Below are 72,089 nucleotides of genomic sequence, written 5' to 3'. Positions count from 1 at the left end.
TCAACCACATGTCTATTGCCAAAATAATTCTCTGTTCATTTGCCTGTATAAATATTACTCATACTTTATTTATGACTTGTGTATTTGTTTTATTAGTTGGTGGTCAATTATTTTTTTAATCCTTTCTGGGTGAGTAGTTGCGGAAATTGTCTTAATTTCCACTTCTATATATTAATGAATCTATATTACTTTTGTGTGAAGGAAACACTTCTGTGATTTGAAGTAACTTTTTTTTACCTCTGAACTTTTTACTGGCCCCCTGCTCCCCAAAGGGACCTTGTTTCTGCTGGCTTAGCACAACAAAACGTCTGTATTGTTGGTCTCAGACACCACTTTGCTGTCCACTATCCTGCGGGGGCTCTTCTTTTGGATGGCTTGCAGGTATTTACTGCTGTCCAGAGCATCCGGGAGATTGAAATCCTCCCCGTCTTCTAGCAGGTGGCAGTAGGTGGCAATCTCAGCCTCCAGCTCGACCTTGATGTTCCACAGGTCCTCGTGCTCTTGGGCCTGGTTCCTCTCTTCCTGGGTTTGGGATAGCTCTGACTCCAGATGCAGCAGGATCCTGTTGAGCTGCTCCATCTACATCTGCCTCCATCAGGTTGTTCTCCAAGCTGGCCTTCAGATATCTCATTGAGTCCAGGTCGATATCCAAGGACTGGACTGTACATCTCAACCCCCTGAGCATCCTCTCAGCAGCTGCGATCTCAGCGGACTGCATGGTGACTACTGTGGTGCTCTCCTCAGTCTGCTGGGACCAGTACTTGTCCAGGTCCTCTCAGTTGTTCTCAGCCATCTCGTCATATTGGGCCCAGATGCCTGTCATGACCTTGCCAAGGTCCTGAGACTTGGGGACATCTACCTCCATGGTCAACCAAGAGCTGGAAATCAGGTATTGTGACCTTTAACGTCCTCCTCATGATTCTTCATGAAGAGCAGCTCTTCCTTGAGGGCCTCCATCTCTGTCTCCAGCAGAGGCTGAGTGACACTGGTGTTATCAGTAATGTCACTCTCCACAAACTGGCACATGGCCAGCTCTGTCTCACACTTTAAAGTCATCAGCAGCAAAATGATCATTGTCAGTCTGCAGGATGATGCAGGCACTGTCTGCAGAATTGGCAAAGATTTTTTTATTAGTCTAGTTGTCTGTCCTTATGCCAGTAACATAAGATTTTGATTACTGTAGATTTCTAACATGTTTTGAAATCAGGATTTGTAATGCTTCCAACTTTTTTTATGTGGTCCCTGAAATTCCGTATACTTTGGGGAGTCACATTCTCTGTTTCTGTGAAAAATAATATTAAGAATTTCATAGGGATTGTATTAAATCTGTAGCTCACTTTGGGCCTTATAGACATGTTCAAAATATTAAATTTTTAACTCTTGAACAAAAGCATGTTGAAGAATAAATTGTTTAATTTTCATGTATTTGTGAATTTTATGAATTTTCTTCTGTTATTGATTTCTAGTTTTAATCCATTTTGGTCAGAAATTATAGTCTGTAACCTTCAATTTTTATTATACTTTAAGTTCTAGGATACATGTGCAGAAAGTACAGGTTTGTTACACAGGTATACATGTGCCATGTTGGTTTACTGCACCCATCAACTCATCATTTACATTAAATGTTCTCCTAATGCTATCCCTTTCATGCCCCCCACCCCCAAACAGGGACTAGCGTTTGATGTTCCCTGTCCTGTGTCCACGTGTTCTCATTGTTGAACTCCTACCTATGAGTGAAAACATGCAGTGTTTGTTTTTCTGTCCTTGTGATAGTTTGCTGAGAATGATGGTTTCCAGCTTCATCCATGTCCCTGCAAATGACATGAACTCATCCATTTTTAAGGCTGCGTAGTATTCCATGGTGTATATGTGCCACAATTTCTTAATCCAGTCTATCATTGATGGACATCTGGGATGGTTCCAAGACTTTGCTATTCTGAACAGTGCCACATTAAACATATGTGTGCATGTGTCTTTATAGTAGCACGATTTATAATCCTTTGGATATATACCCAGAAATGGGATTGCTGGGTCAAATGGTATTTCTGGCTGTAGATACTTGAGAAATTGCCACACTCTCTTCCACAGTGGTTGAACTAATTTACACTCCAACCCACAGTGCAAAAGCGTTTTTGTTTTTCCACATCCTCTCCAGCATCTGTTGTTCCCTGACATTTTAATGATCCCCATTCTAACTAGCGTAAGATGGTATGTCATTGTGGTTTTCATTTGCATTTCTCTGATGACCAGTGACGATGAGCAATTTTTCATGTCCGTTGGTTACATAAATGTCTGTTCATATCCTTTGCCCACTTTTTGATGGGATTGCTCGTTTTTTTCTTGTAAATTTGTTTAAGTTCTTTGTAGATTCTGGATGTGAGTCCTTTGTCAGATGGGTAGATTGCAAAAATTTTCTCACATATGAGAGTCAATTTTTCAACTTTTGAAACTGCCTTCGGGTATGGGAATCAGAGCCTCAAAAGTGAACTATGATCATGTGAAAGAACGACAATCTTTAATGTTGGCTGGGTGTGCATCCCAATGCCATTACATTACTGTGTGCTGAGCCCTATTAGGACTTTCTGTTTTGCACCTGAGGGCTTTATATGTTATGCATGACAGTCTCAATTCTTTCAGAGATTTTCATGCTGGCATGGACCCATGATCATACCTGTGGCCCTAAGCCTATATATGAGTCAACATCTTTACAACTGGTGGGGTCCAGATAAGAGAATCATCACCTTTCTATGCGCTGGGTTTATAACGAAGTTCCCCTTCCAACTCTGGACAGATGATTACATATGAGAGTCACAATTCCAACTATAAACTGCATTCATGTGTGAAATTCAGGACCTCACCAGTGGGTTCTGTTTATATGTGAGGGTGAAAATCATAATGGTCAGGAGGGTGCAGGGTGTGCATATGAGAAACAAATTTCACCTGTGTGCTGGGCCCTGTGATGAGACTGTGTACCACCTGAGGGCTTTCTGTAATATGTGAGAGAGTGGATGATCTTAGCGAGGAGACCCACGGCTATTTCTCATTTCCCTAAGTGTAGCTAGGAGAAGCAGTATCTCTCCTATTGGCTGGTTTGACATATGAATGTCATCATTGCACCTGTGTGTTGTGTTCCAAGATATATGTCACAATTGCACCTGCATATAGGAAGAGAGCAGGAGAGTAAAATCAGCTGGACGCTGGGCCAGTGATATGTCGCTTCCCTGAGAAGAGGGACCAGACAACAGTCACATTACCTGAACGCTCAGGCATGGGTATGTTGCAATCCACTCCTCAAATTAGGACCCAGGCAGCAGAGACACATCACCTGCATGCTGGATCTAGCAATATGTCACAATCCTCTCTGTGGTCAGGGTGCAGGCAGAAGAGTCACATCTTCTTGTTGATGAATGCAGAAATATGTCACAAGTTTCACTGGTGTAAGGTAGAGGAATAAACCTTTTATCCCCTAAGTGTTGGGCCCAGGAATATGTCACAATGCCCAAAATATGCAAACCCAGGCAAAAGAGAACAGTCACATCACCTTGGTGGTAGGGTCAGTGATATATCACAATCCCCTCTTTTGGAAGGGCCCAGATAAGAGTGGACAGTCACATCACCTAGGCAATGAATAGAAAGGTGTGTCATAATACCCCTGTTGGCAAGACCTATGCAGAATAGTCACATCACCTATGTGTTCAACCCAGATATATGTTACCACACACCATGTATGCAGGGACCAGGCAAGAGAAAAGGCCACATCACCTCGGTTTTGGCCCAGCAATATATCACAATACCTCCTAAGAGGAGGTAACAGACAGGACAGTCACACCACCTAGGTCTGAGGAGCAGAGCTATATGGTAATGCCCTGTGTGTGTGGGCCCCAAAATAGAGGAGATTTACATCACCTGAAGACTGTACCCAGCTTTAAGTCACAATGACCCCTGTGGGCAGCACCCAGGCATGAGAAGAGAGCACCATGATGTAGGTGCTGTGCGAGGCTGTATTTCACAATCTCCACTATGGATAGGTTTCAGGGAGAAGAGGAGCATCACATTATCCAGTTGATGAGTCTAGAGATAAGTGAAAATGAGCCCTCTGAAGAGACCAGGATGCAGAATCACATGACCTGTGTGCTGGGTCTAGGAATAACCCACTGTCCCTTCTGTAAACGTGGCCACGCAGAAGATGAGGGTCACATATTTAAGGTGATGAACGCGGAAAGATTTCACAAGGCTCCCTGTAGGCAAGACCCAGGCAGGAGATTCCCTTCCCTCAGTTGCTGAGACCAGGAATATATCACAATGTGGGGCTCAAGCAGAAAACAAAAGAAACATCTCCTATTTTCTGGGCTCAGAATTATGTCACAATCTCTCCTATTGGCAAAGCCTTTGTAAAAAAAGAAGAGTCTTGTCAAATAGTTGATGGGCTCAGAGATATGTCCCAATGCCATATGTTACAAATTGCTGTAGGCAGGGTTCAGGCAGGAGACTCACTTTGGTGTTGGGCCCAATAATGTGTCACAGTGCTTTCTGCCTGCAGGGCAAACTCAACAGAGTAATGTCACTGAGAAGTTGGACCCACCAATGTATCACAATCTCCTTCCAAACAAATCCTAAGAAATGAAAGAAGAGTAACATGAGCTAGGTGCTGGGCACAGTGATATGTCACAATCCCTTCTTTAAGCAGGGACTAGGCAGCAGAAGAAAATCACACCACAGGGGTGATGGGCACATAGATATTTCACAATGTCCCCTTAGGCAAAGCTCAGGAAGGAGAGGTAGATCACCTAGGTTTTGGATGCAGCAATATGTCAAAATGGCCATTGTGGACTGGGTACCGGCAGAAGAGTCACATTACCTGGAAGTGGGACCCATCAATATATCACAACGCCCCTGTGAGTAGCACTAATGCAAGACAGAAAACTTACCTAGGTGTAAGGCCAAGTGATATGTCCCAATGTCCCCTGTGGGCAGCACCAAGGCAGGAGATAAGAGTCACATCACCTAGGTGCTGGCTTCAGTGATATATCAGAATCCCATCTGTGAGCTGGACACAGGAAACAGAGCTAAAATACTCGGGAGCTGGGCAGAGAAGTATGTCACAATCCCACCTGCAGAAAGCGACAGGGACAAGATGAACAACTCCACACATGTACAGATTCCAGGTATGAGAATTTGTATGTTTGGCCTAAGTACACCAGTCCCAATCTCAACAGTGAACTGGATTCATAAATGAGTCTTCTCTGGCTGACCGTGTCCCCTTAGGAGAGTTACAGTCTCACAGATGTAATGAATTTTGGTTTGAGAGTCACCCACCTACCTGTGGACAAGATACATATATGAGAGTCAAGTTTCTCTTTCTTTCTTTTTCTTTCTTTCTTTCTCTTTCTTTCTTTCTTTCTTTCTTTCTTTCTTTCTTTCTTTCTTTCTTTCTTTCTCTTTCTTTCATTCTCTTTCTCTTTCTTTCTTTCTTTCTTTCTTTTTCTTTCTTTATTTCTTTTGGTCCCTTGAGATGGAGTCTCACTCTATCGCCAGGCTGGAGTGCAGTGGGGCGATCTCGGCTCTCTGCAACCTCTGCCTCCTGGGTTGAATCAACTCTCCTGCCTCAGCTTCTGGAGTAGCTGGGATTACAGGTACATGCCACCATGCTCAGCTAATTTTTGTATTTTTATTAGAGATGGGGTGGCCAGGTGCAGTGTCCCACGCCTGTAATCCCAGCACTTTGGGAGGTCGAGGTGGGTGGATCACCTGAGGTCATGAGCTTGAGATCAGCCTAATCAATATGGTGAAACCCCGTCTCCACTAAAAATACAAAAATTAGCTGGGAATGGTGGCATGAGCCTGTAGTCCCTGCTACTCGGGAAGCTGAGACAAGAGAATTGTTTGAACCTGGGAGGTGGAGGTTGCAGTAAGCCTAGATGGTGCCAATGCACTCCAGTCTGGGTGACAGAGCAAGACTCTGTCTCAAAATAATAATAATAATAATAATAATAATAATAATAATAATAATAATCATCATCATCATCATCATCATCATCATCATAAATAGTAGAGAGACGGGGTTTCACCATGTTGGCCAGGATGGTCTTGATCTCCTGACCTCGTGATCTGCCCGCCTTGGCTTCCCAAAGTGCTGTGATTACAGGCCTGAGTCACCGCACCCGGCCGGTTGTGCTCATTTTTGAGGATGGTAACTTTTATTGTTAACAGAGTGTGAATGAATGTTAGAATCTCGCCTGTTTGCTGGGCCCTGTTAGGACACTATGTACCTCCTGTGGGCCTTGTACAGTGTGCATTAAACATAATCCACTCTGAGGTCTTCATGCTGATATGAACCTATGATCATACCTGTGGCCATAAGCCCAGGTATGAGAGTCAACACCTCTCCAGCTGGCTGGATCCAGACAAGAGGATCTTTACTTGGCTGTGAACTGGGTTCAGAAATAAGTCAGTATCGCAACTGTGACTGGATGTTCACATATGTTAGTTATAATTCCAACTGTGGACTGCATTCAGGTATGAGATTTAGGACCTCCGCAATCACCTCTGATCCTGTGTAAGAGTGACAATTCTGATGATTGGTGGGTGTGCACACAGAGAACACAATCTCACCTGTGTTCTGGGCCCTGTGATGACACTGTACCATCTGAGTGCTTTACATGATATGCAAGAGTGCTTATTTTCTCTGACATTCATAGTAAGAGAAGACCCATAATTTTGCGAGTTTTGTTAAGCCTGGCTGTGAGAGAAAGTATCTCTCCTATTGGTTAGTTTAAGGTATGAATGTCATCATCACTCCTATGTGCTAGGCCAAAATATATGTGACAACTTCACATTTGGGTAGTCAGCAAGCAGGAGAGTCTCATCACCTGGTTCTCTGTCAGAGATATGTTGCAGTCTTCCCTGAGGACAGGGACAAGGCAAGAGAGTCACATCCTAGGTGTTCTGCCAGAGATATGTCCTTCCTCCCTCCTGAAAGCATGACACATGCAGCAGAGTTACCTCACCTGGCTTCAGGGCCCAGTGATATGTCACAATTTTTCCTGTGAACTAAGCGCAGGCAGGAGAAACACATCACCTGTTTGCTCAGCCCAGAAATATGCTACAGTTTTTCTTGTGAGCAGTGCTTAGTCAGAAATGGGGGGATCACATTTTCTAGGTGATAAATGCAGAGCTATGTCACAGGGCCCCCAGTAGTCAGGGCCTTGGCAGAAGCTTCCTATTGTCTAGGCGATTGGCCCAGTGATACAACACAATAGCAAAATTATGTGGGGCCCAAGGCAAAGAGGAGAGTTGCATCACCTAAGTGATGAACAAAAAGATATGTCATAATACCCAGGTGGAAATGGCCCATGCACGTGAGTCACATTACCTGGGTGTTGGACCCAGTGATATGTCACAATACACAATATATGCAGGGCGCAGCCAAGAGGGGAGAGTCAAATCGCTCAGGTGCTGGGCCCGGTGATACATTGTAATCTCTCTTTGGTCAGAGCCCTAGCAGTAGAAGAAACTCACATCACCTCTGTGCTGAGGTCAGCCATATGTCACAACACCCCTGACAAATGGGCCCAGCCAAAGAGTCACTATTTAGGTGAGAGACTGATAGATATTTTGCAATGCCTCCTGTGGGTAGCGCTCAGTAAAAAGACAGTCACATTACCTAGATTCTGCCCTCAACGATTTGTAACAATCCCTGCTATGAACAGGCAGCAGTCAGAAGAAGGGAGTCCCATCACCTGGGTGATCAGTGCAGAGATATATCACAATGCCCCCTGTAGGCAAAGCCTAGACAAGAGTTACATCACCTGGGTGTTGGACACAGCAATATGTCACAATGGCTCATGTGGGCAAAGCACAGGACAGAGTCACGTAACAAAATGCCAGGACCAGTGATAGGTCAGTATACCCGTTTTGGGCAGTGCCAAGGCAGGAGAATAGAAGCGCATTAATTAGATGCTGGATGCAGGGATATATCACAATCTCATTTGTGGGCTACACCCAGGCAAAAATGTCAAATCACTCTGTTGCTGGCTAGAGGTGTACATCAGAATCACACCTGCAAGAAGGTCCATGGATGAGATTAACAATCCCTCATAAGTGCCGGTTCTGGGTATGAGAGTCAAGGCCTCCTGTATGTTGCATCTATGTACATAAGTCACTATCTCAATGGAGGAATGGATTTTTTCCATGAGAGCCTTAATCCCTTTTGAAAACTGAGTTATCTTAGTGTAGTCACAGCCTCACAAGTGTTTCGGATCTTGGTCAAGGAGTCACAAACGCACTTGCGGACAACATCCACTTATAAGAGCCAAGTTTCCAACTTTTGACTGCCTCTGGGTGTGAGTTTCAGAACCTCAATTATGGTCCATGTTCGTGTGGGAGAATGACAATTTTGACTGATGGCTGGGCTCAGGCAGGAGCATTTCATCCTGCAGGTGTTGAGAGAAAGGATATGATACAACACCTAAAATATGCTGGGTGCAGGCGAAAGAGGAGACTCATATTAGCTGGTTGCTAGGTCCAATTATATGTCACCACCTCCCTTTTTGGCAGGGCTAAGGAAAAAGAGGAGATCCAGAGCTAAAGAAATGTCATAATGTCCCTGTGGGTAGGGCCTATGCATAAGAGTTGCATCACCTAGTCATTGAACCCAGCCATATATTACAATACACAATATATACAAGGCCCAGGCAAGAAAGGAGAGTAATATCACATAGGTACTGGGTCCAGCAATATGTCACAATACCCCCTGAGGGGAGGCTCCAGGCAACAGGGTAACATTACCTAAGTGAAGTGCCCACAGAGATGTTTCAATGCCCCTGTTGGGTAGGACTTTGAAAAAGGAGAAGTTACATAACCTATGGGCTACTCCTAGCTATGTGTCACATTCATCTCCAAGACGGACCGCAGACATGAGAGAAAAGTCACATGATGTAGGGCATGTAGTATGTCACAATCCTTATGTGAGCAGGCCCTAGGAAGAAGTAGAGAATCACATAGTCTAGATGATGGGACCAGAGGCATTTGACAATGACTCCTGTATGTAGGGACCAGGCAGAAGAATCACATCACCCATGTGCTGTGCCCAGTTATAAGTCACACTTCCTTCTATGGGCATGACCCAGGCAGGGAGAAGTCACATCATCCCAGTGCTAGACCCCGAGATATGTCACAATCTCTCTTATGGGCAATGCTCAGGTAAGAGAGGAGAGTCATATCAAATAGGGGATGCACCCAGAGGTATTTCACGATGCCTTCTGTGAACTCGATCCAGGCAGAAGATTCACATCAACATCAACTTGGTGCTAAGCCCAGCAACATGTCACAATCCCTTCTGTGTAAAGGGACCAGGCAGGAGAAGAGAATCACATCACCTGGCTGATGAGCACAGAGATATGTCACAATGACACTGTAAGGCAGGGCCCAGGCAGGGGAGTTACATCGCCTGAGTAGTGGACCCAGCAATATAACACAGTGTTCCATATGGGCAGTGCACAAGCCGGAGAGTCACATAACCTGGATGCGAGGCCAAGCTGTATATAAGAACGCTTCCTGTGGGCAGCGCCAAGGCAGAAGGGGAGACTCACATCTCCTGCGTGCAAGGTCTAGCGATATGTCAAAATGCTCACTGTGGGCAGTGCCAAGGAAGGAGAATAGAGTTACACCCTCAATGTGCTGGATCCAGCAATATGTTAATATCCCATCTGTGGGCTGGGTCCATGCGAGCCCGTCAAGTCACTCAGGTGCTAGGCACCGGCAAATTTCACAATGAAAGCTGCAGAATGGTCCAGGAATTAGATTAACAATCCCACAGCTGTCTCAGTTGTAGGCATGACATTCAACACCTCCTGTATGTTGGGTCTAAGCCCACGAATAACCGTCTCAGCAGCAGACTGGATTTGTGCATGACAGCCTCAATTCCTCTGCAGACTGACCTGTGTTCCTGTGAGAGGATGACAATAGTTACTGTTGGCTGGGTGTGCATATGAGTGTCACAATCTCACCTGTGTGCTCGGCCCAGTTAGCACGCTCTCTGTACTACCCAATGGCCCTATACAGTATGCATGAGAGTTGTAATCAACTTTGAGACCTTCCTAATGGTAGGGACCCATGATCGTACTTGTAGCATTAAGTCCAGGTATGAGAGTCAACATCATTACAACTAACTAGGTCAGGATAGGAGAGTTCTCCCTTACCTATGAGCTGAGTTTAGAAACGAGCCAACATTTCAACTCTGGTTGAATGTTTATATATGAACACAGGTCTAGCACCAAGGTGATGTGAGTCTTTGGCCTAGACACTTCAAGCAGGAGGAAATGTGACATATCTCTGGGTCTATCAACTATTTGATGTGACCTTCCTTTTTTACCTGAGCTTTCTCCATAAAAGAGATGTGACATATGTCTAGACCAAGCACCTGGGTGATGTGACTCTCCTTTATTGACTGAGCCCTGTGTATTTTGGGTATTCTGACGTATCCCTGGACCTAACATCTGGAAGATAAGAAGATCCAGCATGGGCCCTGCCTAAAAAGTCTCTTGTGACAAATTTCTACATGAATCATCTTGGAGATTTGACTCTTCTCTCTTACCTGAGATTTGCCCATAAGAGAGATTGTTACGTACCTCTGCAGCAAGCACCTAAATGCTGTGACTCTTCTTTCTTGCCTGGGTCATGCCCACAGATGAAAGGGTGGCTTATTGCTTTGTCCAGCACACCGGTTATGTGATTATGCTGCCTGATCTCTGCTCACAGGAGCCATTGTGACATATCCCTGGGCCCAGAAACTATTTAACACGACTCTCCTCAATGACCTTAACTTTGTGCATGGGATAAATTTTGACATCTCTGGATCCAGCACCTAGGTGATGTGACTCTCCTTTTCTGCATGAGCTATGTTTACAAGAAGGAGGCTGCCTTATTGCTGTGTTGACAACTGATGTGATACCGCTGTTCTTGTCTTCTTAGATTTTAAGAATTTAAACAAGAGACACAAAGAAAAAAAGTACAGCATAATTTATTGGAAAAGAAAATATTTGGAAGTTAAGTGCAGAATACAGTACACCCTGAGAGAGATATTCCAGGGCGGGCTGCTCATAAGAGTGAGACAGCGTGGATTGTCGCTGGAGAAACCCCCTTATGGGAGTTTTACATTATTGTTAATAAGGAGGAGGGAAGAGGAGCTGCTAGTAAGCATGTTCTGAGTGGTATTCTGGGTGCACATGCGCAGTAGCTGTACATGCTTGTTCATATGATGCATGTCTCGTTAGTATCTTAGATCTCCACCCAGGAGTGTATTTCTGTTTGTTTGTTTGTTTGAGACAGAGTCTCGCCCAAGCTGCCGTGCAGTGGTGTGATCTCTGCTCACTACAACCTCTGCCTCCTGAGTTCAAGCCATGGTCGTGCCTCGGCCTCCTGAGTATCTGGGATTACAGGCATGCACCACCATACTCTGCTAATTTTTGTATTTTTAATTGAGACGGGGTTTCACTATGTTGGCCAGTCTAGTCTCGAGCTTCTGGTTTGAAGTGATCCATCTTCCTCAGCCTCCCAAAATGCTGAGAGTAGAGGTATGAGCCACCGTGCCTGGCTACGGGGTGCATTTTTTGCTATTAAAATAAGCAAAATTTAAGTTTGAGGACAGGTAAAATCAAAATACACGTGCTCTGTAGAACAGAAAGTCCTTAATGAGGATATCTTTGCTCGAATAAGCCCAATTACAATGCGAAAGTTAAGGCTTATTGTGCTGGCTGTACAGTCACCACGGTTTCTGTATCCCAAGATCATGGTCATTTTCTGGACTATCTATTCTGCCTCAATTTCCCCCTAATAGATTTTAGGGCAATAACTATATTGAGGGGTTGACGGGTTAGGCCACATTTTCGGGAGCTCTTTTCTGCTGAGTGGGTGTTACTTCTGCCTAGCCTGGGCCTTAAAGTTTCTTCCTGTGTGATCTAACCGGGTGTAAATTATGTCATTCATGGAGCCAGTGGGCAAGATGCTGGCAGCCAAAGGTTGAAAGCCTTGCAAACCATCATGCAAACATGGAGCTGTCGCAAGCAAGACAGCAAGAAATCAGCTAACATTTTAAACAAAATTGGAACAAAACTAAAAGCTGAAAGTATAATAATGACTGGTACTATTAAAGAGAGCAAGGCAGGCAATGGACATTGCTTTCACATTCCCATGGAAGTTCCTAGAGATTCAATTTTGTCTGCCTGAGTGATGATATTATTAATATTTTCTTGGACTAAACCAGACTGATTGACCTCAAAAAACAGCATTCTTCTTTTAGATATAAACACTTTCCTCTTTGCCCGGCTGGGAGAAGATCCCAGGCTCTTTGGTTTTGTCGGACTACAGTGGCCATGGAGTCCAGACGTTGTTGAAGTCTATTGAGGCCCTCTGCTGCCTGTTGGGGACACATTGAGATTTTCTGAGATAGTTTTTACTGGAGTCCCGAGGCTCTACCTTATGGTGACATTTGTGCTGCAAAAGTATTCTGCATTAAAATGGTGAAAACAGCAAAAGTTTTAAGTATTTTCTATTTTTCGCCAATAAGAAAAAGTTTTGTGTAGCTGAGTTGGCAGCAGTCATTGGGTCCAACTATGGATGGTGAAGTTGAATGGTGGTCAAAGTTAGAGCCTGGAAGCCTTCAGTAAATGCTCTGAAGTTCTCTGAGAGCCATCAGAGCTGTTGCTTACATTTAATTAGATCATTTATTAAGAGAACAAGCACTCTGATGGTCCTCTTTCCATTTGGGACTTTCTGTAAGGGGATCAAATTATCTGGCCCTGCATGGTGTGAAGCTCCACTGTGAGTAACTACAGATGGGCTGGTCTCTATTGTACCTGGCAAAGGCCGATAGAGGAGCATAAGGAGGAGATGAAACAAGCTTAGATTCTACAGAAGACTCTGATAGTGTGGGGATGCTGGGGATTCTAAAGGAGGTGTAGGCCTCTGAGGGCCCCTATCTGGAGCTGGTATTGGGCTGTGGGGTCTAGGGTCCCTTCCCCTTAAAACAGATGATCCTCTAATGGTTCTGAGGGGTTTTCTGGCTTACTGGCCTTTAGCCCACAGGTGCTGCATAGAGCTGGGTTTTGTTGTCAGGCCAGAAAGGCTTGCACATAGGATACTTCAGACCATTTTCCCTGATTTCTACAGAAAAGATCTAGCTGTAGGATGGTGTTAAAGTTCACAGTCTCATTCTCCAGCCATGTTTTGTGATCTAATCTGTATGCAGGCTAAATAGTGTTACAAAAGAAGATTTTTTTTTTTTTTTTTTGCTTCATCTAGCCAAAAGCTGTTTCAATTTTTAAATATATATCCCAGGTGTGTTTCAGTGTCAGTAGACGAAGTGACTCCCATGGTGCCGAGAGAATCCTGTAACGACAGAACATGTACTAAAGTCCAGGAGGCGATGGGCAACCCCATGGGCCAAGTGGAGCCACCAAGGTGTCCAGTGCATCCCCTCAAAACCCCGTTAACTGAAGCTCTAGGAGGTCATAGGCATTTGCCATACACCGTCCTATCTCTCACCAGCGGTGGACATCTCCAGCCCTGCCGAGATGACCCCCACTGCTGGCTGGGGGGCAGATGTCTGGCTGACAAGCCTTTCCCTAATTGACTGATTTGCCATTTATGATGCCCAATTATAACACCTGCAATGCTCAGATTCAAAACCTGCGACTGGGCACCTACATGACTCTGCTTCTTTTGTTCAGCAAAGAAATCCTGTTGAAGAACAATTTCAAGGAGCTGGGAAATGCATAAAGCCTGAAGGGAGAGGGTTTCCCCAGAACTTTAGTGAAACAGCTCTGGAACAACCAGCGATAGTTAACCAGGTAGTCCGGAAGCGCCATAGTATTCACTGCAAGTAAAGGGAAAGTGAAATTAATGAAGTGGACAGACCTCTCTCCGGGCCATGGCACCAGAAATGTTGATGGCTGATGTAATACCTTGGTTCTTATTTTCTTAGTTTAAAAGAATTTAAACAAGAAACACTCAGCAAAAGAAGTACAGCATAGAGTAATTTATTGCACACCAAAAAAGAAAGAATACTTTAAAAATTAAGTACAGAATAGACGGTACAGTCTGAGAAAGAGATTCCAGGCCAGCCTGCTCATAAGAGTGAGACAGCATTAATTGTTACTGAAGAAACCCTCCTTCTGGGAGTTTTACATGATTATTCATAAGAAGGTGGAAAGAAGTGTTATAGTAAGCAGGTTTTGAGTGGTCTTCTGGGTGCACATGTGCAGTAGCTGTACATATTTGTTCATACATTGCATGTCTCATTAGCATCTTAAGTCTCCACCCAGAAATGTGTTTTTACTATTAAAATGAGCAAAAGTTCAGTATGAGGATAGATAAAATCAAAATGCACATGCTGTCTAGAAGTAAAAGTCCCTACTGAAGATAGCGGGTTTCAAACGACCCCAAGTGCACCACATCTTAAATGTCGCTCCCACAAAGCTGGAACACTATCTGTTCCTGAGGGATCAGGTCCCATTTGTGTTTCTGAGACACTGGCAAGTCAGGCGTCACTTGAGATGAGACTGATGATTTCAAGTGTAAAATGCCTAAATAATCAGCAGCTTCAGGTTGCATTTTGGAGCTTGTCCACTTAAATGGGTTGATGAAAATGGCTCACAAGACTCACTCCTTGGAAACTGGGTTTTCTCCTTTGCTCTTAGCAGATTTTGTGTCACCCAATAATTAACCTTCCTGATGCCTTGACTTTCACATTCGTGAAAAAGGCGCCATTGAGACTGACATTTCCAGGAAGGCACAGACCTTGTCACCCCCTGCAGAGTTCTGAAGCTGTTCATAAGCAGGCCACGTGGAAGATTTCTCTCAAAAGCTGTTGAGCATGAGCCCTGGCTAGAGAAAAAAGAGGGCTGCGGCACAATGAACAGTGTCTCAGACATCAGGACAATTTCCACAGAAGTTTAGGAAAGAAGGCAGCGCCCTGGGCTGCGGAAGGCGCAATGCTCTGGAAAGAACCCTGGGTACAGCTGAAAGACGAACCTGAGAAGGATAGGGTCAATCGGTTGAGGACAACCCGCCCGATTTGGGCAAAGGTAAGGTGCCTACGTAGGGTAATGCCCTCCTCAATGCTCAGAGCAGACCTGTCCTCCAGGTCCACCTCTGTACTCATTCTCCTTGGCAAAGAGTCGGCATAGCATAAGAACTCAGCAGTGCTTTGGCCACCGGGAAGTCCACACCGCTCTGCCCCTCCCTCCAGGTCTATGCACCCCAGTTCCTGGTACATGCTGGGATTATATTTCTGAAGCCTACCGACAAACAGGTTGAGAGCAGTTAACAGACTACAGCTCCCAGCATATTAGGTGGGGCGTGTACCACTCTGCCCCTTCTTCCAGGACTGTGCCTCGACCCAGAGACTGGTGCATGCTGGGATTGTAGTCCTGTGGCACTTTGACCAAAGGGCTGGGAGTGTTTCTGAGAATACATCTCCCAGCAAGCCTAGGGAGACGCACACAACCCCGCCTCTTTCTCCAGGGACGGGCTGTGTCCCTGACCCCAATGCATACTGGGATGGTAGTCCTGCAGCCCTGAGACGAAAGTTCTGGGAGTCTTTATGAAACTACATCTCCCAGCAAACAGAAGGAGGCGTCCACAGCCTAGCCTTTTCCTCCAGTCATGCGCACTGTCCCTGAGCCGGGTGCATGCTGGGATTGCAGTCCTGCAGCCTGGTGATGAAAGGTCTGGGAGTGTTTATGAGACTGCATCTCCCACCAAGCCCAGAGAGGCATGGACAACCCTGCCTCTTCCTCCAGTGACGCGCACTTTCCCTGAGCCTGGTCCATGCTAAGATTGTAGCGCTGCAGCCCAGTGACCAAAGGGCTGGGAGTGTTTATGAGACTGCATCTCCCAGCAAGACCAGCGAGGAGTGCAGAGCCTCGCCCCTTCCTCCACTGAGTAGCGCACTATCCCTGATCCCGACGCATGCTGGGATTGTAGTGCTGCAGCCCATTGACGAAAGGGCTGGGAGCGTTTACGAGAATACATCTCCCAAAAAGCATAGCGAGAACAGCACAAGTCCACCTCTTCCTACAGTGTCGAGCGCTGTCCCTGAGCAGGATGCATGCTGGGATTGTAGTCCTGAAGCCCTGTGACCAAAGGGCTGGGAGAAATAATGAGACAACATCTCCCGGAAAGCCCAGCAAGGAGCTCACACCCCCTTTCTCTTCCTGCAGTGAGGCGGACTGCCCCGACGCCCCGTGCATGCTGGAATTGTAGTCCTACAGCGATGTGATGAAAGGGCTGGGAGTGTTTATGAGACTACCTCGCCCAGCAAGCCCAGCGAGGTGCGCACAGACCTGCCTCTTCCTCCAGTGACTAGTGCACTCTCCCTGAGCCCAATGTATGCTGAAATTGTAGTGCTGCAGCCCTGTGACCAAACGACTGGGGTAGTTATGAGACTACATCTCCCTGCAAGCCCAGCGAGGCACGCACAGCTCCACGTCTTCCTCCAGTGACACACACTGTCCCTGAACCTGCTGCATGCTGGGATTGTAGTCCTGCAGCCCTGTGACGAAAGGGTCAAGAGTGTTTATGAGACTACATTTCCCAGAAGACCTAGGGAGACGCACACAGCCCCGCATGTTTTCCCCGTGACGCATACTGCTTTGATCCCGATGCATCCTGGGATTGTAGTCCTGCAGCCCTGTGACAAAAGGGTCTGAGGGTCTTTATGAAATAACATCTCCCAGCAAACGCAGCGAGGTGCGCACAACCTTCCCCTCGTTTTCGGGTGATGCGGACTGTCCGTGAGCCCCACGCATGTTGGGATTGTAGTCTTATAGCACTGTGACCAAAGGTCAGGGAGAGGCCATGAGACTACCTCTCCCAGGAAGCCCAGCAAGGCGCACACTGCCCTGCCTCTTTCTCCTTAGACCGGCGCACCGTCACTGATCTGGGTGCATGCTAGGATTGTAGTCCTGCAGCCCTATGACCAAAGGGATGGGAGCGTTTATGAGAATACATCTCCCAGTACGCCCAGGAGGTGCACACAGCCCTGCCTCCTCCTGCAGTGACTAGCGCACTGTCTCTGAGCTGGGTGCATGTTGGGATTGCAGTCCTGGATCTCTCTGACCAAAGGGCTGGGAGCGTTAATGACACTACATCTCCCAAAAAAGCACAGCGAGAAGCGCAAAGCCCTCCCTCTTCCTCCAGTGACGCGCGCTGTCCCTGAGCCCAGTGTATGCTGGGGCTGGCAGTGTAGTCCTTCAACCCTGTGATGAAAGGGCTGCGAGGGTTTATGAGAATACATCTCCCAGCAAGCCCGGCGAGTAGCACACAACCCCGCCTCTTCCTCCAGTGACGCGCAATTTCCCTGAGCCCGGTGCTGGCTGGGATTGTAGTCTTCCGCCTCTTCCTCCAGTGACGGGCACTGTCTCTTAGCCAGGTGCATGCTGGGATTGTAGTCCAGCCGCCCTGTGACCAAAGGGTTGGGCATGTTTATGAGAATACATATCCCACCAAGTCCAGCGAGGCGTGCACAATCCCGCCTCATCCTCCAGTTACGCGCACTATCCTTGATCTTGGTGCATACTGGGATTGTAGTACTGCTGCCCTGTAATGAAAAGTCTGGATGTCTTTATGAAACTACATCTCCCAGGAAGCCAAAGGAGGTGCGCAAAACTTTGTCTCTTCGCCCAGGAACATGCACTATCCCTGATCCCGGTGCATGATGGGAATGTAGTCCTGCAGCCCTGTGACCAAAGGGCAGGGAGAGTTTATGAGACTGCATCTCTCAGCAAGCAAAGCAAGGCCGGCACAGCCCCGCCTTTTCCTCCAGTGAGGCGCACTGTTCATTAAGGAGTGTTCATGAGATTACATCTTCCATCAAGCCCAGCGAGTAACGCACAGCTCTACCTCTTCCTCTGCCGGCGCGCACTTCCCTGATTCTGTTGCATACTGGAATTGCGGTGCTGCAGCCCTCTGACCAAAGGGCTGAGAGTCTTTATAAGAATACATCTCCCAGCAAGCACAAGAGGTGCTCACAGCCGCACACAACCCTCCCAGCCCCACTTTTCCTTCAGTGACCACGCACTGTCCTGTGAACATGGTGCCTGCTGGAATTCTCCTGTTGCGGGATTCAGGAGGATGAGAGAGACCTTGGGTTGAAACAGGAGAATTTTTATTGAGTGCCCTCAGTGTAAGGCCTCTGAGCCTAAGCTAAGCCATCGTATCTTCTGTGACCTGCACGTACACATCCAGATGGCAGGTTCTTGCTTTAACTGATAACATTCCACCACAAAAGAAGTGAAAATGGCCTGTTCCTGCCTTAACTGACGACATTGTCTTGTGAAATTCCTTCTCCTGGCTCATCCTGGCTCAAAAGCTCCCCCACGGAGTACCTTGTGACCTCCCACTCCTGCCCGCCAGATAACAACCCCCCTTTTTCCTTTACTTACCCAAATCCTATAAAACGGCCCCACCCCTATCTACCTTTGCTGACTCCCTTTTCGGACTTAGCCCGCCTGCACCCAGGTGATTAGAAGCTTTTATTGCTCACACAAAGTCTGTTTGGTGGTCTCTTCACACGGACGCGCATGAAACTCAGGACCAGCTAACTCACGTCAAAAAGACTGGGACCGGAACACAGACAGAACTTGACTTTTATACACACTTCGCAGAAGGGGGTGGGCTAGCTTGAAACAAGCTTACAGTGGCGTGAAAGCAGGAATTCAGAGGCAGGACAAAGACAGGATTGCACATGACCGTTGCCAAGCAACCCACATGTCCATTTTCTAGGTTTCCCTGGGCATGGGCTTCTCCTATAACCCTCACTATGGTGCCCAAGCAGCTGCAGTTCAGCCTACTCAGGCTTCTCATGACTTTCATTGTACTTCTTCGATAAAACAGAATACTTGAAGTCACGAGTTACAGAGAACAAGAATCTATAAACTCATTCCGTAAAACAAAGGAAATTTGTTTTTCTTTTCCCTGTGTTGGGGGAGTGTTGGGAGAGCCTCCAGAGCACATTAGATAATATTATCAAGACTATTCCTGGGTCTGGCTGTGCCTGTTGATGCCTCTGGGACAAGTCAGTCTAATACAAGAAAATTTATTTCTCTTTCTTTTTAATTTTATTTTTCTTTAATTTCCCTCCTCAGTCCCAAAGCCCTGTCACCAAAAGACTGGGAGTGTACAGTTTCACATCTTGTCATTTGTCATGAGACTGTTTTCCTTCACCCCCATGAACGTACTTACAATAGCTTCTTTCAAATCTTATCTACTGATTACAGCTTCTTGCACCTCTTGAGAATAGCTTCTATTGTCTGCTTTTTATCTTGTGAATCGATTACATTTTCATGCTTCTTCACGCATCTCATGAAATTTTAAATTGTGTAATAGGAACTACAGGGACCCTGGATTCTGTTGTATTTCTTTGAAAAGTATTATTTTAAGAGGCAGTTAATTTGAATAGATTCAAATCCCAATGCTTATCTCTTCTACAGTGGCACAGCTAAAATCTTCATTCAGTTCTTCTAAACAGTGTGCGTTTCTATATAGCAAAATATAGTATTTTATTAAGCTTTATTATAGTTATCTGTGAAACAGTTATTCAACAACCTACTCTACTTCGTTATTACTGGAATCCAGAACCTCAGTTGTGTTCACTTTTTGGATTTTATGTAAGTGAAATTATATAATATGTATACTTTTACATCTACTTTCTTCTATGCAAATTTATATTTATGATATTAATTCATGGTATTGCAGATAGCTATAGTTTGTTTAGTTAAAAATATATTTTACATTTTGGCAAAGTATACATAAAATTAACCATTTTAGCTATTTTAAGTGTGCAGCTGAGAAAAATTAACTACACTCACATTGTTCTTTGTATATTTTGGATAGAGTCCTATTTATCTATTTTTCTTTTGTTTCTTGCGTTTTTGGTGTCCTGTTTAAAAAAAAAATCACTGACAAATCCAGTGTTATGACATGTTTTACCTATATTTTATACTAAGAATTTTGTACTTTTAGCTCTTACATTTAGGTCTTTGATCCAGTTAGTTAATTTTTTCTTATAGTAGAAGTTAAGGGCCCAGCTTCACTCTTTTCCATGTGGGTACCCAATTTCCCCATCACTCATTGTTGTAAAGGCAGTTCATTTCCCATAAAAATCATTTGACCATATATATGAGGGTTTATTTATATTGGCTTTGTATATTACTCCATTAGTCTCTTTGAAGCATGCTATTTTGGAATTTTGTAGTAAGTTTTGAAATCATTAAGTGTGACTTCTCTAGCTTTGGTATTTTTTTTCAAAATTGTTTTTGCAATTTAAGGATCTTTGAGATTCTCCATAAACTTAAAGATTGATTCTTTGATATCTACACAAAAGTAATTGGCATTTTACTTCTTGGTTACTTCCTAAGTACTTTATTCTTTTGATGCTATTGTAAATTGAATTGTTTTCAGAGTTTTCTTCTCAGATTATTCATATTACTACATAAAATACGGTTTGTTTTTCTAGGTTGATTTTGTATGCTACTACTCAGCTGAATTTATTAGTTGTAATATTTTTGTGTGGAATCTTAAAGATTTTCTACATATAAGAATATATTTTCTGTACACACTTTGATACAGTTTATTTCATTGTCTTTTTTAATTTCTCTGATTGAAACTTCTAATACTGTGTTGAATAAAACTGGCTGGCAAGAGCAGACATTCACTCTGTCTTCTGAGCTTAGAGGAAAGAATTTTGATCTTTTCCTCTGGAATATGTTGTTTGCTGTGGGTTTTTATATGTGAATTTTACAATGATGGTTTCCTTTTATTCCTAATTTATTGTTTTTATTATAAAATATTTTGAATTTTGTAAAATACGTTATCTGTCTTGAGAGAATACTTTTTAAAAATTTTGTTAATGTGGCATATTCATTGATTAATTTTCATATGCTTAAACTTTTGTTAAGAAAGACTAGCTAAGTGAACCAGTGACAGTGGAAAAACATAAAGAAATCTATACTGGTTGTGATCAATTATTTGTAAACACCACTGCACTGAAACCAGCCATATGCTAAAACTTCCTTGCATTCCAATAATAAATTCCCCTTGGTCATGGGTTGTAATCTTGCTAGTATGCCGCTGAATGTAGTTAGCTAGGATGATGCTGAATAATTTTGCATCCGTGTTCATAAGGGATATTAGTGTATGGGTTTTTGTAGTCTCTTTGTCAAGCTTTGGTATGAGCTAATGCTGGCATCATGGAATAAGTTTGGAACTGCTCTCTTCAGGCTTTTGGTAGACTTTGGAAAGGATTTTAGTTCTATAAATGCTTGATCTAAATCACTAATGAAGCCAACAAAACAAGGGCCTTTCTTCATGAAGAGGTTTTTAATTACTGATTCCATTTCCTTAGTAGTTTTGTATCTATTCAGATTTTGTATTTCTTTGCAATCAAGTCTTGTATACATAGGAATCTGCCCACTTTATCTAGGTTTTCCAATTTATCATCCTATCATAGTTCACAGCACACTTTTTTAAACACTTTATTTCTTCAAATTAGTAGTAATGTCCCACTTTCATTTCTCATTTTAGTATGTGAATATGCTGTTAATTTTTTGTCTGTGTAGCTGAAAGTTTGCCAATTGTTAATTTTTTGAAGAACTGAGAATGAACTTTTGGTTTTTTGGAATTCTATTGTTTGTATAATCTCTATTGCATTTATTTCTGCTAAAATCTTTAATATTTTCCTCTTTCTCTTTGCTTTGCATCTAATTTGGTCTCATTTTTCTAATTTACTAGGTGATAAAGTTATTATTTGAGATCTTTGTTCTTTTTAAATGTATTTTAGCTGCAAACTTTTCAACTTAGCACTGTTTTTGCTGTTTCCCATAACTTTTGATGTGTTTTGTTTTTATTTTTCTTCCTCTGTAAGTATGTTCCTACTTCCTCTGTGATTTCTTCCTTTACTTATTGGTTGTTTAAGGGCATGTTGTTTAATTTATACAATTTTGTAAACTTTCTAACGTTTCTTCTGTTATTGATTTAATTTGAGATCTACTATACAACCCATCGTGGAGAATTCCCCATGTGCATTTGAGAAGAGTGTGTAGTCTCTTTTGTTGGATGGAGTATATTGTATATATCGGTTATATCAATTTGGTTCATTGAGTTAGTCAAGAACTCTATTTCTCAATTTATCATCTATCTCATTTTTCTATTCATTACTCAGAGTGGAGTATTAACACCTTCAACTATTATTTTAGAACCGCCTTTTTGTCCCTTTAACTCTGTTCACTTATGCTTTCTATATCTAAATGTTTTATTATTAGGTATGGGTTTAAACTATTTCTATCTTCCTGCCAAATGGACAATCTATGACTATATAATGTCTTATTGTCCCTTTTAAGTTTTTAAGTCTATTTTGTCTGCTATTAATATAGTCATTCCCAGTCTCTTTTTCATACTATTGGTATAAAATAATTATTTTCTTCCTTTTTTTTATAACCCTCAAGTCCTGTGGAAGGCTAAGAGCAGCATTACTTAATTTAAAAAGCAGATAAATCTTAAATCAATAGTTTAATATTTGTACAAGCATTTAAATGGAAATGAACTACGCAGTCTATGAGGAACAAAGGATATCAGTTGGGTCTAAGAATAATCATACCAAAATGCTCTAGGAGGAAAAGCTGCTTGGAATTAGGACTGTGATAATGGTCTTTGGGATCAAGAAGGAAATGGGGAAATGGGGATGCTCAGGGTCAGGTACATGCTTAGCAAAAGACCCAGAAAACCCTAAGCTCTCACCTCTGCATTTTAAACTCTGCACAAGTAGAAAGTAGAGGCGCGAGGAAATTTGTAACTTTATGCTGATTGGTAAAGGCATGCTCCAACCCACATACATAGATCCCAGGTGAAAAAATCAGATATTTATTTTTAGTGAGGTTTAAAAAATCTGGAGTCTTACTTTCCAATTTAGGTTTAGTGAAAATATTTGGGGAGATTTGCATTGATCAATTCATCCTGAGGTCAAGAAAAATGTTGATTTTGGCATTTGGAGCCTCCAGTAAAGGACTAGCCTCCACGTAGAGGTGTTCTTTGTGCTTTTGGACTCAGTGACACACTACTGGTTACACTGATTTGAAAGTCAGCTAAGAGCTTGCTGCAGAACTCCTGCCAAACTCAGTTTCACCCATAGAGGGCTAGAGCATCCCCAGCTGGTAGAAATTTTATGCCTCCTTTTATCCTCTGAAGCAAAGCTGCTGTCTCTGTGGCGCCCCCAATTTAGTGAGCATTTCCTATATGACTGGTCCTGGTTCATAGATGAGTCAGGGAAGCTGAAACCTCATGATGTCAACTGGACTGCTGTGGCTGTTTAACCTGTGCCAGCCATACAGAACCTGACATGAGTGGTTGCTCCTCTCAAAGGTCAGAACTCAGGGTTTGGGGTAATTGCCCATATTCTATATGTTTGGTTGTCTACAATGGAAACTGTAGACTGTCTGAATGTCTTTTGGGTTGCAAACCGGAAACAATCTCAGATGCTGATCTAACTGGATCACTCATCTAGAAGTCCATGGTAAGGGTTTGTTTTCTAGAGAATGACAACAATCAAGCTGCAGATTGAACCTAAATCTGTGTCTAACGCAGAGTCTAATACTGCAAGCCAGATTTGGGGATGCTGGTGAAAGTTGACCTACTTGTCTCATGGTTGAAGAATTCCTACACCGTACCTAGCAGAATAACCAGAAGTGGACTTTTGGCCCACTTCTTGAGATATCAGTCACCACTCTGGACATCTTCAGCATAACAGTAAGCCGACTCCATCCATACCATGTGTCCCTTGAAGCTAATCTGTGCCATCTTTTAGGCTTTTGAGACCAATTGAGCTCTGACTTCGTGGCATTTTTGACCACATGTACTAAAACGAGCCAACTCTATGATGTTCCCTCCTTTTCCACACATGTTGGTTAGATAATTTGTTGATTAGGTATGGTTTATTATCTCTTCCTGATTGCCTCCAAGATAAGGATGAAATATTTGGGGGATCTAGGAATCTATTTCACAAACTTGGAATTTCGTGCTAATAATTCCTGGGTGAAATGTGACTTTCTTTCCCATAACTGCAATTCTAGGCAAGCCTGGCTTTTGTATCCTCTGAGTTGCATCTCAGCCTAGTAGCAGTTATGGGACTCCAACTTAGTTCCACCTAAGATTTATGTAAATATTCTTGTCTCTATTTTACCTGGCTCTACTAGATAAAATGTCTAGGAAAAAGTAGAGGGCGACTAGAATAAAGATGAAATTATAGGTACAGGAATGAGACACACTGATTCTGTGGAAGTAGTGGGAAAACAACCTGGAACCTAGGGAGTGAACAACACAGACCTCGGAAGCTACGGGAAACGGTGGGACATTAACAACTTTTTTTCCTTTCTGAACAACCCCTGGTGCAGCCCACAGAAAGGTCTGGAAATACTATTAGTTAGATCAGACGGTAAGGCAGAGGCTGTGGATTCATCTCCTTTTGGTCCCAACATTACTCTTAAGAATCCTTTGAGACTATTCTATCTCTCCGTGATGTAGGCATGGAACTCTAGTGGGCAGTGTGCACTCTCGGTGCCCATGGTTCCAGGCCACAGTTTTTCAGATGATGGACACCAATTGCTTTTCCCTGAAGAGACTTAGTACCCTGTGGCTGAGCTTAAGCGGGACTCTAGACAGCATTGATTGCATTTTCTTCTTCCTCTATGAACTGGGATTTCTCCTTCTGTTTTTCTACTGTCTAGAGGTGAATCTGTATTTGTCAATATTTAGGTAAATCAGAGACATAAATCAGGTAAGGAACCCTAGACACTGCTTCTAGGCTAGCTGGACTCTTGCCTATTTCCCTTCTCACTTTATGAGATCAATTATATTGGCACAGGTTGATACCCTTAGATAGAGTCTCTCAGGAACAATTAGAGAAGCATACTTCTAGAGAAGCTGGTAGGACAGGGCAGGAGGGCCAATGAGGATCAAAGTTTCTGTCCAAATTTTTGAGCCTAGCTGTGTGTGGTCGACGAATCCAGGAAAGATCCCAGATCCCTGAAAGGGATTGTTAAGAGAGGATCCATTAGATTAGAATGCTAGGGTGGGTGTTCATCCGTCACCTTCTGAGTCGGATTTTCAGGGTTAAGACTGTGGTAGGGCTGCAGAGAAATGCTTGCCTGGGAAAGCCTCTGATCGAGTGCAACATAGGTGGCTCCAGTACAAGGAGAAGTCCTCTATTTGAGGAACATTATACTTGTGTGGATGTGTCTGTGCTCTTCCTCAGCAGAGCCCCACTGACTGAATGATTGTTTGAGAATTATGCGTAAAGAGCCCTATATTATTTTGAATTTAGTAAATATTGGAAGAGAAACAAACAATATTATCTACTTTCAAATTGAATAACAGCATGAGCAACTTCCAGGAAAATGTCACAGGAGGAAACTCCAGGGCCTTGCTCATCCCTGGAAACCTTGAAAATCCTGATGCAACCTGTAGGGTTAACCTTAGCATCACTTAATTTTTTGCCATATAGATTTATCTTTATAAAAAATATTTCCATTGGACCTTTATTTTGGTATATGCCATGAAGAATAAATCATTTATTTCCTTTGTGTTAAGAAGATCACATTTTTACACCTCATGTATAAATGATGCCATCACCCATGTAGTTCTTATTGCTATGGCCTGAATGTTTATGTCCCCTTTCAAATTCATATGTGTATAATTTTAGGCGTGAGGACTTTGGGAAAGTGGTGAAGCCAAGAGTTCTTCATCTTCATGAATGGAATCAGTGCTCTTTCAAAGGAAGTTGAAGGGAATGCCCTTGTCCCGTGTGCGAGATGGTACCATCTATGGGGAACAGGGCTCTCACAATATACTAAATTTGCTGCTGCCTTGATCTTGCACTTTCCAGCCTCCATAACTGTGAAAAATACATTTCTCTTATTTATCCTTTACCCAGTCTAAGGTATTTTGTTATAGCAGCCAAGATGCAGTATGACACTTTCTTAGGCACTTTGGTTTATTTCTGAATTTTTAGTTTCAGTGATCTATGAGCTTTTTAATCAATCAAGATTTTTCACAGGGCTTGCCAGTGTTTTTTTTTTTTCAGAGTTTTCTTGTCTATTCTTGTTTGCGTTTTCATCTATATAATATTTTATAGTAACGTGTACTTGCAATATTTAATGGTATCAATACAGGAACAAAATTGAGTTTATAAATAACTTTAAGGACAATTGATGTTGATAATATTGAGTTTTGCTGACTAAGAATATGATACAAATTGTCTATTTGCTTATGTCTACATTCATATATTTCATAAACTTTCTATGTTTTTTCCATATTCCATACACATTTTTGTAATATTTATTCCTAGCTTATTCTGCTAAAAAGTAATTTAAGAGACAATGAAATTGCAAAGTGTTTATTTGAGTAAGAGAAATTGATAAATTATAAAATATCAGATGGAAAGATATTGAGTGCTTCATTGACAGTGTAAGAAGCAAGTATTTATTTGAAAAATGTAGAAACAAAGAAATCATTTGATTGGTGGTAGCACAACTTTTTTTATTGTTTTTTGTTCGCCTGTTTACCTTGTTGGACAGTTTCTATTTATACAAGGTTGTTGGCTACTCCTGACTGGTTGAGCTTCATTTCTGTTTTTTAAATATGCAGCTACAAGAAATAATTTAAGTTTTGTTTGTATTTGCAAATCAAGCAAGGTTGAGATCACTTATGAGACCTAACTGATTTTGTCTGCTCAGAGATTATTGAGACATGATCTCCATTTTAATTTACTTTAACAAATTTTCTGTACTTTTACTTTCCATCCAAACTGTAACTTATAAATTATTATTGTTGTACATATGTAGGCCCATGTTGTGTATGCTTTGAAGACCTGTCCTGCATTCAAACTCATTTGTATTATGTTATTATTGAATTTGCCCCATTTATTGGAATGATAAACTGCAATCCCCCAACTACAAGAGGTATGAGCTCTGATGAGATAAGAGTAAAGATGAATCAGAAGTGAAAACAGTCCTCCAACCCACACATGCAGTAAAAACAAATTTCACATGAATACAATGAGTAATTATCTAAAATTTAAAATACCCTGAAAACATTAACGTTTATCTCATTATTATGTAATATGGAAATTACAAGACAAAAAAATCCAAAGACTTACTGTTTAAATATAATTGAAGCTTTTTATATGATGAAGTGGTAGATAATTTAAATGTAAAAAGCCAATAGGAAATATATGAAATAAAATAAAATTATATGTAAAAGTGACAATGCCTGTATTAGATTTAACAGTATCTTACAATAAAATAAGTTGAAACCTACAAAATGGAAGAAAGTTTAAAATTAGGCAGATATTATCAGCCAGATGAAGAATAAATACATATGTCAATAAGCATTTAATGTATTTTGTCTTAGATTTTATATGAAATAATAAAAAGTAAGCAAACCAATAGCATGATAGTTTCACCGTGATTGATTCAAACTGAAAAAATATTAACATTTCTGCATTAGAAGTTGGATTCATGGATTGGCCTCATGCTGCATTCAAGGCACTTTAGCCAGGATCCAACACTCATTGCCAAGAGTCAGCAGGCTAGAAGTTTGCTTTTAAGATGTTCCCTGGCCTGCGACCAAGACACTTTTTCCTGACTACTTCTTCAACTCTGACATAGGTTTTGCTGATATAAATGCAAACCCAGCTCTATACCTACCAAGCATCTACGTGGCTACAGCTGCACGTTGAGCATTTAGGCACTAGGCAAGAGCTCTTCCCACGTTTCCAAGCAGATTTTCTAGAATTTCCCCAAAATACTGACATTGTCTTTTTGAGACCCCATCTCCCAAAGAGAATCAGAGAGGCGGTCTGGAAGCCATTTAGAATCTCCAGCCTCCAACCTAGTAACAACAGACTTGGATACAAAGACGCAACCTACTGACCTCAAAGACACCAGCCCAGATTCTGGGCATTGAATTCCTTCCTCCCCGTGAAAGATCTCATCTGAGTCACATCAAAGCCCACACTCTTCTTCAACGTTCACCTTCCAGACACTTTCCAAAAGAGCCCCTCAGAATTGTCTTGAGATGAAACAAAAAGTGATGAAGGTCCAGGTTTGGAATGCCTGCCTCATTCCTCACTCCTGAAAAGTCTACACCTGCTGGTTAGAACTCTCACACCTTATGGAGCCCGGGCTCTCAGAGTGCATCCTCTAACAGGACCTCCTGGCCTTTTCCTCCTTGGAGGAGAGTGCTCAAGAATAAGAGGGAATACATGGCCTCCACTCTCACATGACTTGATTGACTGATGAACTGATGTCGGAGGAGGAAACATATGTAGGGAACAGCCTGGGTCTTGTGAATCCCTGTTTCCCCAGGTATGATGCCTGTGCAAATGGAGGGAGAATCCTCAAGTATTATTGGGTGGTAGACAAACACTGCCTAATAAAATTAAGTAAATGTGAGGTGACTTGAAGGGGAATTTATCATATGTCATATACAAAATTTTAGTTGGTCAACTTTATTTAAAAACAGTCACAATTCGTAAGGGCATTCAAATATAATTTTAATAGGGAGCTATGAAAATTATCTGCACTTGCTATGTAAATGATTGAGTTAGGGGTAACTATCTGAAGGTCATGAGCTTGATATCTGCTACTTAATTTCATAAGACATTTACTTGCAAATGGTTGCCATTTTTGCTCTCACTGTATGAAAATTTTTTCTTGCAAAGAGCATTCTTATGAAAGAAAAAGTAGAAATTTTGCCAATTTCGGCTATTAAAACGATAAAACTGGTTTGTTTGTTATTCTTAACCAAATGCTGTTACAGATAGCACATAGTACCCATGCTTTGATACTTTTTTGGGTTTTTTTTCACCTTAGGTCAATTGCCTTTCATTTTATTCATCAAACTGCATTTACTGTAGATAGACATTGCAGTTGTCATGTGCCCTATGGATTTGTACTTTGTTAGAAATATGAATTCTCAGGCCGAGTATATTGGCTCACGCCTGTAATCCCAGCACTTTGGGAAGCCGAAGCGGTTGGATCACCTGAGGACAGGAGTTCAAGACTAGCCTGGCCAACATGGTGAAACCACATCTCTCTACTATTTGCAGTTCACATTGTACCTTGCAATGAATATACATTTTATCCAAAAAGCCTAAAAAGTAATGAAATTGGGGTGGGAATGGCTGGAAGTATAGGTGAAACAAAAATGACACATGACTAGTAGCTGTTAAAGCTGGGTGAGTGGTCTGCTATCCTTTTTTTGTATTGTGTATACGTTTTTAATGTTCTGTAATAAAACACTTGTAGAAAATGACAAAGTTTATCTACACTTAGCTCTTAAGGTCTTGGTTACCTTTGGGAAGGAGAAAGTGTCAAGGGCATGAGCAAATCTGATTCTTACATACACAAGTGTATTTATTTAGTAATAATTCATCAAGCATTCCATAAATATTTTGTTCCTATATTGCTGTATGCATGTTATTCGTCAATAAATATTTAAATAGTACATATTTGCATAAATATCCTAAATTAATATTTTAGAATAATAGCAATGTTTTGTTTTGTTTTAAAGTGGGGCGTGTTCACTCAGGACATCATCAGGTGTATATTAATGTTCCAAGTTATTTATTTATGTTTTAACTTTTGGATGAGTCCCCTAGGTCTTTTAATTTTTACCTCAGTACAGTAACTAGCTTGGTTTTAACTTTTTGGAATGCAGCTTTGTTTTCAGAAAGGTTCTCCCCGAAGAATGATGCTTACCTAGGCAGGAGCACACAGCACAGTGACGCGTGCACAGGATGCAATGAGCACACACTGCACTGGGTGAACCAGGAACAGAAGGAAAAGCCAGCCTGGGTCTGCAAAATATACTGTGCAGGAAAAGCAGGTAAAAGTGAAAGGTCACAATTCAGCAGCAAACGTTTTTACATTCATTTGAGAAATCATTTCTAACAAAAGCTGCTGGTTAAAGCCACGGTTTTGTGGCTTGTCTACACATTGTAATCATCTGCACAACTTTCAACCGTATTTTTTTCAGATCCAGCTCCGAGGATTCTGATTTAATTGATCGATTACAACTTGGGTTTAAGGGATTTTGAAAGTTTTCCTCCCCGCAGGTGATTCTCTTGCGCCAGGGGTAAGAAGCGCTGGATAGGGGTGAGGGATGCTTTAGCTGTGAGAGATATCCATGTATGCTTCAGGATTTGCCCCATCGCATATCTGGAGTTCGGGGTCTTAGAAAATATTCTTGCCCGGTTAAAAATTAAAGGATGGCTTCAATACATACTTAGCTAGTTGGCTACGTTGCAGAAAAAGAAAATGCCTTTCCAGAGATCAGTTTTTTGAGTCAGAGTTTTGTTCTGTCAGCCAGGCTGGAGTGCAGTGGTGTGATCATGGCTCACTGCAGCCTTGACCTCCCAGGCTCAGAAGATCCTCCACCTCCAGCCTTCTGAGTAGCTGGGACTGAAGGCATGCACCAGGCCTGGCTAATTTTTCAATTTTTTTTTTTTTTTTTTTGTAGAGATGGCTTTCTCTATGCTGCCTGGGCTGGTCTCAAACTCCTGGCCTCAAATGATCCTCCTACATCAGTCTCCCAAACAGTTCGACCTACAGGCACAGGCAAGCATGTCTGGTGTATTTATTAAAATGTAGCTACTAGAATATTTAAAATTTACATGTGCCTCACATATTATTTCTTAGAGAATTGCCTCATTTTTGAAATCTCAGGCTGCCTGCTCTAAAACCTGGATGTGCCAGGAAAGTAAAAAATCTGAAATTTTAAAATAATTGTCATTATATTGCTTCCATGTATGAATAACACATATATATTTTTCATAAATTCAAATAATCTTACACACAAATGTAAATGCAAGTATTTTACAGGCACGGCCAGAGTCCAGTGCATGAAGGAAGCCCTGCCAGAAAAGGATCCAGGAAAAACCTATAATTCTTTCTTTATTCAATCCAGTGTCAAATCACATATGTCACTCGTGGTCTGAGGGGGCGTGGTGGGGAATTGAACTATATCCAATCATGGGTGCTGGAGTGGAAATTATCTAATCAGATGCACAGCTGGAGAAGAATGGGCAGCTTTTTGATCTAGGGAGGCCTTTGCCTGTCTCTCCACTCAGAGCTCAGGACACTAGAGCCACCTCAACGCAATCGCCTGTTTTTTAGTTGTTTTAACACTCCAAAAGAGAATTAGTTTTCTCATTCATTTTCCAAATGCGTGGCAAGAAGAGCCTCAAATCTACCACCCTGTTACCACAGCCTAACTCTGGCTTGCAATCAGATTTTAAATTTCCAGTTCTTTCCTGACACTCACCAACACTAACTAACCTTGTGTAACTCACAACATTATCAACTGTTCTTTATTGTACATTTTAGACACAGTATTTTAATTCTGCATTTCTTCAAAAAGCAGTGGATGACACTTAAAAAAATTTTCATTTGTAAACATTTTACAGGACGTGAAAGCAGATAATAATCCCCTGACAATCCACAGTAAAAAAAAAAAAAAAAAAAAGGAAAGAAAATATTTGTGCCCCTTTCTTTAATCTTCCCTTGGCACAGGCACCCCGTCAGAATGTCTTTGGGTTGAGGTTTCATGTTGGAAACCTCACAGGGCAATACATCCTCAGCCATCCTGTGTTATTTTCTTGGTTTTGGGTTTCAAAACTGTTTGAGAATCCCCAAGACACCAACACTGGTCATGACTCTTGAAGTGTCTAGTAAATAGCATCCCTTGTGTCATCTCCTCTCAGTGAACAGCCCAAGGTATGGGAATGCAGCCTCTTTTTGGAGTGGTTGGATGCACTATACCTGGAAGGAATCTCCAGGTATACCTTTGCGTTAAAAGCAAACCCCTTAGGACATTAAGAATTTCTTACCCCAACGCTTAGTTTCCATTCCTTAGAGACACATTGCAGGCCAGGCAACTGGATGCTGATATTGAGGAAAAAATGTCCTCAGATTGGTGAAGGGAGAGAAAATATTTCAAAGGACAAAGAAACCCAACCTAGTGAGGCAGTGCAAAAACCTGCAAAGTAAAATGCACCTCACAGACACGGTGGAGCACAGCGTAGCGGCTCCTGGTAGGACGCTCATGACCCACTTCACTGAACCAGATGGGAGCAGGGAAAATACCCCAAGTAATAGAATGGCTTGACTTGACCCTTGGGTCAGATATGTCTGTGTTTCAATCAGCATTGTCACCTTCTAATTTTGTCACCTTGAAAATATGACTGTATTTATTTTAACTTCACTTTTTCATTAACTGTAAATTATGTTTTATCAGTAGAGCTTCAAAAGTATGAAAATATAAAGCACATTAAGTTGGTGAATTTTGAATAAAATTAAGTAGTAATATATTTCATTTGTTAAAAATTGTTACTTACCTATTTCTTCAGCAGAATGAGTGTAGCATGTCTCCCAGGTCTGTTTTTTATTTGTTTGAGAGGTGATTTCAAGCAGAATCTCACAGCTTACTTTTGGAAATGCTACCAGGTGTAAAGACAGGGATAGTCTCTCTTCCACTACGGTGGTAGGAAATGAATACATATCTGCAAGCACATGAGGTAGATTAATTGTCAAATTACATATATTTATCGCATAAGTTATTCTTTTTTTCAAAACAGAGAACTTGTGAAAGTGAATATCTCTATTCCATATGCTGCCATCTGGGTGTTTGAGGGTAATGCTAAGTTTTAGGAGCTGGGACTTGGCACCTCCTGGAAGTGTTCACATATGATTAATTGTTTACTAAATGATTTGTTATGAACATAATTAAATTACATGTTTATTTTCTGAAAGGGATAGATACTTTGGCTTTTCTTGATGAGTTATAAGATACAAGCCCCTTATAATGTTTTTATTTTATTTTATTCTGTTATTTTTTAGATGTAGTTTCACTCTTGTTGCCCAGGCTGGAGTGCAATGGCAAGACCTCTGCTCACTGTAACCTCCATCTCCTGGGTTCAAGCGATTCTCCTGACTCGGCCTCCCGAGTAGCTGGGATTACAGGCATACACCACCACACCAGGCTAATTTTGTATTTTTAGTAGAGACGGGGTTTCTTCATGTTGGTCAGGCTGGTCTCAAACTCCTGATCTCAGGTCATCTGCCCACCTAGGCCTCCCAAAATGCAGGGATTACAGGCATGAGTCACCATGCCCGGCTGTAATTTCCTCTCTTTTATACCTTAGATTTGAATAATTTTTGCTGGATTCTTCAAACATGAAGTATTTTTTAAATTGAAAACTGAATGACTAACTGGTAAGTAGAAGTCTTAGACCATTGACTAAAAGCTAAGGCCCACCTTGACCCTTCAAAAGAGGACCACTGAAGGCCCAGTTGATTATTCCTGGGTGTCTGCCCTGCAAGTGTCCAAGCCTACTCACACCAACCATGGAAGGAGCCTTTGTCACTGCCAGAAGATATAGAGCCTTGGTAAACTGGAAGTTCACAGGCAGATGCAGTTGACGTTGAGACAGAAGAAATGTTGGGAGATTCTTTTTAGAATGGAATTGTTATTGTCCTGAGACTGTTTCTAGACTTGGTCTATGAAGTTACCTAAGAAGTATTGTAACAAAGAAAAAGTACAAATGATTAGATCTTTGAGGATCTCAAAGGTTAGGTGGAAAAGGGCTTTATTTCATAGGGAGGAGAAAACAAGTTTACAAAGAAGGTTGGAAAGGAAACACAGGACGAAGTGTAGCAAAATCAGATCCCAGATAAGATAATGTTTCACCTTGAAGTCAGCCTGTTCTTAGGAGGGGTATGTATAAATAAGGGTTGTAGGTTTGCTGAAGCTGTGGATGAGTCAAACTTCAGGGGCTGGTTGGAAGAAGAGAAACAAGCAAAGTTTCTGTAAAGAGTATGTTATTTTGACCACTGAAGACTAAATTACTGAATGGTTGTTCATTTTTAAAAATGGGAATTTGCAATCTGTGTCCATCTTTGTGATAGGTTAAAAAAACAGTGGGGAGCATCCTCAAAGTCATCAGGGCAAGCACGCTTCTCTTCACTAAGCTGTTCTTTGAGAATGTAAAGAATGGGGGAATTTCTTTAAATATAGCTATTTCCAGGATTACCTTCACCCACAACTGTTCCTTGCCCTACACATCTCTTCAATTTGGCTGTTTCTGAGTTATATTTTTATAATAAAGTAGTAAATATAATTACAGTTATTTGTTGAGGTTTTTTTCTTTAGTAATTCTATCAAATTATTTAACTTGAAAAGGGATTTATGATAGTCTCAGATTTATAGGAGGTCGCTCAGAAGTGTAGATGGGCTTCAGGGATGTGTAACTCTCCTCTGCAGTGAGAGAGGTGATGTGGGACTGAGCCCTGAATTTGTGGGGTCTGTGCGAACTCTAAGTTGTGTCAGAATTAAATTCTGGGGCAACAAATGGGTGTTGGAGAATCATTGGCTTTTCAGGGAACTTTCCACATTTAGGATCAAAAGCATTGTAAAAAGAAAGACAATGTGGGGGCCTTTGCTGGAGAAAGACCCCAGGTGTCTCGGGGAAGGTAGGCTCTGCTCTGCACACAGGCTAATACACCATGAACTGCCCTGTGTTTCCAGGCATCCTCCCAGTGTGAGAAGGACCGAGGACTCTGAGGGAAGAAGTTCTGAGAACAGATGACTTCTACCCTCCTGCCAACCTGAGGCCACCACATGTTTTTCACCCACTGAACATACGCACTGCATGTTGATGTGGTCAAGCCCCTCCCAGGGCAGGGCTTCGGCATCAAGATTGTTGCCCATCCTACCTTTCCTCATAGACTTTCCCAGCAAAAACCCACACACGTGCCTACAAGACCCCTGGCATATGCTCTACCTCAGACACCGAATCTGCAGTGGCAACCTGGTTTCTTCACCATCCCAGGTTTCTGTGCCACCTGATCATAATCTCATCTTCCTGCATGGACATAGAAATAAATCAGAGCAAAGTTTCACCTAAATCAGTATCTGTAGCATGAACCAGTCCTTCCACTAACCCTGTACTATCTCCCAATTGTGTGTTCTTAATAGCACCTTCCCCTATTTTACCTTTTAGTTCACCTCAAACCTTTTTTTTTACGTGCACTCAGTGTGTCCAAGCCACCCCTCAGTTGCCTGAATCCAGCACCTACTAAAATTCAGATGTCCAGTAGTTCAAGACCATGGGCCTAGACCATGTTTTTGCAGAAGGAAATACAAATTAGAAATGAGAGGCTCTATTCTCCCATTTGAAAATAAAAAAAGATATTTTTTCTTTTCCCTTTTCTTAAACAATGTAATTTAGAAAACTTTTATTATTAATTTTTTGAGATGGAATCTTACTCTTTGGCTTAGTCTGAAGTGCAATGGCATAATCATAGCTCACTATAACCTTAACTTCTTGGGTTTGAGCAGTCCTCCTGCGTCAACCTCTTAATTACCTAGGACTATAGGCATGCACCACCATGCCTGGCTAACTTTATTTATTTATTTATTTATTTATTTATTTATTTATTTATTTTTTCAAGACAGTGTCTTGCTCTGTGGGCCAGGCTGGAGTGTAGTGGCATGATCTTAGCTCAATGCAACCTCCGCCTCCCAGATTCAAGCAATTCTCTTGCTTCAACCTTTTGAGTAGCTGGCATTACAGGCGCACACCACCATGCCTGGCTAATTTTTTATTGTTATTATTTTTAGGGCAGAAAGGGTTTCACCATTTTGCCCAGGCTGGTCTCAAACCCCTGACCTCATTATCCACCTGCCTCTGACTCCCAAAGTTCTGGGATTACAAGCGTGAGCCAACGTGCCCAGCCATATTTATTTTATTTATTTTTTTATGGTGACAGAATTTCACCATGTTGCCTGTACTGGACTCAAACATTTGGCTTCAAGAGATCCTCCTGCCTTGGCCTCCCCAAATGTTGGGATTACAGGCATGAACAACCATGCCTGGCCTGGAAAACTTTTATATGTACCTTTTTTCCTCTGCTTCTTTGAAATATAAGCAAATCATTTTAACAGCTAAATAAACCTTTCGCCATTCTTCATGACAAAGAATTGTCTTTGTCTAAGACCTGGAAACTATTGTTTTGTTTTTTAATTTGGCAAAGATTTATTTATTTTTTATTTTCAGTCTTTTGAAGTAGGCACAGCTCAGTACAGTGGCTCATGTTTTTAATCCCAGTGCTTTGGGAGGCTGAGATGAGAGAATTGCTTGGGCCCAGGAGCTTGAGACCAGCCTGGGCAGCATAATGAGACACTTTCTTTATAACAAATTAAAATCAACTAGCAGGGCATGGTGGCACAGGAGGCTGAGGTGAGAGAATCATTTGAGCCCAAGAGTTTGAAGCTGCAATGAGCCATGATCATACCACTCTACCACTGTACTCCAGCTTGGGTAACAGAGGGAGATCCTGTCTCTAAATAAATAAGTAAATAAAAAAGTGTTATTCCATACATAAAAATAAGTAAATAAACAGATAAATAAAATAGACATGGATTTGTTGAGAATAAAGCTAATTACAAGATAACAGAAAAGTGAGAACCAAAGATGGGGTTCACCCTAGCAAATGATTCCAGCCTATTAGGACACTCACAGAATTTTCCCTGCAGCATGACCGACATGAAAGTAGGATGTTATCATGCCAGGCTGTACCAGCGTTGGAAGACTAAACACTGTGGGGAAGAACCTCCCTTATGGAATATTATAAACAGGTGAGAGCCCAGCTCCTGCCCTGATGGGCTACAGAAATGAGTTCATGAGATAACACATTGCAGAAACATGCATAGAGTAGTTTAACCTTTTTTGTGTGTAACCCTTTCTCCATTTTCCTGCGAAATCCTCCCTAGTAATACTGATAGCTTTTAAGTTTTGAGGGTCTGGTAGGACTGAAGCTGCATGCTGCAGGAGATACCTGGGGCAGGAAACTAATACAAACTGCAGCCACAGGCACAAATACTCATGGTCTAATGTAAAGTGAAAACAATACAAAAGTCTTTACTGTTATTCGCACAAGTGTGTGAAGAGAGACTTTTCACATAACCAACTTGCCACTGAGACGAATGAAGGCCAGATTCCACTGGAACAAGACTATGAGTTACTCATGGGAAGGCCGTAGGGCAAAGCCCAGAGATTTTTCATATTTGAGTCTGGGTCCTGGGTCTGTCCCGGTCTTCTCGGCTTTCTGTCTCTAGAGACCCCTATGTGGCTGCTCTCAGCACAGCCCAGTGCTGGCTGTGTTTGCTGGTTTAGTGCACCTGCTCTTTTTCCAAAAAGAGGGAGGAGTTGGCCACATCAAAGTGAATGATGAAGCTCCTCATCAATCTGAATGCAGCTTTGTAAATGTGCCTAGAAACCACGCAAAGAAAAGTCTGTGATCTGCCTTACTTTGACCGTATGTGACACCTCCATTAGAAATTCTGTTTTTCTCTGCACTCCAGCCTGGGTAACAGAGTGAGACTTCATGATAAATAAAAAAGAAAGAGAGAGAGAAGGAAAGAAAGAAAGAGAGAGACGGAAGGAAAGAAAGATAAAGAAAAAAGAAAGAAAGAAGAAAGAAAGAGAAAGAAAGAAAAGAGAAGAGAAGAGAAGAAAGGAAAAAAGAAAAGAAAAGAAAAGAAAAGAAATTCTGCTCTTCAAATTAGGCCCATAAGGAGAATCTGTATAAATCTCCATGAAGGAAGGAAACCAGAGGACAAGCTAAAGTCTTGGAATTCACATCTGAGTACACAGACTCGTTCTCCAACCCTCTTCTTTTTATTCTGCCAGCTATGGCCTAGGTATGAACATGACAGGTACACAAGAGTTCCAACACCAGACAATCTACTTCAGTCCAAGAAGAGTGCCCTCCCTCTTGCTCCCCATCCAACTCATGGTACTCAGAAGTGGTGTGGGACTGCCCAGATGAGTTGACAAGAGAGGCTGGCATGGAGGGGCCTGTCCTGGGCTGCCCTGTGTTATTTGTAGGTTCACCCGGCCAATAGCCAGGGACATCAGTGATGAGGGCTCAGTTGACATCAGTTACATCTGTGTTATCAGATAATACTTTTACATTGAGCCTTTGTAAGGCTGAAACTCAGAAATTTCAGGGCACAATGAAAGAGCATCTCACTCTCTTGAGCAACTCTCACCAACAGAGGTGGATACAGAGCTGTCTCAAGAATGTGGGTTCCTGGTTTCTTAACTGCTGCTGGGTTCTGACACCAAGAAAGTGTGTTAAACTCTTCAAGGTTCCATCTACTGGGCCCCTTGTTTCCGAAAGACATACCGAAAGGCCCCACTATGCTACTGATTGCTCAGTCTCCTCTTCCATGTCAACTCTATTTGTACACAATTATGCAAACACAACTTCCCCTTAATTCCCTGGAAAGACCTAAATGCAACCTGGGTTCCAGGATAGAAGAGACAGCTGGAACATAACCTTGTTTTTCTTACTATCTCTGGGACCCAGTAAAAGTCACTGTATTCAAGGCTTCCCCAGCCTCCTAGCATGCACAGTGGGGATGATGCTAACATCTACTTCCTGGGGAATGTATTAGGTGTATATAAGATAATACATAAAAATAATGATGTAGTGTCACCTGTAGATAATGCACACACTTAGAGATGGAAGCATTAGGAGAATAGATGGGAGGTAGCATGGGCCACAACTCAAACAGGCCTGGTGTCTGGCAGGGTGATCTTGGGAATGTCGCTTCTCCACTGGGCCTCATTTTCATTCTGCTCCAGTATGAAGTTGAAATTAAATGTAGATACTGTCCACTGGCATTCATATATTTTAGCTGTCTGTCCCCACCCAAAACTCATTGTGTATTATAACCCCCAGGTGTTAAGGGAGAAACCTGAGGGGAGATGATTGGATTATGGGGACCGGTTCTCCTCATGCTGTTTTTGTGATAGTGAGTTCTCACGAGATCTGATGGTTTCATAAGCATCTGGTGTATCCCCTGCTCTCACTCATTTCACTTGTCAGCCACTGTAACTGGAAGGTTTCTGAGGTGCCCCCCCAATTATGTGGAACTGTGAGTCAATTAAACTTCTTTTGTTTATAAGTTACCCAGTCTCAGGTACTTCATCATTGCAGTATGAGAATGATCTAATACAGGAATTCAACATTCTAGTGCTTTCTCTTTATATTTAGAATCATATCCATGTGCCTTATCATGTCTATGACAGAGGAAGTCTTCACAAAGTCTCTCAGTACTTGGTGGTGAGTGACTCAGTTTTTTATTGAATAAAATGGAATACTTCCTGATGCCAGTAGTATGGCCCTTCGGTTTTGAGGAAAATATCATCTTGTAGGTTGGATTACAAGGAGATAGGAGTTCAGATCAAATTTGTTTTGTTATACTGGCTTTAAGTCAGTGATTAGAAAAGGCCAAAAGGTGGGTTCTGTAGGGGATTGCTGGAAGGAAAGTAGGAACATGGAAAGTCATGAGACATACACAGTCATCTCTTCTTGCTTCCTCACAGGTCACATGCAAATTCAGGGAGAGTTAGTATGAAGCACACAATGGAAATTTGGGCTTCAACATCTGCAAACTGATGCTTCATGGACTTCAGTTGGCCATATTGGTTCCAACAATTTCAGCGAATGTTTAAAAATGTTATAGCAGTTAAAATTTTAGTGTTTCAACAAGCCATTTCCTATCTTTCATTCTGAAGATCCATTTTTAAGTCTTTTTTTAAACAGTATAGGGGTTACAAATTCAGCTTCTGTCCAATGAAATACAGAAAAGGATATCACTTTTGTATTAGTTCAGGCTGCTATGCCAAAGAACCATAGATAGGCAGCATATAGAAAACAGGACTTAATTTCTCATACCTCCAGAGGTTCAAATTTGAGATCAGGGTGTCAGCATGGTTGAGCTCTGGTGATGACTCTCTTCTGAATTTCAGCCTGCACACTTCAGGTTTTACCCTCATTTTGCAGGAGGATGAGAGCCCTCTGCGGTTTCTTGTATAAAGCCAGTAATCTCTATTATGAGGGTCCCACCCTAAGGGGTTAATTACATCCTACCTCCTTATAGCATTACGCTGGGGGTTACAATTTTAACACAAATATAGAAGAAAAATTATAGTAACTCTCAAGTTTTTTTTCTTTCTTTCTTTTTTTTTTTTTTGAGACGCAGTTTCACTCTTGTATCCCAGGCTGGAGTGCAGTGGTGTGATCTCGGCTTATTGGAACCTTCGCCTCCCAGGTTCAATTGATTCTCCTGCCTCAGTCTCCCAAGTAGCTGGGATTACAGGCATGCGCCACCACATCTGGCTCATTTTGTATTTTTAGAAGAGAAGGTGGTTTCACCATGTTGTCCAGGTTGCTTTCAAACCCTTGACCTCAGGCGATCCACACGTCTCAGCATCCCAAAGTGCTGGGATTACAGGTGTGAGACACCGCACCGTCAATATTTTTTTAAAGCTCTAATTTTTCTCCTACTGGGTTTTTCTTGTTTGCGCCCTCGATCTTTCTCTCTGTCTCTTTTTGTGTAAACCTTTTTGTCTAATTCTGTCTCTCCATTGTATTCCTCAAACACAGGAAGCAAGCTCCAATGCTATGAGATGTTCCATGTAGAGACCCACATAACAAAGGGCTGAGGGGGTGCTCAGACGAGTAGAGAGAAAGAAAGTCAGGCTCTCTGTCCACACTAAACCCTGTCAATTTTCACATGAGTCGGCTTAAAGGCTCATGCTTTCCAAGTCCAGCTTCAATTAAGACCACAGCCCACAGTCTCATAAAAGACCTGAAGGCAGAGGTAGCCAGCTGAACTGTGTCCAGATTCTGGTCCACACAAATTATGAGATATTATATGTTGTTGAAAAGTACTGAGCTTCAGGGCAGTGTTGTCAGAAAGGAGCAGATATCTAACCTCATCTCCCAGGCCCTAGGATTCTCCATCCCTCTGCTTATCTCTTCCTCAGGCTGTCTGCAGCCAAACTATTCCCTTTTTACCTCTGCCAAACTCACACCTATGAGTCTTTTCACTAAGGGTGGCTTCTCCCTGACACATGCTTGTGCAGATGTCTCCCTGCTGTCATCATGGATTAAAAGTCACCTCAGTGAGGCCTGAGGTCCTCCCATGCAATAATTTTCCAGCTTTTCTTCTCAATAATCTACTTTATATTATAGTCTTTGCTCTTTTCTTTCACAAATACTTGCTTTAGTGCTTTTGTCCAGCGGTCCTCAGACTGTTTGGTCCTGCATTGGGGGGTGCAGGCATCATGTAATAATATTCTGTACCACATGTTGGACCCACCAGGGTAGCTGGCAAATGGTGAGTGCAAGGGAAAGAAGACTGGCTAAGTGATTACATGGGGGATCTCTAATATCCCTTCCTCTTTTGACCACATGATAATGTGGAGGTCACTGATAACAACATGAGGTGTGTGACTCTTACTTGTTCCAGCTGCTCCAGCAAACCTCAGTGGGCACCAGAAACACAGCAGGCTGTAACCACCTCCAGGCCATCACTAACCCTACAGCCCTATGCAGGAGCACTACGGAATAAATCTGGTACCTTGATTTTTCTGTCCTCAAGACACTGGTTCTTCAAGGTCCTAGGGGATAAAGTAGCAGGATCTGAAGGCCCCAAGTATAATGAGTGACCTAGGAATCCCGTTTTGCCCTCTCTTTGCCTCCACCTTTTGGGTTGTGCTATTTACTCATGAGGTATCCTCCCCTTATCCAGTGAAATTATTTTCTACCACTTTCAAATGAGGACCTTAAGAACCCAACAGTAGCTGAGATTTTCCGTGGACATCAGCCTCAGAGTCCAATGCTCTGGCACATTTAACTCTGTCTCATCTTCATCTACCCAAGATGCCTCTCAAGTGGCCATGCCTCCCTCTGATTTGAAGGATCTGCAGAGAGTGGGTGCATTTTTGCAGTCTCAGAGCAAGAATCCAGGCTGGCAGATACTTATGAGTATGTGAAATCATTGAGGTCACCCACTTCAGGCACCACTATTTATGAGGAAGAAAACAGGCTTTCCTGTAGGCACTGTCTACATTAGGCTGAGGTGGAGCATAGCTCATTTTACTTCCAGTTGCCCTCAGAGCTGGATGCAGAACCCCAGTCCTGCTATCTTGAAACTGACATGGAGAGGTCCCCATGTGAAGAGAACCCTGAATCTGCTCATTTTCTGTGCTCCTGAATGTGTAGCTACAGACTCTAATTTCCAAAACAAACCTGATCGGTGGGACGGAGCCAAGGCCTAGGAAGCTGGAGCCCTCTCTAATGTTCTGGAGCCTGCCCACCTCCTGAGATCTGGACCAGCTTCTGCCTCTTCTGGGGCCTCAGTTTCCCAACTGTAATGTAATGAGAAATTAAATGTAAAACTGCATAAACATATGCTCTGTGAGAATTTGGTGTCAGAGTTCTCAATACTGGATGATATTTTGGGATGGGGTGGGTTTGGGACCCATGGGTTCTCAGGCCTCCTATCACACCCAGTGCAGTAGATGTAGAGCTCTGGACAGCCAGGTGTTCTTTCCTGAGCCAGCTGATTACAACACAATGGACCAAGGGCTCTGATCTTAAATATGGTTTCACAGGATACCCCACCTTCAGCCACCACCTGCTCTGTGCTTCCCATATTTTGGGGAGCTGATGACAAACCCCATTATAGTGAGGAAGACTCAGAAACTAGACTTGTGGGCCTGGGGAAAAGAAAAAAAACACTTTTCTATTTCTCCCAAACTGTAGAATCTCTTGTCAAATATTTAATTTTGATTATATCTGAGCTTGATAATACGTTCATGTGTTAACAGCTGCTTAAATTTATTTTTTCTGTGAAGTGTGGGATAATGTCTTTGCTACATTTTAAATCAAATTCTAAAAGCTCTCTTTGGAGTGGAGAAGTGAGCATCTTTGTAATATAAACTTCACATATTTGTTGCCAGTTTGTTCTTTTTGTTTTTGTTAAAATGTTTTGTTTTATTCTGATTTGGATGTCTTTTGGGGTTTTGCTTTGTGGCTATTTATTACTACAGTGTAACTTCTCCTCTAACTGACTGACAAGTTTGTATATTCTCAATAAAATATTTTTGTAAAATCTTTGTAAAAATTCTGCAGTCAATTTTACATTACATAAACATAAAACAGTCAAGACTATCATGATGAAAAAGAAAGATTGAGGGCTTAAAAAGTAAAATACGACACAGCTAAAGTAGTGTGTAAAGGGAAATTTACAGCACTAAATCCCCACAAGAGAAAGCAGAAAAATGTCTAAAATTGACACCGTAATATCACAAATGAAAAAACTAGGGAAGCAAGAGCAAACAAATTAAAAAGCCAGCAGAAGACAAGATTTAAGATCAGAGCAGAACTGAAGGAGATAGAGACACAAAAAGCCCATCAAAAAAATCAATGAATCCAGGAGCTGGTTTTTTGAAAAGATCAAGAAAATAAATAAACTTCTAGCCAGACTAATAAGGAAGAAGGGAAGAATCAAATACATGCAATAGGAAATGATAAAGGAGATATAACCATTGATCCCACAGAAATAAAAAGTATCATTAGAGAATATTATAAATACCTCTTTGCAAATTAACTAGAAAATCTAGACGAAATGGATAGATTCCTGGACACATATACCCTCCCAAGTGCAAACCAGTAAGAAGTCGAATCCCTGAATAGACCAATAAAAAGTTCTAAAATTGAGGCAGTAATTAGTAGCCTACCAACAAAAAGAAGTCCAGAACCAGACGGATTCACAGCCGAATTCTACCAAAGGTACAAAGAGGAGCTGGTACCATTCCTTCTGAAACTATTTCAAACAATAGAAAAAGAGGTACTCCTCCCTAACTCATTTTACGCGGCCAGCACCATCCTGAAACCAAAACCTGGCAAAGGCACAACAAAAAAAGAAAATTTCAGGCCCGTATCCCTGATGAACATCGATGTGAAAATCCTCAATAAAATACTGGCAAACTGAATCCAGCAGCACATCAAAGAGCTTATCCACCACGATCTAGTCAGCTTAATCCCTGGGATACAAAGCTGGTTCAACATATGCAAATCAATAAATGAAATCCATCACATAAACAGAACTAATGACAAAAACCACATGATTATCTCAATAGATGCAAAAAAGTCCTTCAATAAAATTCCACACCTCTTCAAGGTAAAAACTCTCAATGAATTATGTATTGATGGAACCTATCTCAACATAATAAGAGTTATTCATGACAAATGCACAGCTAATATCATACTGAATGGGCAAAAACTGGAAGCATTCCCTTTGAAAACCTGCACAAGACAAGAACACCCTTTCTCCCCACTCCTATTCATTATAGTATTGGAAGTTCTGGCAATCAGCCAAAGAAAGAAAGAAATAAAGCGTATTCAGATAGGAAGAGAGGAAGTCAAATTGTCTCTGTTTGCAGATGACATGATTGTATATCTAGAAAACCCTACCATCTCAGCCCAAAATTTCCTTAAACTGATAAGCAACTTCAGCAAAGTCTCAGGATACAAAATCAATGTTCAAAAATCACAAGCATTCCTATATGCAATAATAGGCAAACAGAGAGCCAAATCATGTGTGAACTCTCATTCACAATTGCTACAAAGGGAATAAAATACCCTTTGGAATCCAACTTAAAAATGATGTAAAGGACCTCTTCAAGGAGAACTACAAACCACTGCTCAAGGAAATGAAAGAGGACACAAACAATTGGAAAACAATCCATGCTCATGGATAGGAAGAATCAATATTGTGAAAATGGCCATACTGCCCAAAGTAATTTATAAATTAAGTGCTATCCCCATCAAGCTCCCATTGACTTTCTTCACAGAATTAGAAAAAAAAACTACTTCAAATTTCATATGGAATCAAAAAAGATCTTGCATAGACAAGACAATACTAAGCAAAAAGAACAAAGGTGGAGGCATCATGCTAGCTGTCTTCAAACTATACTAAAAGGCCACAGTAACCAAGACAGGATGGTAGTCGTACCAAAACAGATATATTGACAAATGGAACAGAACAGAGGCCTCAGAAATAACACTGAACATCTAGAATCATCTGATCTTTGATGAACATGACAGAAACAAGTAATGGGGAAAGGATTCCCTATTTAATAAATGGTGTTGGAAAACTAGCTAGCCATATGCAAAAAACTGAAACTGGACTTCTTCGTTACTCGTTATACAAAACATAACTGAAAATGAACTATATCAGAGTGAACAGGCAACCTACAGAATGGGAGAAAATTTCTGCAATCTATCCATCTGACAATGGGCTATGTATAATCTACAAAGAACTTAAACAAATTTACAAGAAAAAAAGAAACAACAACATAAAAAATGGGCAAAGGATTTGAACAGACACTTCTCAAAAGGAGACATTTATGCAGCCAATAAACATATGAAAAAAAGCACATCATCACTGGCTATTAGTCACATGCACATCAAAAACACAATGAGAAACCATCCCACACCAGTTAGAATGGTGATCATTAAAAAAATCAGGAAACAGCAAAGGATGTGGAAAAATAGGAAGACTTATACACTGTTGGTGAGAGTGTAAATTAGTTCAACCATTGTGGAAGACAGTATGGTGATTCCTCAAGGATCCACAATGAGAAATACCATTTGACCCAGCATTCCCATTACTGGGTATATACCCAAAGGATTATAAATTATTCTATTATAAAGGTACATGCGTATGTATGTTTATTATGGCACTGTTCACAAGAGCAAAAAGTTTGAAACAAACCAAATGACCATCAATGACAGACTGAATAAAGAAAACTTGGCACGTACACATCATGGAATACGATGCAGTCATAAAAAGGATGAGTTCATGTCCTTTGCAGGGACATGGATGAAGCTGGAAACCATCATTCTCAGCAAACTAACACAAGAGTAGAAAAGCTAACATCGCATGTTCTCACTCATAATAGGGAGTTAAACAAAGAGAACACATGGACACAGGAAGGGGAACATCACACGCTGGATCCTGTCGGGAAGTGAGGGACTATGGGAGGGATAGCATTAGAAGAAATATTCCTGGCCTAGGCCACTATTTCGATTTTCTAAATTTTGTTTCTAAAACATGATATGTTTCAAAAATTGTTATTGATATGTAATTATATAAATATAAAGTTCAGAAAAAAGAATCAACACTAATTATGCTTTTTCCAAAATACTTTACGGTTTTGAGCTCTTCTAGCAGTGACATTTTTGCTGTAGGTAGTTGCTCTATATCTGGTATATTCATCATAGCATCCTTTGTGCCCTTTACACTTATCCTTCAATTTCCCACTCTCCTTAAGTGTAAAAGTTCAAGGCCAGACCTCCCATATCGTCCCAATATTACTTTTTGAAAAGAAGCTTCTATGTACTGTTTTCTCTGGGTCTTGGTTGGATATAATGTTAAAAGAGCTGAAAAATAATAATTTTTTAAAAAATTCGGTGATGAGATTAGGGTAAATATATTTTATAAATCTAATGTACAAAATGAGGTCAGCTGAGAAGACAGTGATAGTTGAAGCAGAACCTGAGATCCTGTTTCTCTCAATTGACATGTGAACTTAACTACAATTAGGCGAGCAAAGCCAGTTGAGTTTTTAGCACCCCACATGAAAAAAAAGCCAACCATAACCACATTTAGAAGAAAACTTGGTCACATTTGTGCACTACAGAACAGCGCAGTTAGATAAAAATATGTCCATTCCATGATTCTCCTTCGGGAAAGAAAAAAGAGTGAAATGCGTATGCAAGCTTCTGACTTACTGAGTTGTACCGGGTTATCCAAAGACTGGAAATTGCTTCCTTTAACATTTAGTGTTGACGAGAATAGAGACAGAGTTTAAATGACAGCTTGGGTCAACTGAGAATAAAGATAAATGCTTCTTACAACAACTGAGACTGTAGTGCCTACAACAGTGATGAAAGGAAGAGACTAAAGGCTCCTAAGAGGAAACAGAGGTAAACCTTATTAACAAGAAAATACATAGAGTAGTCCAAAGAAGACACATTTTGACAACAGATTGGAGAATCTCCCAGAATGACTACTGTGGTTGAATGTTGTCAATTTTCCCATGTATAAAGCTCTTTCATAAAGGATAAAATAGGTAGTGGTTTCTTAATTGATCAAAACCTTAACAAAACTACAGTATGTAAAAGCAACCAGGAAATATAACCTAATCAAAGGAGAAAAATATATATTCAAGTGAACCTAAAGAAGTGGAGATCTAGGAATTATTTTTTTAACTTAAAATCATTTATTTTTCTTTACTTTTTCATTTTATGCACAGGATCTTACTTTATCTCCTGGGACAGAGTACAGTGGTGGAATCACAGCTCACTGTAACCTCAAATTTCTGAAGTCAAGCAGTCATGCCACTTATGTCTCCTGAGTAAATATTACCACAGTTGTGCACGTTACCACTCCTGTATAGTTTTTTTAAAAAAATTTGTACAAACAGTATGTTGCTGTGTTGCCTCGGCTGGTCTCAAACTCCTGGTCTCAGGCAATCCGACTGCTTCAGTCTGAAAGTGTTGGCACAAGCCACCATACCTGGAATTGTTTCTCTTTTAAGAAAAAAGAGCTTTAAATCATTAATAGTAAAATAAAACAAAGAAAGGTATTGCATAACGATAAAGGGTTCAATTCAACAAGAAGACTTAACTATCCTAAATGTAGATGCACCCAACTTTGGGGAACATAGAGTTATACAACAAGTACTGCTAGACCTACAATAAGACTCAAGTAGACACACAATAATAGTAGGGGAATGCAACTCCCCACTAAGTGTTTGACAGATTATCTAGGCAGAAACTTAACAAAGAAATTCTGGAGTTTGATTCGACACTTGATCAATTGAAACTAATAGACATTTATAGTATACGCGACACATCATCTAAGGAAAGTACGATATATTTTAAAAAAATCAAAATTATGCCAACCATCCTGACAGGCCACAATGGAACAAAGATAAAAATCAATACCAAGAAAATCTCACAAAATCACAAAATGATATTGAAATTAAACAACTTGCTCCTGAATGAATTTTGGATAAACAAAAAAATTAAGGCAGAAAATTAAAAAGATTTTGAAATAGAAGAGACACAATATAACAAAATGTCTGGGATGTAGGAAAACCACTGTTAAGAGGAAAGTTTAGAGTGCTAAATACCTGCATCAAGAAGTTAGAATGATTTCAAACTAACAATTTAACATCACACTTAGAGAAACTAGAAAAATAAAAACTAACTAACCCCAAAGCTAGCAGAATGGGAAAAATATTCATAACCTATGAACCTGACAAAATCTAATACTCAGAACCTGTAAGGAACTTAAAGAATTCACAAGGAAAAAACTACACCATGAAAAAGTGGGCAATAACAGACACTGTTCAAAAGAATACGTACAAGTGGTCAAATAACATGAAAAAGCTTATCATCACTAACCATCAAGGAAATGTAAATAAAAACCACAATAAGACACCATCGTACACCACTTAGAATGGCTTTTGTTAAAAAGTAAAATGATAATAGATGTTGATGAGGTTTTAGAGGGAAAAAACCACTTATACACTGTTAATAGGAATGTAAACTAGTTCAGCCACTGTGGAGAACAGCTTGGAGATTTTCCAAATAACTGAGAGTTAAACTGTGATTCAACCCAGCAATTTCACCCCTGGGTGTATACCAAAAAGAGAATAAATTATTCTACCAAAATAGCACATGCACTTGTTGGTTCATCGCTGCATTATTTATAATAGGAAAGACATGAATCAACCTAGGTGCCTATTAATGGTAATTTTTTATTTTTTTGAGATGAAGTCTCACTCTGTTGCCCAGGCTGGATTGCAGTGGCACGATCTCAGCTCACTACAACCTCCGCCTCCCAGGTACAAGCAATTCTCCTGCCTCAGCCACCCGAGTAGCTGGGACTATAGGCCCATACCACCAAGCCCAGCCAACTTTTGTATTTCCAGTAGAGATGGGGTTTCATTATGTTGTCCAGGATGGTCTCGATCTCCTGACCTCATGATCCACCCGCCTTGGCCTCCCACAGTGCTGGGATTACAAGCGTCAGCCACCGTGTCCAGCCTATTAATGGTAAATTGAATTTAAAAAGTGTCACATGTACAGCAATACTACATAGCAAAAACAAACAAAAAAAACTTGTCCTTTGCAGCAATGTTAATACAACTAAAGGCCATTATACAAAGCAAATTAATGCAGAAATGGAAAATGAAGATACTGCATATTCTCACTTATAAATGGAAATTAACACTGGGTACACATGGACATAAAAACAAAAATAATAGACAACTCTTAGAGGGTGGAGAGAGGGAGGGACCAAGAACTGAAAAACTGTCTACTTAGTACTATGCTCCCTACCTGAGTGATGGAATTACTCATAGTTCAAACCTCAGCATTATACAAAATACCCATGGAAAAAACCTGTGTAGGTACCTCCTAAATCTAAAATAAATTTGAAATTCTAAAAAGAGGTCTTACTCTCTCATGCAGACAGGAATACAATACCATGATTATAGCTCAATGCAGCCTCAAGTTTCTGGGGAACTCAAGGAATAATCTTACATCAGCCTCCAACTTCCTGAGACTACAGGAACATTCCACAATGCCTGACTAATCTGTGAAAATATTTTTTACCTATAGCTTCTCACAATATTGCCCGGGGTAGTCTCAAACTCCTGGCTTTAAGTAATTGATAGGGTTTGGCTCTGTGTCCCCAGTCAAATCTCATCTTAAATTGTAATAATCCCCACATGTCCTGGGAGGGACCCTGTGGGAGGTAATTGAATCATGCGGGTGGGATTTTCCCGTGCTGTTCTCATGATAACAAATAAGTCTCACGTGATCTGATGGTTTTACAAGTGGAGGTTCCCCTGAACAAAGTCTCTTGCTTGTTCCAATAATGGTGAGACCTCCCTAACCATGTGAAACTGTGAGGCCATTAAATCTTTTTTCATGATAAATTACGTAGTCTTGTTTATGTCCTTATTATCAGCATGATAATGGATTAATACAGTCGTCCTCTTGCCTTAGCTTTCAAAGTAGCTGGAGTTACATGCACTTGTCACTGTGCCTGGCTAAAACACCTAGCTTAAAGATGCTCAGTCAGCTAAAGAAGAATATAGAAAACTAAACAGAAAAAGAAAACAATGTATGAAGATAATGAGATTATCAAAGAAGTGATTAAAAGTGCAAACTAGAAACAAAGTGTGGAACTGAAAAGTAAAATACCTGAGTTTAGAGATTCACTAGAAGGTCCAACAACAGGTTTGATCTAGCAGGAAAAAATTCAGCAAGCCTCATAAGAGGTCATTTGAAATTATAGGGTGAGGAGGCTAAAAATAATTTTAAAAATTAAGAGAGCCTAAGGGACTTACAGGATACCATTAAGATGACCAACATACTCATAATGGGAATTCTAAAATGAAAAGAGAAAAGAGAGCAGCAAAGTTATTTCAAGAAACAAACAGTGACAGAGAACTCAGAATTTGAGGGAGAAAATGACCTAAAATTTAATGAAACTTTACCAACTCTAACTAGTAACAACACAGGGAGACCCATGACAAGACACATTATGATCAGAGATTCAAAAGTTAAAACACCGAGAATCTTGAAGTCAGCAAGAAAAAAGTGACTTAGCATGTACAAGTTTACCCCTGCAGGATGACCAGCAGACGTCTCAGCAAAAAAACTTACAGGCAAGAGGTTGTAGGATGACATACTCAAAGTGCTGAAAAAATGGCAAGTACCAGCCAAGAACACTGTGTCTGCCAAAACTATCATTTCAAATGAATTAAAAAATAAAAATAAAGAATATACAAGATCAACAAAAACTGTATAAATTTATACCCACTAGGCCTGTCTTAAAAAATGCTAAATAGTCATTCACATTAAAAAATGAAATAATGATGAGAGCAACACAAAATTATGTAAAATATGACGTTTTCTAATAGAGAAAATTATGTACACAATCATAATATTATTTGTAATTATAATGCAGATGCACAGAATACTTTAATTCTGCTATATATTTGAGATAACAAAGACTTAAAAATGACTATAAATCTGTGCCAATAGATTCACAATACAAAATGATGTAATTTGTGACATCAATAAAACACATAGGGAGCCATAAAGAGGCAGGGTTTTATATGCAATAGTAGTTATTCATGGTAATATCTATAGTAACAACAAAGAAAATACCTATAGTACTTAGGATTTTGAGACTAGTCTGGGCAACATGGCAAAACCCTGTCTCTATGCAAAATAACAACTGTTAGCCAGGAGTAGTGGTGCACATCTGTGGTCCCAGGTACTCAGAAGGCTGTGGTGGGAGGATTGTTTGAGTTGAGCCTGAGAGGCAGAGCTTGAGTAAGCAGAGATTGTGCCACTGCACTCCAGCCTGGGTGACAGAGTAAGACCCTGTCAAAAAAAAAAAAAAAGGAAATACCTATAGTACACACACACAAAGACATACACACACAGAGAGTAGTGAGAAAAGAATTAAAACATGTCACTACAAAAATCAATAGTACACTAAGAAAGAGAACTATAGAGAAAAACAGGAACAAAATAGCTACAGGACCGGCCAGGGGCGGTGGCTCACGCTTGTAATCCCAGCAATTTGGGAGGCCGAGGTGGGTGGATCAACGAGGTCAGGAGATCGAGCCCATCCTGGCTAACACGGTGAAACCACGTCTCTACCAAAAAAAAAAAAAAAAAAAAAAAAATAGCCGGGCGTGGTGGCAGCCTCCTGCAATCCCAGCTGCTGGGGAATCTGAGACAGGAGAATGGCATGAACCCGGGAGGCGGAGCTTACATTGAGCCAAGATCTCACCACTGCACTCCAACCTGGGCGACAGAGCGAGACTCCGTCTCAAAAAAAAAAAAAAAAAAAAAAGCTACAGGACCTAAAACAAAAAAGAAACAAAATGCAATACGAAATCATTCCCTTTTAGTAATTTTTTTATATAAATCAATTATGTCAATCAAAAACATACTTTCACTAAATAAATTCATGAAACAAGATTCAACTCTCTGCTTCCTACAAATAACCAAATTATGATCTGGAACACATATAACCTGTACATGAAAGAATAATAAAAAATTTAAATGCAAAATCAAATACTGTCATGGTAGACAAAATACATATTATATCAAAAACTTCCCTAAGAGACAAGAGGAAAAGGACAATAAAAACAACAACAATAAAAGCAACAACAATAAAGCAACATACAACAATAAAAGCAACAACATTAAAACAACATACAACAATAAAAGCAACAACAGTAACGTATGTGCCTTACATCACAGTTCCCAAATATATGAAGCAACGTTTTACAGAATTGAAACATGAAGTAGCCAGCACCTGATAACAGTAAATGACTTTTATATCTGACTTTTAGTAATGTAAATTAAAAAACAAACATAAGATGGATAAGTAAACAGAGGATTTCAACAACACGATAGAACAATTAGACCTAACAGTCACATTTATATCTCTCCACTCAACAGTAGAATCTGCAATACTTTTAATCACACATGCCACAATATTCCAGATAGACCACCTGTTAAGTTAAAAAATGAATCTTAGCAAATTTAAGCAGATGGAATTACAAAATTATTGCTAACTATGATACAATAAAACAAGAAGTTAAAAACACTAGCATGTCAAAGAATAAGTAAAAATTAAACAACAAATTCTCAAACACACTCTTGTTCAAGAGGTTATAGACTTAATATTGTTAACATGTCACTACTACCGAAAGTGGTTTACTGATTCCATGCTCTTTCTTTTCTTTTCTTTCTTTTTATCTTGAGATGGGTTTTTGCTCTTGTTGCCCAAGGTGGAGTGCAATGGTGTGATCTCAGTTCACTGCAACCTCCACCTCCTGGGTTCAAGCAATTCTCCTGCCTCAGCCTCCTGAGTAGCTGGGATTACAGGCAAGTGCCACCACACCTGGCTAATTTTGTATTTTTAGTAGAGACAGGGTTTCTCCATGGCTGGTCTCGAACTCCTGACCTCAGGTGATCCACCTTCCTCAGTCTCCCAAAGTGCTGGGATTACAGGCATAAGCCACCACCCCTAGCTGATTCAATATACTTTCTATCAAAATACAAATGAAACTTTTTGCAGAAGTTTTAAAATATTCTATAATTTTTATGGAATTTCAAATGATCGCAAACAGTCAAATAATATTGGGAAAAAATATAAAGATAGAGGCATCATACTTTCTAATTTCAAAACATACTACAAAGGTATAGTAATCAAAACAGTTTGGTACTGACATAAAGACAAATGAATGATGAAACAGATGAGAGAGTTCGGACATAAGACCTCATGGGTTTAGTAAACATATTTTTAAAAACTGTTCCAAGAATTCACAATAAGGAAAGAACAGTCTCTTCAACAAACAGTATTGGGAATAATAAAAATTTACAAGGAAAAAATAACAAAGTTAGACCTTACCTTGCACCAATAAAAACAAGCTCAAGGCCGGGTGTGGTGGCTCACACCTGTAATCCCAGCACTTTGGGAGGCTGAGACAAGTGAATCACAAGGTCAGGAGATCAAGACCATCCTAGCCAACATGGGGAAACCACGTCTCTACTAAAAATACAAACAAAAATTAGTTGGCAGTGGTGGCACACGCCTATAGTTCCAGACACTCAGGAGGCTGAGGCAGGAGAGTCTCTGGAACCCGGGACGCAAGAGTTTCAGTGAGCCGAGATCACACCACTGTGCTCCAGCCTGGAGACAAAGACTCCACCTCATATAAAGAAATAAGCTCAAAATAACTAATTTTTGGTAGTTATTAAAATGGAATTTTAAACTTTATTTTTCAGATAGTTTGCTATCAGCATACAGAAAGCTGCTACTCTGTTGATTTTCTGCAGTTTTACAGAATTTGTTTAGTAGTTCTATTAGTTTTTGGTGTAGTGTTTAGAGTTTTTCACATATAAGATTATTTTGTCCACAATGAGAGACCATTTGACTTCATCCTTTCCTATTAGTATGAGTTTGTTTCTACCTCTTACATAATGTCCTTGGCTAGGACTTCCAGTACTATGTTGAATAAGAGGTCTGAAAGTGGGGATGATTTCTCTTGTTCCGGATCTCAGAGAGAAAGCTTTCAGCTTTTCCTTATTCAGTATAATGTTAGCATTGCTTTGTCATAAATGGCCTTTATTGTGTTGAGGAACATAACTTCTATTCCTAATTTGTTGACAGTTTTCATCATAATCAATGTTGAATTTCATCCAAAGTTTCTTCTGCATACGCAAAAGGTACAAAAGTGAAAATACTTAATGTGATGGTTAATACTGGCTGTCAAATTGATTTGATTGGAGGATAGAAAGCATTGATCCTGGGTGTGCCTGTGAGGGTGTTGACAAACGAGATTAACATTTGAGTCAGTGGGCTGGGAAAGGGAGGCCCACTCTTAATTGGGTGAGCACCATCTAATAAGCTGCCAGTGAATATAAAGCAGAAAGGAAAACGTAAAAAGGAGAGACTGGCCTAATCTCCCAGCCTGCATCTTTCTCCTGTGCTGGACACTTCCAGCCCTCAAACACCAGACTCCAAGTTCTTCAGGTTTGGGATGTGGACTGCCTCTCCTTGCTCCTAAAACTTGCAGACAACCTCTTGTGGGATCTTGTGATCTCTCTAGGGAGCCCGACTAGTACACCTAGCAACAAACTTAACTAAAAAGGTACAAGATCTCTACTCTGAAAACGATAAAACATGGATAAAAAATATAAAATACAAATGAATAAATAAAAAAATCTTGTGTTTATACACTGGAATAATACTGTTAATATAGCTACCCAAAGTGATCTACAGACGTAACGTGATTTTTATCAAAATATCAATGACATTTTTTCACAGAAATAGAAAAAATATTTTAAATTTATGTGGATCCACAAAAAACTCTGAATAGAGAAATAACTTTGAGCAAAATAAGCAAAGCTAAAGGCATCACTTTATCAAACTTCAAAACTTGCTACAAAGCTATAGTAACTAAAACAGCACTGTACTGGCATAAAAACAAACACATAGACTAATGTGCCCAATAAGCCCAGAAGTTAGTTTATGCACCTAAAGCCAACTGATTGTCAACAAAATTGCCAACAACACACTTTAGGGAAAAGCTAATCTCTTCAATAAATGGTGCAGGGCCATTTAAATATTTAAATTCAGAAAAATTACACTAGACCCCTGTGCCTTGCCTTACATGAAAATCAACTCAAACTAAAGACTTAAATGTAATGCCACCAATTATGAAACTATTAGAGAAAAACTAAAAAATGCTTTATAACATTGGACGGGGAAAGGATTATTAAAATAAGATGTCAAAACATAGGCAACAAAATCAAAAATAAGCAAACAACATTATGTCAAACTAAAATGCTTTTCCATATTAAAAAAAACTAAAAGATTGAAGAGACAGCTTAGGCAATAAAAGAAAATGCTTTCAGGCTATACATATGACAAAAGCCTAATATTCAGAATAAGTAAGAAACTTTAAAATCTCAAAATAAAATACACTTATAATCTAATTTAAAAAATGCAAAAGATCTTAATAGATGTTTGTCAAAAAGTGATACAAAAATGGCTAACTGGAACATAAAAAGATGTTCTACATTACTAATCACCAAGGAAATGAAAATCCAAACCACAATGAGGTACCGCCTCACTCCCATTTAGAATGGCTATAATAAAAATAAATAAATAAGTAAAACAAGTACTAATGAGGATATAAAATGAGTGAATGTATACATTGTTGGTGGAATTGTAAATTAGTGTGGCCATTATAGAAAATAGTATGGAGGCTTCTGAAAGAAATTAAAAATAAATCTATTATATGATCCAGCAATTTTACTCCTGGCTGTATATCCAAAAGAAAGGCTATCACTGTGTCAAAAAGATATTTGCATTCCCATGTTCATTACAGAACTATTTATAATAGCTTATATATGGAATCAATTCAAATGTACAGCAACAGATAAATGGATAAGGAAAATGTACTATATATACACAGTGAAATCCTATTCAGCCATAAGAAAGGATAAAATTCTGTCACTTAAAAGAGCATGGATGAACCTTGAGCATACCATGTTAAGTAAAATAAGCCACATAGAGAAACACAAATACTTTATGATCTTACTACCTCACTCATTTGAGGAAGCTGAAAAAAAGGGTTGATATCAGCAAAGAGTACAACAGGGTTTACCAGAGACTGAAGCAGGGAGATGGGAAAAGGCTGCTTCAAAAGTATTGTGTTACAATTAGATAGGAGAAATAAGTTTTTGTTACACAGCAGAATAATAATAATTAATGAAAAAGTATTGCATATTACAAAATAGCTAAAAGAGACCAGTTGTGGTGGCACATTCCTGCCATCCACACATTTTGGGAGAATGAGGTAGGAGAATCACTTGAAGACAGAAGTTCAAGATGAGCCTGGACAACATAGTGTGACCCCATCTCTATGAAAAATTAAAACATTATCTAGGCATGGTGGCAGGTTTCCGTAGTCTCAGCTAATTGGGAAGCTGAGGTTAGAAGATTGTTTGAGGTTACAGTGAGCTAGGATTGCATCTCTGCACTCCAATCTGTGTGTTAGAGCAAGATCCTGTCTCTAAAAAAAGTTAATACATAAAGATAAAAAGATAGGTAGAGAAGAAGCTTTGAATGTTCTCACCACAAAAATAAATGTATGAGGCAATAAATACACTAAGTACTCTGATTTTTATTGCTATACAACATATCTACACAATTGTTTCCCCAAAATATGTACAATTACATGTGTCAATTTTAAAAAATGAAGACTATAATGTAAAATCTATAGCTGTAAAATTCCTAGCACAATACAGAAGGGTGAAGCTTCATGACAATTGGTCTCGGCAATAATTTGGGGGACGTAACATCAACGGATCAGACAACAAAAGCAAGGGAATACACATGGTACTAAATCAGTGTGTGAAAAATATCCCAAACAGGCAAAGCAGAACATGGAATAGATATATGCACATTTATGTACACTGTAGTATTACTAACAAACATACTACCTGGAAGCAAATGTACCTTTAAGGATGAGCAGATTCAACAAACAGGGCATGTATATTCACTGGGATAGCATTCAGCCTTAAAAATAAGGAAATCTTGAAAAGTACTACAATAAGGACAAATCTCGAAAACATTCTGTTAAGTAAAACAAGACAGTAAAAAAGGAAAACTGTATAATTACACCTATGTAAAATATTTAGTCAAACTCAAAGGAACCAAGTGCTGTAGTCTCAGCAGTGCACCAAGATGTAACAGTCTCTCGTAGTCTGAGATAGCATCCAAAGTTCTTTGTTCTACTTCTAATGAGATTAAGCAGCGTGAACACAAAGGTGAGGTTAGAGTGAAAGTTTAATAAGCAAGAAAAGAAAGCTCTTTGCCAGCAGAGATAGTTTCTGAACGGGGTGACCTCTGTGAGGCTAGGGTCCAAGGTTTTTATGGACTGGGAAAGGAAGAGAAAGAAATGTGCCTAGTTCACAGACTGTCTTGAAAAAAGTGTGGCTCAGCTTGGCCCAGGACTTTGGCCCGGGACCAATCAGGAGCTGAAGGGATGATTCACAGATGCTACATAGATTGGCCCAGGACTTATCAGAAGCTAAGGTGAAAGCTTGGCCCAGGAGCTTGGCCCGGGAGCAATCAGGGGCTGAAGTAATTATTCACAGAGGTCAGAATTACAGTCCAAATAAAGGAGAGTGTCGACCGGAATGCACCAGAGCCCACTGTGCTTATGCCAACAAAAGGAGAAGAAACTTTTTCCTGGGAGCCCACTGACTGCACAAAGTACAAAGGCGTTTCTTTTTTTCTTTTTCTTTTCTTTCTTTCTTTCATTTTTTTTTGAGATGTACTTTCTTATTATTTATTTATTTATTTATTTGTTTATTTATTTATTTAGAGACGTAGTTTTGCTCTTGTTGCCCAGGCTGGAGTGCACTGGTGCGATCTCGGCTCACAGCAACCTCCGCCACCTGGGTCCAAGTGATTCTCCTGCCTCAGACTCTCAAGTAGCTGGAATTACAGGCATGCGGCACCATGCCCGGCTAATTTTGTATTTTTAGTAGAGACGGGGTTTCTCCATGTTGGTCATGCTGGTCTCGAAATCCCGACCTCAGGTGATCCGCCCACTTCTGCCTCCCAAATTGCTGGAATTACAGGCATGAGCCACCGTGCCTGGCCAAACAAAGGCATTTCTATGCCAGGTCAGTCTTGTTCCCTTATCTCACTGAGCTGGAGGTTTGTACAAGTTTTTATCCAAATGGACCAGAGGTTTTTCTGTCTGTGAAGCCATGGGCAGGTCTCCAAGCACAACATCATGTGATAGTTACCTTGCTAGTGTCTGCAGCTTGATTTTTTCCAGGATTCCTTTTATGTTATGCAGGGATGAGACACTCACCCAAGGGCCAGGGACTTTCCAGGGACCCCTTTCTTGCTATCCAACTAAAGCAAGCTAACTAACTTGTTTCACAATTAATGAGTATTCACTTTTACTTTTGTAAGACAAAAATTATCTGAAACCTATTGCAAAAAAAATAGAACTATACTAACCACTTCTAAACCATATACTTAAAATGTTAGAAATGAAAATGGCATGTTTTTAACTACAATTAGAAATTTAGGACTACCTAAAAGGCACGGTTACAAAATCTTCAAACATCCCCTTCAAATAACAAAGGGTTCTTCTCACATAATTATTTAGATTTAAACTATAAGTTGATTGTGAATTTAAGATTATTTCCCTGACTACTCACCAAGATAGAATAAAATAATCACTAGAAACCAAGAAAAGAGGGAAATTTACAGCACTAATGTCCACATCAAAAAGCTAGAAAGGGCCGGTCATGGTGGCTCATGCCTGTAATTCCAGCACTTTGGGAGGCTGGGGTAGGCAGATCACTTGAGACCAGGTGTTCAGGACCAGCCTGGCCAAAAGCAAAACCATCTCTCTACAAAAAAATACAAAAATTAGCTAGGTGTGGTGATGCACATCTGTAATCACAGCTACTCAGGAGGCTGAGACAGCAGAAATGCCTTAAAACCGAGAAGTGGAGGTTGCAGTGAGCCGAGATCATGCCACTGTACTCCAGCCTGGGCGACAGAGTGAGACTCTCCCACAAGAAAAAAAAAAAACTTGAAAGATCTAAAGTTAACAGACTAACATCTTGATTAAAAGAACAAGAAAACCAAGTGAAAACAAACCTGAAAGCTAGCAGAAAACAAGAAATAGCCAAGATCAGAGTAGAGCTGAAGGAGATAGAGAGACTGAGAACTCTTCCAAAAAACAAAAAACAAAAAAACAAAACTCAACCAATCCAGAGCTGTTTTTATGAAAAAAAAAAAAGTAATAAACTAGATGGAACACTAGCTAGACAAATAAATAAGAAAAGAAAGAAGAACCAAACACAATTAGAAATAATAAGGGAGATATCATCACTGATCCCATGGAAATAAGAACAACCATCAGAGAATACTATAAACACCTCTATGCTCATAAACCAGAAAATCTAGAAGAAATGGACAATTTCCTTGCAAAATAAACTCTCCACAAGACTGAACCCGGAATAGATCAATAATGTGTTCTGAAATTGAGGCAGTAAGAACTAGCCTACCAAGCAAGCTGAATTTGACCAGAGGTAAAGAGGAGATAGTACATTTTCTCCTAAAACTATCCAAAAAAAATTGAAGACAAATAAGTTCTCTCTAACTCATTCTATCAGGCCAGCATCATCCTGATACAAAACCTAAAATAGATACAACAACAACAACAACAACACATCATGCCAATGTCTTTGATGAACCCTGTGCAAAAATCCTCAATAAAATACTGGCAAACCAAATACAGCAGCACATTAAAAAGTGCATCCACCACAATGGAATTGGCTTTGTCCCCAGGATGCAAGGTTGATTCAACATATGCAAATCAACAAATGTGACTCATCACATAAAGAGAACTAAATAAAAAAACCACATGATTATCTCAATAGATGCAGAAAAAGCATCCAATAAAATTCAACATTCCTTCACGTTTAAAATTCTCAATAAACTAGGAACTGAAGAAACATACCTCAAGATAATAAGAGCCATATACAACAAACCCACAGCCAATATCATACTGAATGTGCAAAAGCTGGAAACATTACCCCTGAAAACCGGCACAAGAAAAGTATGCTCTCTCTCACCACTCCCATTACGACTCCCATTCGGAAAACTTGTCCAGGAAAATCAGGCCAGAGGAAGAAATAAAGAGTATTCAAACAGAAAGAGAGGAAGACAAATTATCTTTGTTTACAGATGACCTGATCATATATCTAGAAAGCCTCTTCGTCTCAGCCCCAAAGCTTCTTAAGGTGATAAGCAACAGTAGCAAAATCTCAGGATATAAAATCAATGTGCAAAAGTAGCTAGCATTCCCATACACAAGCAACAGGCAAGCAGGGAGACAAATCATGAATGAACTTTCATTCACATTTGCTATAAAGAGAAAAAAATACCAAGGAATACAGCTAAGAAGGAAAGTGAAGGATATCTTCAAGGAGAACTACAAACAACTACTCAGAGGAATCAGAGTGGACACAAAACAAATGGAGAAACATTCCATGCTTATGGAGAGGAAGAATCAGTACCACGAATATGAGCATATTGCCCTAAGTAATTTATAGATTCAATGCTGTTCCTATTGAACTACTGACATTCTTCAGATAATTAGAAAAAAAAAACTTTTAAAATTCATATGGAACCAAAAAAGAGCCCAAATGGCCAAGCCAACCTTAAGAAAAAAAAAAAAAAAAGCTGAAAGGGTCATTGCCTAACTTCAAACTATACTAGAAGAGTACAGTAACAAAAACAGCATGGTACTGGTATAGAAACAGACACATAGACAAATGAAACAAAATAAAGAGCATAGAAATAAAGCCAAAAACCTACAACAAACTGATCTTTGACAAAGTCAACAAAAACAAGGCATTAGGGAAAAGTCTCCCTATTCAATAAATGGTGCTAGGATAACTGGCTAGTCATATGCAGAGAATTAAAACTGGAACCCTTCTTAACACCATAGACAAAAATTGACTCAAGATGGATTAAAGACTTGAATGTAAAACCCAAAACTATAAAAACCTTAGAAGAAAAAATCTAGAGAATACCATTCAGGATATAGGCATGAGGAAAGATTTGATGACAAAAAGATCAAAAGACATAGCAACAAAAGCAAAAATTGACTAATGGGGTCTAATTAAACTAAAGAGCTTCCGCAGAGCCAAAGAAGCTATCATCAGAGCAGAGAAGCTAGAGAATGGGAGAAAAATTTTGCAACCTATTCATCTGACAAATGTCTAATACCCAGAATCTACGAGGGACTTAAAATTTACAAGAGAAAAACAAATAACCCCATTAAAAAGTGGTCAAAGGACATGAACAGACATATCTCAAAAGAAGACATACATGTGCCCAACAAACATGGAAAGCTCAACATCACTGATAACTGGATAAATACACATCAAAACAACAATGAGATACCATCTCGCACCAATTACAATGGCTATTAATAAAAAGTAAAAAAGAAATAAAAACAGATGCTGGTGAGGTTGTGGAGAAAAGGGAACAGTTTTACACTGTTGGTGGGATTGTAAATTATTTCAAGCATTGTGGAAGAGAGTGTGGAGATTCCTCAAAGACCTAGAAGCAGAAATACCATTTGACCCAGCAATACTATTACTGGGCATACACCCAAAGGAATATAAATCTATTTTAAATATACATGTATACATATGTTCATTGCAGCAATATTTACAATAGCAACGTCATGTAATCAATCTACATGCCCATCAATGATACACTGGATAAAGAAAATGTGGTACACATACACCATGGAACACTATGAAGCCATAAAACGTAGTGAGATGATGTCCTTTGCAGGGACATGGTTGGAATTTGAAGCCATTACTCCCAGCAAACTAATGCAGGAACAGAAAACCAAACACCACCTATTATTATTCTAACTTATTAGCGGAAGCAGATCAATAAGAACACATGGACACATCAGGAAGAACAACACACACTTGACACCAGTTTCATGGCATGGGGGAGGGGAAGGAGAGCAGCAGGAAGAAGAGCTGCGGATGCTGGCCTTAGTACCTGGGTGTTGAGATGATCTGTGCAGTAAAGCACAATGGCACACGTTTATCTATGTAAGAGACCTGCATATCCTGCATATGGACCCCTAAACTTAAAATAAAAGTTGAAAAAAAAAGCTTATCACATATGGACCACTGAACTTAAAATAAAACTTGAAAAAACATGAGTATCAGGTGGATTCCCTATGTTAGACCCAAACTGAGGATCCTGAAGCTCCTGCTGGGGGAATTGGGGCTGGGGGCACCCTGGGGAGCTGCTGCCAAGGCCGTCCACCGTCCCTACAGGCCGCCTCCCTTCCTGGCCTGTGATGGAAAGGAGAAGGGGTATGTGAACAGCTGTGGAAGTCAGACTCTTGGGAACTGAATCAGGCCCCAGCCCATGCCCCCCAGCCCAGTCCAGCCAACGTGCCCGCTGTCTTCCCACCCAGCCAGCCGAGCCCTCAGGATTGTTATATGGAACCAGGCTCCATCATCACCCAGGCATGGAGGGAAGATGCCCTGGTCCTTAGCAAGCAAGGCCTGGTTTCCAAAGTGCTCTCCGAAGAGGCCTCATGTTTGTCACATCTTAGAAGGTACCTTTCTGCTGTTCTTGCACCCAGCATGTTGGCAAGTCAAGTTCCCCCACTGAGTTCTCCACACATAAGGAGGGAGTCAACACCATTGCTAAGTCGGATCAGCTCCAGGGTCTCCAGTATCAGTTTTATCAGATCCCAGGGACCTGCCTGCTCCCAGAGGTGACAGAGAAAAATCAAGGAACGATCTGTATGGTCACTGACATGGATGAAACCCTTGTGCATAGCTCCATTAAGCCAATCAGCAATGCTGACTGCCTAGTGACTGTAGAGATTGAGGGGACCATGAGGCCTTATATGGATGAGTTCCTGAGATGACTGGAGGAAATGTTTAAATGTGTTTTCTTCATTGCTCTCTTCATTCCAGCCTGAACAAGTATGCAGATCCTATTGAGAGGTGACAGCGTGCTGGCAGTCCTCACAACCCTTGCTTGCTCTCGGGGCCTCCTCTGCCTGGGCTCCTACTTTGGCGGCACTTTAGGAGCCCTTCAGCCTGTCGCTGCACTGTGGGAGCCCCTTTCTGGGCTGGCCAAGGCCGGAGCCGGCTCCCTCAGCTTGCGATGAGGTGTGGAGGGAGAGGTGCGTGTGGGAACCGGGGTGGCGTGCAGTGCTTGCAGGCCAGTGTGAGCTCGGCAGACCCCGCAATCGGAGCTGCCGGCTTGCCCCACTGGCCCCAGGCAGTGAGGGGCTTAACACCTCAGCCAGCAGCTGCTGTGCTCAATTTCTCTCTGGGCCTTAGCTGCCTTCCCACAGGGCAGGGGTTGGGTCCTGCAGCCTGCCATGCCTGAGCCTCCCCACCATCCGTGGGCTCCTGTGTGCCCAAGCCTCCTGGATGTGTGCCGCCCCCTGCTCCATGGCACCCAGTCCCATCAACCACCCAAGGGCTGAGAAGTGGGGGTGCACAGTGCCAGACTGGCAGGCAGCTACACCTGCAGACCCTGTGGGGGATCCACTGGGTGAAGCCAGCTGGGCTCCTGAGTCTGGTGGGGATGTGGAGAACCTTTGTGTCTAGCTCAGGGATTGTAAATACACCAATCGGCACTGTGTATCTAGCTCAAGGTTTGTAAACACACCAATCAGCACCCTGTGTCTAGCTCAGGGTTTGTGAATGCACCAATCAACACTCTGTATCTAGCTACACTGGCGGGGATGTGGAGAACCTTTGTGTCTAGCTCAGGGATTGTAAACGCACCAATCAGTACCCTGTGAAAAAAGACCACTCAGCTCTAACAATCAGCAAGATGTGGGTGGGGCCAGATAAGAGAATAAAAGCAGGCTGCCCCAGACAGCAGTGGTAACCCACTCGGGTCCCTTTCCACACTGTGGAAGCTTTGTTCTTTCGCTCTTTGCAATAAATCTTGCTGCTGCTCACTCTTTGGGTCCACAATGCCTTTATGAGCTGTAACACTCACTGTGAAGGTCCACAACTTCACTCCTGAAGCCAGCGAGACCACGAACCCACCTGGAGGAATGAACAACTCCAGACGCGACGCCTTAAGAGCTGTAACACTCACCGTGAACGTCTGCAGCTTCACTCCTGAGCCAGCGAGACCATGAGCCCACCAGAAGGAAGAAACTCTCAACACATCCGAATGTCAGAAGGAAAAAACTCCAGACATGCCGCCTTTAAGAACTGTAACACTCACCGCAAGGGTCTGTGGCTTCTTTCTTGAAGTCAGTGAGAACAAGAACCCACCAATTCCAGACACACTGTGATGGGTGTGCTGGACCAGTGTGGGGTGTTCTGGGGTTGCCTAGCCCATGAATCATGTTTGTTCCACCAGGGCTGCTATGTCAATGACCTCAGCCATCTGGGGAGGGACCTGAGGAAAACTCTCATCCTGGACAACTTGCCTGCTTCTTATGTCTTCCACACAGAGAATGCAGTGCCTGTGCAGTCCTGTTTTGATAACATTCCAGACAGCAGCTGCTGCACCTGATATCAATCTTTGAGGAGATGAGTGGAGCAGAGGGCGTCTACACTAGCCTTGGGCACCAGTGGGCCCTTAGCCTTTCCTGCTTCCCAGCAATGGCCATCGCAGTAGGGGATTTTCCCACACTGGGCCTTTATGATCAGCCTGAAAGAGTGAAGGCTGGAACACCTATCCACATGGGCCTGGAAAGGGTGGGAAGTGATTGAAAAGAGCTTTAGGACAGCTTAGATGCCCAGTGGGTGAATGCCAGACCAAGGATATCCAGAGCTACCTGCCATCAAGTTGTTGGGTTCCCGAGATATGGGTGTGAGAGAAAGAAAGAGAGCATGTGTGTTTTGCGATGAACTGTGGGCCCAACATATAGTGTTTCAGTAGGGGAGAAGCTGAAGGACACAGACTCTTCCCAAGTTAGCTTGTCTCCTCTCCTGTCATCCTATGAGACTCTGAGTTCCATAGGGATGAAGACTGTTGAAGGCTCCACTGCAAACCTGGTCTTTCCTCAGTGCTGCAAGGCCTATGCCAAGGAGAAAGGAAAAGTATGCCTTTGGGTGTTCCAGACACACATCTTTCTGAAATATTTCTCCAGCCAGTTGTCGCAGACAAAAGACGATATTTCTGGGAAGATGGGGACTTATGTCCAGACCAGTACCCAAGCCATCAGGTCTTGTGGCCCAAAGGCTATGCTTACTTAAGTCCAGCCATGTGCCTGGGATGGATACTTTCTGCATCTCCCCAAGACTCACCACTTAGGCATAACCTCAAACCTGTGGGGAAGGAATCTGTCTCCCCGCCCTGCAAGAGGACAAATAACTGATTTCTGTTCTTTCGACTCTGTTTTAAAATTATCTTAAAAAAAAAAAAAAAGCCTATCTGAAACTGAAAAGAAAAAAACAAAAAAAAAAAAACAAGGAAAAAGATGTCATACTTACATAAGTGAAAAACATACAGATATATCTATAAGCAACAAACACAGCTAATTCATACTTATATTAAACATCACATTGAGATAAAGTGTACCGAGCTAAAAATTATCTCTCGACTGATGATATCAAGCTTTAAAACAAAAATACAGTTAACTGATCTGAGAAAACATAACCCCCAAGAAAAGAAACACAATAACACGGAATTGAAAATAAGAAGAGAGATTGTCGTGCATAAAATCCTGAATACAACATAGATTTACAATGAAAAATAACCGTTTTTTTTTTTTTTTTTTTTTTTTTTTGAGACAGAGTCTTGCCCTGTCGCCCAGGCTGGAGTGCAGTGGCGCGATCTCGGCTCACTGCAAACTCTGCCCACTGGGTTCACGCCATTCTCCTGCCTCAGCCTCCTGAGTAGCTGGGAATACAGGCGCCTGCCACTATGCCCGGCTAATTTTTTGTATATTTAGTAGAGACGGGGTTTCACCATGTTAGTCAAGGTTGTCTCGATCTCCTGACTTCATGATCCACCCACCTTGGCCTCCTAAAGTGCTGGGAATACAGGCACGAGCCACCACAACCAGCCGAAAAATAATTCTTTAGATATCTACAGCATTCAACTGTGTGCACTCATGAAAAGCAGACAATTTAAGTCATTAGAATTTAATAAATTGCAGTAAAATTATACAGAAAATATATTACAATCATTAATAACAGGCTCTAATGAGAGTAATTTAATAAATAATCATTAAAAAGACAGGAGAATTTTCTTATGTTCTCAATATGTTGCTGCTCTTCTTACCACAAAATATAATAAAAACATATGACTGTACTGTAGATTTCAGGAGCTAAAAAAGCCTTATTTTCCAAAAGAACAACATAAATTTTGCAAAATATGATGAGCATTACTGCAGTATAAAGTAAATATCTGGAATTAAAATATACCATCATTTATATACAGACTAAAAAAAAGAATATAAATGTTAATGATTCCTTTCTGCCTACAGTGAGCTTAAAATTACAACCAAAAATTTTAATAAATATGTAGCACCTACAAGACATTTTATTAATAGCTTACATAATGTGGAAATTTGAGCAATTTATTTTAGAATTTTTGAATCTAAAAATCACCAGCTTGACATTCATTTGAGAAAGTGAAACATGAAGGAGAGTAACATAAGCAAGATGACAGAATGGGAGGTTCGGCATCCACATCCCCCACAACAGAATGCAGCTGCCACAGGAAACATAAGTGCATTCATGAAAGCCTTAGAATCCAGTTCAGAGTTTGTGACACCCAGCTGGAGGCAAAGACCAAGGAAGACATCTTTAGAGGGTAAGCACTTGACCAAGTGGCAAGCTTGCCAATCATGGTCCTGGCTTCAAAACAGAATACTACCACATCTTACTGTAGACTTGGCTATGACTCATTTTACTTTGGTCCTGCCACTGCAAATATCTGTGAAAAACACAAGAGAATTCATACTCACCTGAGACTTAGGTGACAGGCCTGCAGAACTTGGTTCTCTCTATAGTCCCTGAATCAGGCAAAACACACCTTCTTTACTTCTCCAGCCATGGTCTGGAAGAAATCTTCACATTGATATGATGAAATGCTAACTAACAATATGAAAAATACTAAAGTATAAATGTCACTAAATGGCAAATACATACTGAAATTCAGAATACTCTAAATTGTTATCATCTTAAACTAGACTATTAAAATACAAGATGTTTTACATAAGTCTCATGAGAACCACTGGGAAAAAAAATAGTAAAGAAAAAGAGAAAGTAATTAAAGCATACACAAACAACAAAAATTACACATTGGATATGGTGGCTCTTGCTTATAATTCCAACAATTTCGGAGGCCAAGGTGGAAGAATCATAAGCTCCCTGGTTGTTGTGGGACATGTCCAAGTAGTCCAAGCTACTTGGGTGGCTAAGTTGGGAGGATTGCTTGAGCCCAGGAGATTGAGGCTACAGTGAGCTGTGATATGCCACTGAACTTCAGTCTGAGCAAGAAATCATAACTTTGTCTCAACAAAAATGAACAACACTACAGGAAAGACAGAACCAGAAAAAAAGAAGCAAACTTAAAAAGGACAGAAAACTACAAATGTACAATAGTAACCGCTTACCTATCACTACCTTACAAATAAAAAGATTAAATTATCTACTAAACAGATACTGCCGTAGACTGAATGTCATCTCTAAAATTTAGGATAAGATAGCCAATGTGATAGAATTAAGAGGCGGAACCTTTAAAAATTAATTAAGCTATAAGCACTCTGCCCGCATGAATAGATTAGTGTTCTTATTATGGGAATGGGCTAATTATAACAAGAATGGATCTGTTATATATTAAAAAAAAAAGGTCTCTCTCCCTCACATCTTTGGCCATGTTATTATCCAGCAACTAGACCTTCAACAGATACCAGTAATATGTTGTTTTACCTTCCCAGCCTGCAGAATCATGAGTCAAATAAAATTCTGTTCTTTATTAATTAGCAGTCTGTGATATTCTGTTATAACAGCCAAAAGAGACTAAAGCAGACAGAGTGGATAAATGAAACTTTTAAACCTCGTAATATGCTGCTTACAGGAGACTCAATTATGAATAAAGAGCATAGTCTAAAAGTGAAAGGATAGAAAATGATATTCCGTGCAAATAATAACCAAAGGAGTGCAATGGTAGTTATGCTTAAATTAGACAAAATAGACTTTCTAGCAATGTCTCTCACAAGCATGAAATGAGTTTACCATACAATAATAATAGACGTTAATTTGTCAAGCAAATATAGCTATATATATTTATGCACCCAAAAGGGAGGCTTCTAAATATAAAAAGCAAATATGGGCAGAACTGTAGGGAGAAGTAGAAAGAAATGCAATAATAGAAAACTTTAATTAAATGTATAATAAAGGACAAATAGTTAATAGCATTGTAAATTGGCAAGGGAAAGCTGTTCTCATGTGTTGCATTTGAGAATGCAGCAAAGAAAGTGGGAACTGATAATTTTACCGCAAGTCTGAGTTAGGCTGAAAAACAGGGTGGTCGATTAGAGGTTCCACTTGCCATATATTAAAAAAACACAGGAGAAAACCAGTCCTCCTCTGGAGTGTTAAAATAATTAAAGATCAGAGAATTAGACTAAAGTGGCTCTAGTGCCCTGTGTTCATAGGTTAAAAAAAAAAAAATCTAAAACCTAACTCAAATACATTTCCTATAAACCATTATCTTAGCCTGAAACAAAATGCACGTTTAACCAATGGCAAACATGCAATTAACCTCTGAATATGTAACCAGGACATTTCCATCTGGATAGTTCAAATAAGGTGACTACATAACTGGAACCAGTTCTTGAATTTGGGTTGCTTTCTCATGCATCTTATGAAAGCCTTTACTTTATGCCCCTCGGGTGGACCACAAATCATGGCTGGGTGCTTTCCATTTCACCAATCACTGTTTGTTCAGATAAACTGGTTAACGTTTTAACTTAGACGCCCCTTAATTTTTAACAAGAGAGACTGTGGACCATACGGGCCGCAGCTCCTCCCACGCAAACACCCAGTCGCGGTTTTTCCCTGATGACCCACCTGGCCTCCCTGAACAATCTGGGAAACACTCATGGCTGTGGGCAAAGAGCAGGGCGCTGCCCAGGGACAGGACCGGATGGGCCGGGCCGGACGTGGGGGTCCTCGCTGCTGGCCAAGTGGCCATCTTGCAGCAACAGGGTACTGAGGGCCAAGCTGCGGGAGGCTCGGAGCTAACCGTGGGGAGGCCGGTCCTGCCGGTTTCACAGCCTGCTCTCCCCTCTCGGGATGCCGAACCCGTATACTCACCGTTTCCCAGCTTCCAGGATGTCCTGGTATCTTAACTGTGGGTCCCCAAGGACCTACAGATCACAGGGCAACAGGGTCTGTGAGAGAGTAGCCCGGGGCTCCCAAGGTGGAGGAGGCGAAAGAGGAGATGGATCCCAAGTTCCTGTGCCAACGCCAGCGAGAGACAAAGATCCCGCCAAACGCCGGAAGCCACGCCCTCCTTTCCTGTCCTCTCCAACTGCGCGCCTGATTGGGCGGTTCCCACATCAGTGTCAATGATTGGATAAAACTCCAGGACTCACCCACCCCCACCTGACTCCTGCCCCTACCCCCACTCCCCCTCAGCCTTAGTGCATTTTTGTTAGTTTGTTTTACTTTAAGTTCTGGAATACATGTGCAGAACGTGCAGGTTTGTTACAAAGTTTTACATGTGCCATGGTGGTTTGCTGCTTCTCTCAACCTGACGTCTAGGATTTTAGCCCCACATGCATTAGGTATTTGTCCTAATTTTCTCCCTTCCCTTGACCTCAACCCCCTAACAGGCCCCAGTGTGTGATGTTTTGTTCCCGGTGTCCATGTGTTCTCATTGTTCAACTCCAACATATGAGTGAGAACATATGGTGTTTTGTTTCCTGTTCCCATGTTAGTTTGCTGAAGAGAATGGTTTCCAGCGTCATTCAAGTCCCTGCAAAGGACATGAACTCATTCTTTTTATGGCTGAATATTATTTCATGGTGTATATGTGCCACATTTTCTTTTTCCAGTCTGTCAATGATGGGCATTAGGTTGGTTCCAAGTCTTTGTTATTGTAAACAGTGCTGCAATAGATATATGAGTGAATGTGTCTTTATGCTAGAATGATTTATATTCCTTTGGGTATATACCGAGTAATGAGATTGCTGGGTCAAATGGTATTTCTGGTTCTAGATACTTGGGGAATCACCACACTGTCTTCCATAATGGTTGAACTAATTTACACTCCCTCCAGCAGTGTAAAAGCCTTTCTATTTCTCCACAGCCTCACCAGCATCTGTTCCTGACTTTTTAATAACTGCCATTCCAAATGGTGTGAGATTGTATCCCATTGTGGTTTTGATTTGCTTTTCTCTAATCATCAGTGATGATGAGCTTTTTTCTTTTTTCTTTTTGTGTGTTTGTTGACTACATAAATGTCTTCTTCTCCTTCTTCTTCTTCTTCTTCTTCTTCTTCTTCTTCTTCTTCTTCTTCTTCTTCTTCTTCTTCTTCTCCTTCTTCCTTTTCTTTTTATTTATTTATTATTATTTTTAAGATGGAGTCTTGCTCTGAAACCCAGGCTGGAGTCCAGTGGCAGGATCTCAGCTCACTGCAACATCTGCCACCCAGGTTCAAGTGATTCTCCTGCCTTATCCTCCCAAGAAGCTGGAATCGCAGCCACCCATCAAAACACCATGCTAATTTTTTGTGTTTTTAGTGGATACATGGTTTCACCATGTTGCCCAGGCTAGTCTTGAACACCTGACCTCATGATCCACCTGCCTCCACGGCTGAAAGTGCTGGGATTACAGGCTTGATCAACCACGCCCAGCCAAATGTCTTCTTTTGAGAATAGTCTGTTCATATTCTTTACTCACTTTTTGATGTTTCTTTTTTTTGTGTGTGTGAATTTAAGTTCCTTGTAGATTCTGGATATTAGACCTCTGACACATGGATAGAGTGCAAAAATTTTCTCTCATTCTGTAGGTTGCCTGGTAACTCTGGTGATAGCTTCTTTTGCTGTGCAGAAGCTCGTTAGTTTAATTATATCTCATTTGTCAATTTTAGCTTTTGTTGTGATTGCTTTTGGTATTTTATTCCTGAAGTCTTTGCTCATGCCTATGTCCTGAATGGTATTGCCTAGGTTTTCTTCTAGGGTTTTTATGGTTTGGTGTTTTATATTTAAGACTTTAATCCATCTTGAGATAATGTTTGTATAAGATTTAAGGAAGGGGCCCAGTTTCTGTTTTCTGAATGTGGCTAGCCAGTTCTTTCAGCACCATTTGTTAAGTAGGAAATCTTTCTCCATTGCTTGTTATTGTCAGGTTTGTTGGAGATCAGATGGTTGTAGATGTGTGATGTTATTACTGAGGCCTCTGTTCTGTTCCATTGGTCTATATATTTGTTTTGGTATCAGTACTGTGCTGTTTTGGTTACTGTAGCCTTGTAGTATAGTTTGAAGTCTGGTAGCAGGATGCCTCAAGCTTTGTTTTTTTTGCTTAGGATTGTTTTTGGTTGACAGGCAAACAGGCTCGTATAGCTGGGGTCACATGCCCAGAGTAGCGCAGCTAATTAAGACGTGAGCTGAGACTTGAAATGCACATGCTCCTTCCCTTACCTGGGTCTGTTGTATAATGCATCTTAGCAGCTATTTAACAGCAGGAATTAGAACATTTGGACATCTTTTTAACAACTTTTTAACCTGCATTTTGATAAAGCAGGAAAGACCTTCATCCCATCCCTGAGCCCCTCTCTCACCACGCTACATCCCACTGCTGACCACACTGTGGTGTGGCCATTAGGAATCAGGCGGGCAGCGGGGGCCGGGAATAAATAAGCAAGGATTATGTTGCGCAAATTTGCTCATCTTAGAAAGTCTCCTCAAC

The 72,089-nt window shown here is 40.9% G+C and overlaps 1 long non-coding RNA gene and 1 pseudogene across 2 annotated transcripts; both read right to left on the bottom strand.

The window, feature by feature from the left end:
- Positions 1–291: 291 nt before the first annotated feature.
- On the bottom strand, positions 292–1,074 carry LOC134758231 (keratin, type I cytoskeletal 18-like; annotated as a pseudogene).
- Positions 1,075–24,237: 23,163 nt separating this feature from the next.
- LOC115933411 (uncharacterized) lies at positions 24,238–69,672 on the bottom strand. Of its 2 annotated transcripts, XR_010133162.1 has the most exons (6): positions 69,492–69,671; positions 67,136–67,238; positions 42,219–42,337; positions 32,447–32,611; positions 29,811–29,920; positions 24,238–28,424 (listed from the first exon to the last, which is right to left on the bottom strand). It is a non-coding gene; the product is annotated as an uncharacterized lncRNA (long non-coding RNA). The 2 variants fall into 2 exon arrangements; XR_008675889.2 differs by lacking the exon at positions 42,219–42,337 and having other exon boundaries at positions 69,492–69,672.
- Positions 69,673–72,089: the final 2,417 nt, after the last annotated feature.

Source organism: Gorilla gorilla, chromosome 23, assembly GCF_029281585.2.
Source record: "Gorilla gorilla gorilla isolate KB3781 chromosome 23, NHGRI_mGorGor1-v2.1_pri, whole genome shotgun sequence".
NCBI lineage: Eukaryota > Metazoa > Chordata > Mammalia > Primates > Hominidae > Gorilla > Gorilla gorilla.
The sequence above is the reverse complement of the archived record's forward strand: the minus strand, read 5'-3'. Positions and strand labels throughout refer to the sequence as shown.